Source organism: Nicotiana sylvestris, chromosome 6 (genome assembly GCF_000393655.2).
Source record: "Nicotiana sylvestris chromosome 6, ASM39365v2, whole genome shotgun sequence".
In the NCBI taxonomy this organism is placed as follows: domain Eukaryota; kingdom Viridiplantae; phylum Streptophyta; class Magnoliopsida; order Solanales; family Solanaceae; genus Nicotiana; species Nicotiana sylvestris.
The window spans coordinates 128035192-128105559 of record NC_091062.1 but is presented as its reverse complement, the minus strand read 5'-3'; the positions used below and the strand labels follow the sequence as shown (position 1 = coordinate 128105559).

At 38.5% G+C, this 70368-nt stretch overlaps 3 protein-coding genes across 3 annotated transcripts; 2 read left to right on the top strand and 1 right to left on the bottom strand.

Moving 5' to 3' along the window:
- Positions 1-10620: 10620 nt before the first annotated feature.
- Positions 10621-11339, top strand: LOC104224923 (uncharacterized). The gene is made up of 2 exons (XM_070149137.1): positions 10621-10771; positions 10813-11339. Exons 1-2 carry the CDS (start codon positions 10621-10623, stop codon positions 11337-11339), a joined length of 678 nt encoding a protein of 225 aa, XP_070005238.1.
- Positions 11340-37022: 25683 nt separating this feature from the next.
- Positions 37023-37844, bottom strand: LOC104224924 (protein FANTASTIC FOUR 1-like). The gene has a single exon (XM_009776650.1). The coding sequence runs from the start codon at positions 37842-37844 to the stop codon at positions 37023-37025; it is 822 nt and encodes a 273-aa protein (XP_009774952.1).
- A 20840-nt stretch (positions 37845-58684) lies between these two features.
- Positions 58685-59065, top strand: LOC138871262 (uncharacterized). The gene has a single exon (XM_070149136.1). It carries the CDS (start codon positions 58685-58687, stop codon positions 59063-59065), a length of 381 nt encoding a protein of 126 aa, XP_070005237.1.
- The last annotated feature ends 11303 nt before the right edge of the window (positions 59066-70368 follow it).

The following is a 70368-nucleotide window of genomic DNA, read 5'->3' as shown; positions in this document are numbered from 1 at the left end:
TAGGATACGAAAAACATCATAAACCTATGCAGTTAATCCGTATAATAACAGATTAACAAGTAATAAAAAACTAAGTAGAAATGTACAGGAAGGGGCAACATGCTTTGGGGGTTTCAACATAAAGAATTACAGCAATAAAGGAATTTAAACAGTTAAAACACTTGAATCGATAACAGCTAATGAACACAACAAACAAAAAATGCATAGCACCACCCTTCGTGCTTTTACTCTCAAACCTCACCATGCAATCAATAATAGAAATATGCACAGCATCACCCTTTGTGCTTTATCACTCTTCCTCACCATATGAATAATAGAAATGTGCACGACATCACCCTAAAATGACATCAAAATCCACCATATCGAGAAGTAAGAGATCTATGCTAGTCTCAAGACCCCCAATAACAACCACACATGAATGATAAACACGATCTACCACAATAGAACCACCCATCGGTGTAGACACATATTCAGGAGCACTCAAAAAACCACGAGGCACAACCAAATATGGGGCAAAATAAGATGACACATAGGAGTATGTAGACCCTGGATCAAATAGAACTGAAGCATCTCTACTGCAAACTGAAACCGTACCTATGATAACTACATCGGAGGACTCAGCCTCAGGTTTGGCTGGAATAGCATAACATCGGGGCTAAGCCCCACCACTCTGAACTACATCCCTAGGACGGCCTCCTGTTGGCTGACCTCCACCTCTAGCTGCCTGACCTCCACCTATAACACCTCGACCTCCACCTCTAGTTGCCTGACCCCTACCTCTAGCTGGCTGAGGAGGCGGTGGAACACTCAATGCCGAAACCATGGCACGAGAACCCTGATGCTGAGAACTGCTCGAGGTTTGAGGGCAATATCTAGCAATATGCCTCGTATCACCACAAGTATAACAAGACATCGGCTGTTGAGACTGCTGACCCTGAAACTAACCCTAACGGCCTAAGTAACCACCCTAAAAACTCTGGAGCGGAGGTGCACTGATAGGAGCTGGTGGTGCACTGTAGGGTAGCTGATTAGAATACTGCATATGAGAACCACGGCCACCTGGAGCACCATAAGAAGCCTGAAGTGCTAAATGAAACGGCCTGGGAGGATGGCCTCTACCAAAAGAATCCTTGCCTCTAGACGAGGCATCACTGAATCTACCAGAATGACGAGGCCTTTTGTCCGACCCCTAACTTCTCCCATGAGCTAGAACCATCTCAACCCGCCTGGCCAAATTGGCCGCATCCTGAAAAGAAATCTCGCTCCCTATCTCCTTAGCCATTTGCAATCTAATAGGCTGAGCAAGTCCCTCAATAAACCTCCTCACTCTCTCTATCTCTCTCTCTCAGTGGGGAGTATAAAAAGAGCATGACGAGCCAAATCAATAAACCTCATCTCGTACTGTATGACAGTCATAGAACCCCTGCTAAACACGCACGAACCGCCTGCGGTACTCCTCTCTCTGAGTGACGGGAAGGAACTTCTCGAGAAATAGCTGAGAGAACTGGTCCTAAGTTAAAGCAGGCGACCCAGCTGGTCTGGCCAAACAATAATCTCTCCACTATTTCTTGGCGGAACCTGACAGACAAAAAGTAGCAAAGTCGACCTTATTGGTCTCCACTATCCCCTTGTTCCGTAGAACCTTATAACAGCTAACCAAATAGTCCTGGGGATCCTCTGAAGATGTACCGCCATAGGTAATAGTGAAAAGCTTGGTGAACCTGTCCAATCTCCACAAAGCATTTGCATACATAGTTGATCCATCACCGGTCTAAGCTACAACACCCGGTGGAACTACCCCAACTGGCTGAGCTGCTGGAGTCTGAAATTGGGGAGCCATCTGCTCCAGAGTGCGAGTAGCGGGAGTCTGTGCTCCTCCCCCAGCCAGAGAGACGGCTGGTGCTACAGGAAGTATGCTTGCCTGAGTGACACTTTCCATAAGGCACACTAGACGGACCAAAGCATCCTAGAGTACCTGGGTAGCGATGAACCCCTCTGGAACCTGAACTAGGCCCGCTGGAATGGTCTGGGCTAGAACCTCATCATCAAACTCTACCTGAGGTTCCTCCGCTGGTGCTGGTGCTCTAAGCTGAGGCCTGCCCCTGCCTCGGCCTTGTCCTCTGCCCCCCATAAGAGCTGCCGCTGGGTGCTTGGGCTGCTAATCAGCTGATGAAGCGATATGTGTTCTCGCCATCTACGTAAGAATAGAGTAGAAGTTCAATTATCATTGAGAAATCAAACCACATGGCAGAGATGAATAGAAGTGAAACTGTTCCTAAGTCTGTAGCCTTTGGGGATAAGCACAGACATCCCCGTACCAATCCCTCAGACTCTACTAAGCTTGTCCATGAATTGTGAGACCTAAGCAATCTAGAGCTTTGATACCAACTTGTCATGTCCCGAATTTCCCACCGTCGGGACCGTGATGGCGCCTAATATTGAACCTGCTAGGCAAGCCAATGTTACCGATTATTTTACCTTTTTCCTTTATATTTTAACAACTTACAAGTAATCAAAAGTAAATCAGCAGAATAAATGCAGAAGAACAGAATTTAATAGATTATCTCAATACAATTAACGAAACCGTAATAAAACTCCACCCAGAACTGGTGTCACAACTCACAGATGGTCTACGAATACTACAAAAAATGGTCTGAAGAAGGAAATGTACATTTGTTCGAAAGTAGATAAATAGAAAAAGAAATATGATAGAGATATGATAGAAGGGGACGCCAAGGCCTGCGGACGCCTGTAGGACTACCCCAGGTCTCCACTGGACTGAAGGCAGCAACCTCGAACTATGATACGTATGGTCTAGTACCGTAATCTGCACAAAAAGTACAGAGTGCAGTATCAGTACAACCGGCTCCATGTATTGGTAAGTGTCGAGCCTAACCTCGGCGAAGTAGTGACGAGGCTAGGATACGACAAACATCATAAACTTGTGCAGTTAATCATTATAATAACATAGTAATAAGTAATAAAAACTAAGCAGAAATGTACAGGAAGGGGCAGCATGCTATGGGAGTTTCAACATAAAGAATTACAGTAATAAAGGAATTTAAACAATTAAAACACTTGAACCGATAACAGCAAATGAACACGACACCGCCCTTCGTGCTTTTACTCTCAAACCTCACCATGCAATCATTAATATAAATGTGCACGGCATCAACCTTCGTACTTTATCTCTCTTACTCACCATATGTATCAAAATGAATGTAAATGTGCACGACATCACCCTTCGTTCTTTATCACTCTTCCTCACCATATGAAAAAATAAATGTAAATGCGCACGACATCACCCTTCGTGCTTTATCACTCTTCCTCACCATATGCATAAATACGAATATGCACGGCATCACCTTTCATGCTTTATCACTCTTTCCTCACCCAAATAGTAGAAATAATAATATCCCGGCAAGGGAATCAACAATAGTAACAATAACATCCCGGTAAGGGAATCAGATATAATCAATCTCGTTTCAACAGTTAACTTCACAAAAATAAGTCACAACTTGAGTCAATACTCAACAATGGTCAATTACCAAGAAAATATTATAAGTTTGATTCAACATGGATAATCATCATTTTTAAGCATGAATAGCACATAATAAAAGTCACAACAGTCACAGTATAAGACTCACTTGTATGCTCGACACCAACTATAGATACTCATCACCACACATATACGTCGTACTCAACACTAACACGTAGCAAATAAGATAACAACACCTATTCCCTCAAGCTAAGGTTAGGCCAAACACTTACCTCGATTCAACGGCCACAATTAAACCTCAAATACTGCTTATCCCTTAGTTTCCACCTCCAATCTGCTTGTATCTAAGCATAATAAACTTAATAACATCAATAAATGCTAAAGAACTTGATGTCAAATGCTTAATTATAGATTTTCCAACATTTTTTCCAAAAAGTCAAAAATCGACCTCGAACCCACTTGGTCAAAACTCGAAGTTCGGACCAAAACCCATTCACCCACGAGCCCAGATGTGTAATTAGTTTTGGAATCCGACCCCAAATCGAGGTCTAAATTTCCAATTTTGTAAAATCCCCAATGAAAGAACAAGATTTAGGCCTAGAAATCTAATGGGTGTTCATGGAAAATGAAAGAGATGAGTTTAAGAACACAAACCTATGATTTGGTGTTGAAATCCCTCTTCAAAAATTGCCCAAGGTCGGTTTCTATGGAAGAAAATATGAAATTTTGGTCAAATCCCGTGCTGGTTCTGTTTTTAAATTCGCTAGACAGACCTTCATCGTGTTCGCGAGAGATTTGTCGCAATCGCGATACATAGTGGCCTAAGGCCTTCGTGTCCGCGAGTCCATCAACACGTTCGTGTAAGGCAATTTCCCCCCAAGCAATCGCGTCGCGACCCAGTAGTCGCGTTCGCGTAGAAGGACAAGACTCCCCTCCCCCAGGTCCCTTGACCATCGCGTTCGCGAAAGGTACCACCCCCAGTGCTTCACGTTCGCGTCCAGTCCTCCGCGTTTGCGAAGAAGGAATTTTCTCCCTCAGACAATTTACACTTCGCGATCGCGAAGCACAAGATACCTGTGCACCTACAACAGCAAACGGCAGAATTCTTTAAGTGTAAAACACTCTGTGGCCTATCCGAAACTCACCCAAGCCCTCGAGGTTCCAAACCAAACACGTATACAAGTCTAAAAACATCATACGGACTTGCTCGCACGATCAAATCGCCAAAATAATACCTAGAACTATGAATTTAGCATCAAAATCAAGGAAAAATTTCAAGAACTCTTGAAGTTTTTATTTTCACAACCGAGGGTTTGAATCACGTCATATAAACTCTGTTTCTTAAAAAATTTAACAGACATAACTTAAATACTATATTAAATCTGTACCGGGCTCCTGAACCAAAATACGTGTCTTACACCATCAAGATCAAGCATTGTTACATTTCCAAAAACCATTACATTTTCAGTTAAGCAATTTTCTTCAAAAATTTATTTCTCAGGCTAGGGACCTCGGAATTCAATTTCGGGAATACGCCCAAGTCCCATATTTTTCTACGTACCGTCGAGACCGTCAAATCACAGGTCCAGGTCCGTTTACCCAAAATGTTGACCGAAGTCAACTTAATTCAATTTTTAAAGGCAAAATTAGTATTTTTTTCAAATTTTCACATAAAGGCTTTTCGAAAGCGCGCCTGGACTATGCGCGCAAATCAAGGAGAAAGAAAATGAGGTCTTGAAGGCCTTGAAATCCTAGATTGGGTTCTAAAACACGAGATGACATTTTGGGTCATCACAATTGAGTATTGAGTTGGTCGAATTGAGGTAAGTGTCTTGTCTAACCTAGTGTAGGGGAAACCACCCCTTATGAATTGAGTTAATTGTGTTATCTTGTTATGTGAAATTCATGTATACGAGGTGACGAGTGGGTACACAGTCTATATGTGGTATTGACTAGTTTAGATTGCCTAGTCTATTTCCATGCCTTTGATTAAATTGTCATAACATGTGGTATCTTGTTGTTAGACTACTCTTACATGCTCTATATGATGTTGTTTGCATTTATTTACCTCTTACTCGTCATTTGGACCTTATATGCCTTGGTTGAAGTCATTGCCTTCCTTATTGTCTTGTTACCTCTTAATTGTTGAGTTCTTCTATGAGTATGTGCATATCTGCTACGTGTCCAAATTGTTGTGATTGCCTGCTTAGTTATCACGTTCCTTACATGTCTTATCATTTTGTAAAGGTTGTTGTATTTCTTTGATTTTACGTGGTCCCCTTGTTGCCGTGTACTCATACCCTTGATTGTAAAAATTCTTGTAAATTTTGTTTATTGAATTGTTGTTGTTGATTTAAATTATTGTAAGGGGGATCGGGTTGCACGCCGCAACAGGTGAAATAAGGGAGGTGGTGGAATAAGGAAGGATACTTATATTGTGATATTGTTATTGTACGGTAGGATCGGATTGAGCGCCGCAACAGGTGAAATAAGGGTGGATTATTATGGTAAAATAAGGGTGAATTATGATATTGATATTATATTGTGGGATCGGGTTGAGCTCCGCAACATATTATGTTTATTGTTATGATATTGATATCGTATGGTGGGATCAGGTTGCATGCCGCAACAGGTAAAATAAGGGTGAATTGATACGGCGGAATGAGGGTGAATTACGATATTGATATTATATGGCGGGATTGGGTTGCGCGCCGTAACATATCTTGTATCTTGGTATCCCCTGTTTTACTGTATTGGCTTCAGTTCCTTCGTACGAGGCTCTGATATTCTGTATTTCTGGTTTTCACTGTGTTCTGAAGATCGAGTTATTGTCTTTGACTTATTGCCTTGCCTTCATTTCCTATGCTCTTTTCCTAATATTATTATTCTAGTGAATTGATTTTCAAGGTGAATTTACTACGTTGAGTTATTACCTCCTGCCCTACGGAGTTGTTAGTAATATAGTGATTTAAAATAAAAGAATTAATATCATGCTACCTTGTGTGACTTCTAGGTTAAGACTCGTCGTATATTTCGGTATTTACTATTTCTATAGTTATTTTTTTGTTTCAATTAATTTCTCAACTTAATATCCTTAACCTGTCTGAGATTTTTATTTCACTTAAAAAGGAATCTTTATTATGTTTTAATTGAATAAACTCTATATTAAATCCAATAGCTTATTTGATGTTGTATTTTATTTGAAAATGTTATTTTTATTCACACAAATGATTTCAAAAATAAACAAATTTTTCTCACTGATTTCCTACCTGGTCTAGAAATTGTACTATTACTTTATGATTTATAAGTAGAAATCTCAAGGATACCTTAATTAGCATGTGACATGGATATTATGTACTGGGTAACACGTGAATTTTGACGTACAAAGTGAGGTGGAAATATGCGGGCACAAGGTGCCATGTGTGTTAAAGGTTTGGAAGTTGTAATTAGGATATGCGATTACGAGGATTGGGATTGTTGGAATTGTGTATTAGAAACGATTTGATTGGTTGAGTTAACATCGTTTTCCCTACTTGTTCTCCTTTATGCTTCACCCGAACCCCAACTATATTGTTGTTTAATTACTTGGTTAATTCTTGTTGCTATTCGTGTTTCCCTTATCGTTACTACTGTTTGTAATCTGATATCTTTCTGCTATTGGTATTACTTGTTAGTCCTTCCTTGTTAGCTTTATGTCATATCCTGCACAGGTTTATGTGTTCGTTAGATGTTTTGACCTGGCCTCGTCACTACTCTACCGAGGTTAGGCTTGATACTTATTGGATATCACTGTGGTGTACTCATGCTACACTTCTGCACATCTTTTTGTGCAGAACCAAGTACTTTGAATCGAGTTGGTTTTGAGACTTATGCTTGGTGAGGATGGAGACTTCAAGGTGTGTCTGATGGGCATTCGTACGCTCCGAAATCACCTTCTATTGTATTTATTTATATTGTTTCCTTTTATTCTGGAACAGTGATGTATTCATTATGTATAATTACTCCTAGAAAGGTTTATGACTTGTACTACTGGTTTTGGGATATTGTATCATGCTAAGTCTATATATATAAATTAAATTTCTGGTTCATGCTTAATAGCTGTTGGTTGAACCTGTCATCATTTCGATATGTGTTAGGTTTATCTAGTTTAGTGATTAGATGTCATCACGACTCTTTCGGAGGAATTTTGGATCGTGACAGAAGGAGTTCAATCAAATAAAGCCCCAGTGATCTCTTTTCATCTTTCTTTTCCAATGCAGTTGTTATACATATTTTGGGGAGGGGAGGGGAGACAATAGAGTTTTCTAGTTGGTTATGTGAGAGAGACTCTCAGCATAGCTACTTCCTACACTTTCCAGAGGTTGATACAAAGAAACTACTTATACCTGATATTTGCACCAAATTAAAAAAATTCAAATTGCTTCGTCTGGCGCAATCACTGGACCACTGGATGTAAGTACTCTTTGTAAAACAATCATATAACAGGGTAGAGGAGTATAAAACATAGCGTTTGGTAGGATGTATTAGATAAATTAATACATGCATTAGTTTTGTGTATTAATAATATATTATTTGGTAGACATTTTGAACTTATGCATTAGTTATGCACGCATTAGTTATACATCCTATTTGGTATTATTCTATGCATAACTAATGCATAGAAAATAATGGTATTAGCAATGAAATAGATTTTAATGCATGCATTAGCTTAGTTAAAGACAAAATTGTCCTTCAAAATTTATGTTTTATTAAAATATACTAGTTAGTATATTAATGCAAGTTCAAAATAATCCAAATAGTGAGAAATAAAATTATATCCCTAGTAAATAAATAAATACTTAGCATATTTTCTTTTTTAAAAATAAATATTTAATTTTATTTTACAACATAGGTAGACAAATAAAATAATTTTTTAAAAACTTTTTCATATAAAAATATTTCTCAACATCTGTTTTTTTTAAAAAGTTAGAGTGTGGACTAGATTTGAGGGCATTTTCGTAAACAAATAATTCTTTTAGAAATTGTGCAATACTTTAATACATCAAACCAAACAATGGATAAGAAATATGTCAGCATAACTAATATCAGCATAATTAATGCAAGCATAACTAATACCAGCATTACTAATACACCATATTCAGCATTATTTTTATGCACCCTACCAAACCACACAATTAACTCAAACTTCGAAATATGCTCGTCGTTACTACGCATTACAATAATGTTGTATTTCAGCTACATATACCTTAATTAAACACAAGTCACGTTTTTATTGGTTGTCCAAGTGCTACAGTAGCGTTCTCGTTCCTGAAACACAGGTCGCTCTTGTTTCCGTGTTGTAAGGGAAACCACTCAAACCAGATTGGATGCCCGTAATTAGCTTTTCTATTCATACTAGTTTTTTGACACGCACAATGCGCGTATACATATGAATGATAAAATTAAAAAAAGTTATATTACTAAAATGTATTTGAGTTATAAAATTAAAAGTAATTAAGTTCTTAGAAAATATAAATATGATCTTACAAAATAAAAAGATAAAAAATATTTTTTATATTCGAGTTTCAATCGAGTGTGAGGAATTATGTTAGATACCTCAAGTCCACATCATCATTTTAGCATTGAAGAGGGATCAAAGCGCCTTTGCATTTTTTCAAATGCCCAATTCGCATTCATAATGCTTCCTTTTAGGGAAGCGCGCAATGATTTTAATAAAGTAAAAATGAAAAGATAAATAATTTTCAATATTTTACAGGTAAAATAAGTATTCATAAGGACATTTCAACTTATCTTACTTCAAAATGATCCTAACAATTCATCGAGATTCTTTCAGTATTATATCTTGAAAAATTTAATGAACAAATCAATATAGATAGATAACTTGCAATCAGGGGCGGAGGTACAGTAGTGGGTGCGGGTTCGGGCGAACCCCCTGACTTTTTCCGAAACCTTGTATTTGTATTGAAATGTTTACCACATCTATATAAATATATTATGTTGAACTCAATAACAAAAGAGGTTTGGGTTCAATGGTAAGAGTTGTGTTTTCACGGGAAAAAGATGAGGGTTCGATTCCCCTTTAAAGCAGTATGTTATTTCATTTTTTCACAAATCAATTGAACGACAATGTTTTCTTTACTTTCCTTTCAACAGATACTAAATAACATTAAATAAAACATAACGTGCTTTCTTTCTTATAACAAAGAACAGAAGTTTCTCATTTCCCAACTCTAAACACAAACTTTTTCTTCCAAATCCCAAATCAAAAAAAGCTAGGGTTCTGCTGCTTGTGTTGATTGACATCACTGGTACCACAAATCCAGTGATCAGTGTATGCCTCCAACTCTCCATTGACATTGTGTATCAGTGTATGCTATTTCTCCCTTACAAGTTAGACCCTTCCTTCTTAGTTCTTCCTTCTTCAATTCTTATTGAGCGATTCCTTGGTCTTGTTCATGTTAAAGGTACAACTGCACATGCATTACAAAAAAAAATATATTCTTTGCTTTTAAAACATTCATTGAGTTCATCTTTAATACGAGGACAAGGGTATGATGGAGCTAGTAACATGCAAGGAAACATCAATGGTCTTAAAACTTTGATTTTGAAAGATAATCCTTCGGCTCATTGCATACATTGCTTTGCTCATCAGTTGCAATTGACTTTTGTAGCTGTTGCAAAGAAACAGCATGATGTAAATAATTTTTTTGACATTATTGCTAATGTTTTGAATGTTGTTGGAGGTTCTTATAAGCGTAGGGAGATGCTTAGAGACGATCAAGCTAGAAAATTAGATGAGTTATTAGTGCTTGGTGAAGTTCATATATGAAGTGGATTAAATCAAGAACTTGGGCTTCAAAGACCAGATGATACCCGTTGGGGATCTCACTTTAAGACATTGCGTAACTTTATTTATTTATTCTCATCGATTGTTCATATACTTGGAGTTCTTGCAAATGAGGGTTCAAATTATCAGGAGAAAGCATTAGCCAAAAGTCTAGTGGAAGATATAAGATCTTATGAGTTCACTTATATATTACATTTGATGTTAAAACTATTAGCAATTACATATGATTTGAATATGGCCCTTCAAAAAAAAAGATCAAGATATTGTTAGTGCAATGAAACTTGTTGATTTCACAAAGAGGCAATTGCAAATAATGAGAGAATCTAAATGGAATTCTTTGATAGAAGATGTCTCTTCGTTTTGTGATAAGAATGGTATTGTAATCCCAAAAATGGATGAGAAGTATGCACTTGAAAAGTCGAAGCGTAAAAGCTTAACTGTTACATATCCCATCATTTATACATAGAGGTTTTTTGTGCTGCTATTGATTTGCAATTTTCGGAGCTTAACAGTCGTTTTAGTGAAGTGAATACTTCTCTGCTTCTTGGTATGGCTAATTTGAGTCCCAATGATTCTTTTGTGAATAATGATAAAAACAAGATTATGAAACTTGCTACATATTATCCAAATGAGTTCACTGCTTCTAAGCTTGAAGATCTTAGTTATGAGCTTGACAACTATATTGACTATGTGCGAGAAATGGACAAGGCATTCTCTAACTTGAAAGGGCTTGGTGATCTGTCGAAAATATTGGTTAAAACAAATATTCACAAGACATGGGGACTTGTTTATTTGCTTGTCAAGCTGAGTTTGATATTACCTGTGGCTATTGCAACGGTTGGAAGAGCTTTTTCTTCAATGAAGATTATTAAAAATGATTTGCGAAACAGGATTGGTGATGACTTTTTGAAAGATTGTTTAGTTTGTTTTATAGAGGATGAATATTTGAAAGTGTATCTAATGATGCGATCATTGATCGTTTTCAAAACATGACAACTCGTCGAGTGCAATTGAAATGATATTGTTAAATATCGATACTCATTCTTTAGTCAGTTTGATATTGTATATTAGTTTTAGGTCATAGTCTTATTTTAAATTTTAGAACCTACACACTCCAAATCCTAGCTCCGCCTCTGCTTGCAATGCACTACAGGAGTTGGATTTGCATCTCAAAACATGAAATTCATTTTTAGTTTTCACAGAGTAGTATGGATTGCTCACAAGTAGTCAAATCTTTTGCAATTTATTGGAGAAATATATTTTGAGTGTTTAAAGTTTGAAAATAGAAATAAGAGGAAGAGAAAAAAGAGAATAGTAACGGAATAAGTTGTTGGATGAAATTAGCAAACAAAATATTCAAAGCGACTCCTCAAATTCTCCAAATATTTTACAAAAAAAAAAATGAAGATAACATTGGTTAATGTAACTAAGTTTGCTATTTGTTTTGTTGTAAACCGGTTATGAAATTATAAAAGCTAGCTCTTAAATGGTGATACATGCATAGAAGGTTAGAAGAAGTTAATTTTCGAAAAACAAAGAGGTTTTGACACAGTTACCCACAAAAAACAAAACTATTTTCCCTTGTCTATCCATTTATTTTTCTACCCATAAACTAATTACATTTCCTATCCATAGTAGGTTTTGTGGGGAATTGTTTCTTTATTCTCCAATTTTTTTTATTTATATGCTTCTTCTTTTTTTCTCTTCTTTTTTTCTCGTTTTCTTCTTATTTTTTTCTTTTTTCCTTTTCTAATTTCATTTAACTTCTTTTTTTATATTCTTTTTCTCTTCATAATCTAATTTCATTTATTGTTTTTTCTATTTTTTATTATTCTATTTTTATATTATTACTAAAAATTGTGTACCAATTAAATGTAGCTAATACAACCAGAAAAATATTAATTAATATATGATACCAGTATAGTATATAGCTATACCAACATGGTATACAATTGTACGCAAAGAGTTAAAAAAATTTAATTCAATTATTAAACTGAAATAATACCAGTTGTCAATAAAAATTTCAAAAAATTCTAAAAGGAACTAATTGTAAGAGTATACTGTTACATTATATATCACTATAATTATATATATATATATATATATATATATATATATATATATTTGCATTTTCAATTTGTCCCTCACGCTGGGTAAAAGCTTAAAGCAAATTAAAAGGGAAAAGGCAAGTGAATTTACGTGTAATAAGTATACTATCATAGTATATTGTATATTATTAAAGTATACTGTTACAGTATATTGCATATTATTACAATATACTATAAGAATATATTGTATACTATACTGGTATACTGTTGCATTATAACTATATACTCCTATAGTATACTGTATACTATAGCGGTATACTGTTAGGTAACTGTGTTCTTCGATTATTACAATATACCGTTGTAGTATATTATAAACTATAATAGTATACTGTTGCAGTATAGCTATATACTCCTACACCATATTGTATACCGTAGCGGTATACTGTAGCTGTGTTCTTCTTCGATTTTCAACTGAAAATTTTAATCTCAATCACCTCAAATCAGCTCCAAATGCTATCAAATTTCAGTATGAACTTCTAGAAGGTACTATAAGCAATATTTAATAGCACTCACTTTAAATATGGTTAAGGTAATAAACAATAATTGCAATTTATATAACTTTCTAACTTTTCGTTAGTCAATTTGCAGTAGTAGATAATCCTAATTGACTCATAAATGAATTTACTTCTAACCCAATTAACAAGAACATACACAGACATAAAAGTTGCACTTCAACTAAATTTAATACATTAGTTCGACCTTAAACATAAACTTAGTGTGCGTTTGGACATAAGAATCGTAAATTTTTTTTAAAAAAATAAACTTTTTCAAGTGAAAAGGTATTTAAAAATTAGAGTTGTGTTTGAACATGAATATAATTTTGGTTGTTCTTGAATTTTTGTAAATGATTTGAGTGAAAATTTTAAAAAATAGTTTTTTGGAATTTTTCAAATTTTTGAAAAATTCTAAAATTTATATTCAAGTGAAAATTAAAAATTTTATAGCCAAACATTAATTTTGAAAAAAAGTAAAAAAATTTTGAGGAAAAGTAAAAAAAAAATCATGGCCAAACGGACTCTTAACTTTCATTCCGCAATTTGCCAAAAGTGAACAAAATTGGAAGAAGAAGAAGAAGAAGAAAAATATAGGGTGTAAATTGCAGAATAGTCAAAAAAGGGGGGAAGGCAATCAAATCGTGGAAAATTGAAGATGAAATACAGGAGAGATGCATTCCGCATTAAAATGTGGTAGATGGGACTGACCTATAACTGGACGATAAAAGAAAGAAAGATGGATGGCAAGGAAAAAACCGGATAAATAGTTTTATACCCATAGATAGAAGCAGTAAATAGTTTGGGTCTAGGCATTAAAGGGTAGATATTTTAGAATTAATGGGTATAAAGTAAAATTTTCTCAAAAATAAAAGCTAACCAATAAATCATAAATGACAAATAATTCTTATTAGCTCATTATTTAGCAGCACAAATAAATGGAAAATACAAGGTAATTAACTTCTAAACTTTATGATTTACAATAAATTAACATATTGTTATAAGTCATCATTTAATAGGATTTTCAATTAACCACATTCATGTTAGTGGAAAATTATTTGACATTTAATAGGAGGTTACTTTTTAATGATGAAGATCAAAGGGTTGCTAACTTTGTCTTTGTTTCAATTAAATATTATCTTTTTAATTAATTTTCGTAGAATGTATATTTACATCTTTATACAAAATTATAATTGAAATAATATTATGTTGAAGGGTATTATAGTCACTTAACTTTATAAGGTTATTTTGGTAATTCAATTTTCAATTTTGAGGTTCACACTTACAATGTATATATAGTATGATATGATGTGATGATATGATGAATACACAAACTAAATTTCACCACTAATAATACAATCCATCAAATTATGTGACAGTGTGTTTACCGAAAATCAGGCAGATTAAACTTTAAATAGAACTTTTTGATAAGACATGGAACACAGTGCAAGGGATTTTGCAAAAGGCAGGAACACAGTGCAAGACATTTTATAAGACATGGAGCAAGCAGGTCGCAAATATTTAATTTGAATGTTTTTTATATTATGAAAATGTCAAAGAAATTGCGGGAAAACTGTGTAAAAATATGTAACATACTACATGATGAGAAAATTTAAAAAGTATCCTGAGCCAAATTAACAACATGCTTACAACCCAAAATATATAATATCCTAACATACAAATTACTACCTTCAAACAAAAACGTTCCAACAGCACTATTTGACAAGTATGACAAACAAACTTCATGGTCAAATTTTTTTTTCCTTCAATTCCATATCTGACTAGTTCAGATCCAACATTCAAAGCAGTCAAACTAGTTCTTACGCCTTTTAAAACAATGGAAATCAATGCATTTGAATCACATTGATGAAGGAATGCTAGTGAGAAATCCTTTATGACCTAGCTCACGGGATCTCTTTACGTTTATGCACCTAAAACAAATCTTTGAAGTTCCTGTGCTAAATTCTCCAAGAAAAGTGACCTCGAATGTGATAATCACTTTGCAGAAGATAAGAATAGAAAACAAGCAATGGCAATCAACAACATTTAGACACTAATGATGTTAAAGTAAGACCATGGAACTTTTTAGAAGCAGTCGAGGATCATCAGGTTCGTCTGCTTCCATTAATTTATGCATATTACCTATTTCCATTTTAAGAATTATGCAATACACAGTTCATTTATTCGGAATCATGCAAGCCCCAAAACACAATCTCCTTCCAAATTTGGGCACACAAAAAGGTTTTAATGCATAAGAGCGTCATGGGAACTACAACCAATGCCATAATATACAGCATCTAAGCATTAGACCTCCAGCAGTTCGAACTTCGCATCACCCCTCTACTTCTATAGACAAGTCTCTCGGGAAAACGAGGCCCTATCATTCAACTTCTTGTCTATCTTCTTTTTTATAAATATCTTGCATATCAGTTAACGAAAAATTCATTAAAGAGGCATTTAGATACAGGGTAAACAAAGAGATTTTGAAAATTGAAGGCCTATTACGCAGTTTTCATCTCCTCTTGGGGGCACACCATGCTGTTAGGCGTGAAGTCCAGACGTCCTACCGACCCCAAAGTGTGCGCCTTTCACGCGAACCTTGAGCCAACGTCACTGCACCTTGCACCAGAATGCCCCAAGGAGCACCTTAAACTCGCCTTTCAATACATTGCCCTTAACATGTTTTCAAATTACATGTATCCTCTGTATGCAAAAATGATTGAATCATTTTCATAAGAAGGTTTAAATTTGACGCGAAAGATGAAGTATGTCACATAGTTAGGACTGAATAGCAAGTTTCTTGAGCACTCTAGCTTCTCTAGCCTCAAGAGCTTAACTTATTGTAATTTCATTGGCATGTTCGCTCAAGCTCATGCCATTACGCTCAAGAGCAGTACTTAGCTTGAGAAGCACAGAGCAAGAATACTTGCCGTTGCAAAAGTTTGAGATGGAAACTTCACAGGCAAGCATATCGATGCCACGGATCTGATTATATTTCGGGCGACAGACTGCTACTAGTAGTGCAAAGCAGAAGTTGTAGTACCTTAAGGATGTCTATACAGCGGAAGGAAGAAGAATACCAGTTATCAGGTTTTTCTCCTAAGGATCGGATCTTGATATATCAAAGAAACTCAGTCTTTTTCAACAAAAAAACATTAGTAATGGGTTGAGTCCAAAATCAAGAAACAAAGCAGATATAGATACGCTCTCTCCTCTCTACGTGTTGGTTTCTAGAATGGGAACAGTGTCTCAGCAACAAAACTGCACATCCCTCTTTATAACATAGATAAACCTTCCACAACAAGAAGCTGTAAGTTTGGTAGACAAGGTGTTCACGAAATAAGGCTAATTTTCAGATTATTCATGAGACCAGCACTTTAACTGTACACAATGGGAGAAATTGAGAAATACACACACACCTTTTTGTAATGTTATTGAAGAGGAAATATTAGGCAATTGGCCTTTTCGCAACTCAGACAGCCAGCGTGCTTTCCAGCTCTCAATAGCTCAAACAGGCAAGACTGGCAGTTCACTTTTAGTTAAATATAGAAGTAGAGGTAGTCGTTTTGAAGCAGCTGCAAATGCTATGAGTGCTTTTTTTCCCCTTCTTTCTATCCAGTTTATCCATATAAGTTGCTCGATTCGCCTTCATCTTTAATACAAATGCACTAAAATTGGGCTAATATCTTAGAAAAAAAGCATCAAGCTTTTTTTCCCATAAATCAAGCTCATTTTAATTGATAACACGCCACGAATCACGATGGTGTCAAAAGATGACAATCAAAATTACTAAAGCAGAATAATTTCTAATCATAGCTTATCAATTCAGCCCTACAAGATTCAAAATTTTATATTCGGACACAAATTGAGGAAGAAACCTAGCAACTATCTCAAATTTATTAAAAAGTCAGTCAAGAAAACCTGTCTTCCGCCAAATGGCATTTCGGACCTGCCTCAAATCCCTCCCTTTCAACTTCCTCCCAGCTCCCTCAAGCACAGAGGATGCCAAAATCGGCGTCTGCCTCGATGCAACAAGTTCATGCGGCGGTAACATCTCGCCATTATCCACGTCATCATCCTCATCATCGTCAATGTCGTCGAAATGGCGTCCTCTTCGCCCCCCTGCTGCCGAAACTACAGGCACATTCACCGGTGCGGACTGGAGATATTTAATCCGATCCACCGATGGCGGCCGTTTAGGTATTGTAGGAATCAAACGAGCAGACGATGTGGAGGAAGAAGAGGACGAAGAGACGGAGAGCAGAGCCGGGGCGTCGGACTCAGACTCCGGCAACGCGGCTAGAATACCGAAATGTTTGTGGTGAGAGCGATGGTTAGGGGAGCGATTGTGATTAGGATTGGGGCTCGTAGATGTTGAAGGAACAGAGTGGTGAATGCCTTCAGAGGACACGTCGGATGGCGCGTCGAAGATGTCGTGCTCGCTGAGCTCATCTCCAGCGGCGGAAGTGGAAGGGGAAGTGGAGCTGGAGGTAGAGGGTTGGGATAATGAGCGAGCGGTCGCGAAAATGCCGAGGAGCCGATCGGGAGACGGTGGTTTCCGAAGGTACCGGTAATTATTGGCTCCGCCGCCGCGGCCTGAATCCATGGATAAAAGGAGGACACGAAATAGGGTAAGGGAAAACGGAAAAACGGAAACGGAAGTGGTGGAGCTGCTTTTAGTTGTTGGGAATGAAGCGGAGGAGAAGTCCCTTTGCACTGAAAATAATGAACACGTGACCGTTTACATGCATCTTTATATGCTTTTGTCACATCAAGTTTATATTTTACTTTTATAGAATTAGGTATTAATATGATTTAATTGCAGATTCATCATTTATATTTCAAATCATACCTTTAATCCCCTTGAATAATATTTCCATTTCACAAATGTGTTAAGTATTTAACTTTGAAAAACATGAGGTGTATGGGTAACTAAGCATATTCAAATAGAATAACTAAATAACAAACTAAAATTATAAATAAAATGTTCTTATGTAGGAATATCAGTTTTATGAATTTTAAGAAAGAAGAATACACTTGTTTGTTTGAAGATTTTGTTTATACTTTATGGTTAAAAAAGGAATAATTTTCTTTAATCTTTCAAAGTCTTTAATTAAAAAAAACTAGGAAATCATCTCAGATTACCTAATAAATTTTATCAATTACCAATAATAATTTTTTGTATGTTGACATGTATGCTATTTAAGAGCATGTTCGCCAAGCTGTCAAAAATTAATTATTTTGCAAGATGCTTATATTCAAAAGTACTTTTCGAACAAGTGCTGATTTCGAAAAAAAATATTTCTAGAGAGTAGCGGTTTGTGTTTGGCCAATTTATTTAAGAAGTACTTTCTGTAATATTTGATAAATAAATTGAGTTTGGTCAATCTATTCAAAAAGTACCTTTAATTATCAAATTACGAAAAAAGGTGTTAAGGTTAAGTATAAAATTAGTATTATTTAGAAGAGGAAATAAATTAAAATATTTATATAAGAGAATTTAATTAATTTTTTATTTTTATTTAAATAAAATATAAAGTAAAAATATATATAAAATATTTTAATTAATATAAAATATTATAATACCATCTCGACAATATTATGTATCTAGCATAATTATTTATTACTTATATGCATATATAAATATATTCTTCTCTGAGCCGAGGGTCTATCGGAAACAGCCTCTCTGTCCTATCGGGGTAGGGGTAAGGTCTGTGTACACATTACCCACTCCAAATCCCACTTTGTGAGATTTTATTGGGTAATTATTATTGTTGTTTATGTTGTTGTTGCATATATAGATATAAAATTATAATATTTACTATAAATTAAAAAATCTACTCGGTAACAATCACTATATATAGAAAATTCACAATGAAATAAAAAAAAATTCGCACGTGTGATAATATTTTTCAACAAGGTCATCCCTATTTCTCTTCAAAGAGGAATAGGAGACAAATAAAAAAATGATAAAACAAAAAAAGAAAATATCATTTATAGTAGAGAGATCGTTCCAAAAAGAAATAGAAGAAGGAGAATAAAGATACTGAAAATAAAAAGAGAAAAAAAGATGGTAGAATAAATAGAAAAAAGAAAAAGATTAAATTAATGAGAAATAATTTGAGAAATATAAATTTGTGGTAAGGATATTTTCATCTTGAAAAATTTAATTTTATGCTTCCACTTTTGTCTCTTGGAAAATGCTAAGAACTTGTTTGGCCAAGCTTCTTTTGAGGCAAAATTATTTTTTTTCCTCTAACATTAAGGTGTTTGGCTAAGCTTTTGAAAGGAGGAGAAGCAGAAGCAGTTTTTGAGAAGCAGAAAAAAATAGTTTCTCTTCGAAAGTTTTTTTTTTTTTTTTGAAAAGTACTTTTGAGAAGATTACACTTAAAAACACATTTTAAAAGCTTGGTGTGATGACCCAAAAGTCATCACTTGCTTTAGAAGTCAATTCTGTATTACGAGGCTTTGAAAACCTCTTTTTATTTCATCTCAATTTATGTGCGCAGTCCGGGCACATTTCCGAAAAGCTTTTATATGAAATCTAAGTAAAATAAGGAAATTGCCCTTTAAAGTTGATTAAAATTGACTTTGGTCAACATTCTTGGTAAACGGACCCGAACCCGTGATCCGACGTTCTCGTAGGATCCGTAATAAAATATGAAACTTGGGCGTGTGCCCGGAATCGAATTCCGAGGTACCAAGCAGAGAAAAGAATTATTAAAGAAAATTGTTTGCTGAAAAATATAAAGGTTTTAGAAGTGAAATGATGCATTTTCTTGATGGTATCGGGCCCGTATCTTGGTTCTGAATCCTGGTACAAGTTTAAAATAATGATTTAGTTGAATTTGGTAAAGATCGGAATTGGTTTGGTATAAATCGGACATATAGTTGAGAAAATGGAAATTTTTATGTTCTTGAGTAATTTTATGAATTTGAGGTTGAATTCGTAGTTGTTGATGTTATTTTGATGATTTGATCGCACGAGCAAGTCCGTATGATATTTTTAGACTTGCGTGCATATTTGGTTTGGAGCCCCGAGGAATCGGGTGTGTTTTGGATAGGACACACAGAGTGAATTTGGACTTAGGGAAATTGTCGGTATATTGCAGCTGTGTAATAGGCCTCCGATCTCGCAATTGCGAGATCAGACTTTGCAAATGCGAAGTTCTCAAGCTTGGGAAATGCGACCCAGGCGTCGCAATTGCGAACCAAGCCTGGGTAGGTCATGCCAAATGCAACATTTTGGTCGCAAATGCGAAAGGGGCAGGGGTCGCAAATGTGACTATTCCTTCGCAAATGCGAAGCTGATAGGAATTGCGAACCCTTGCCGCAATTGCAACATCTGAGACCTACTAAATGAGATTTCAACGGGATTTCACCCATTTTTCAAACTCTTTCAAATCCTAAACTCTCTTGGGCGATTTTCCAAAGAAAGATTCTTCTCCAATCATTAGTAAGTAATTTCTAACTTATTTTCTTCAATCTATAACATCTATTTTTCATGATTTCATTTCAAAATCAAAGGTTTTCATGGAAAAATTGGGTGTTTTTGGGTAGAACTTAGAATTTTCAAATTTTGGGGATTTGGACCTCGATTTGAGATTCGATTTTAAAATAAATTATATATTTGAGTTCGTGGGTAAATGGGTGATAGGGTTTTGGTTCGAACTTTGGGTTTCAACCAAGTGGGCCCGGGATCAATTTTTGACTTTCAAAAAATCACTAGAAAATCTATTTTCATGCATTAGAATTGATTTATTTAGCAATTATTAATATCGTTAAATAAATTGTGACTAGATACAAGCGAATAGGAAGTGGAACCGAGAGGTAAAGCGGTACTTGAGGCTTGATTGTATTCGTGGCATTGAGGTAAGTGTTTGGTCTAACCTTAGCTTGAGGGAATATGAGTTGTGGTCTTATTTGCTATGTGTTAAGTGGTGAGTACGACGTATATGTGTGGTGACAAGTATTTATATGTTGGTGTCAAGCATGCCCGTGAGTCTTATACTATGATTGTTGTGACTCCATTATGCATTGTCCATGCTTAATACGATGATTATAAATATTGAACAAGGCTTATGAAAGTATTCTGGGTAATTAACCATTATGGAGAGTTGGCTCAAGTTGAGACTTAGGTTGTGAAGTGATTGTGGAAACGAGATGAGATATATTGTTGATTCCCTTGTCGGGATGTAATTGTTTATGATATTGTTTCCCTTGTCGGGATGTTATTGCTTATAATATTATTTCACTTGCCGGGATATTATTGTTATACTATTGTTCCCTTGCCGGAAATCTTTTGTGATTGGTGTTGGTTTGTATATGGAGATCGGGTTGCTGCAACAACATTATATGATATGGGATCGGGTTGCACGCCGCAATAAAGAGTAATAAGGGAGGACAGTGGGGTCGGGTTGCACGCCGCAACATCATTATATGATTAGGGTCGGGTTGCACGCCACAACAATATTATATAATTGGGATCGGGTTGCACGCTGCAACAGTATTATATGATTGGAATCAGGTTGCACGCCGCAACAGTATTATATGATTGGGATCGGGTTGCGCGTTGCAATAAGAAAGAATAAAAGTGAATATTGATTTGCTATTGTTTTCCTTATTCTTGTTGATATGAAATTATGGTGTTCCTTATGCTTCTCTACTAAAATTCTGTTGGCACTTGATATTCCCCACAGTATGTTCCCCCTTCCCATCTTTAACTGCTAGTTTCTGTTATTATTATTTATCGTATATGATTTAACTGCACAGGTTTATTTGGTAGTCTTGTCCTAGCCTCGTCACTACTTCGCCGAGGTTAGGCTCGACACTTACTAGCACATAGGGTCGGTTGTGCTGATACTACACTCTGCACTGTGTGCAGATCCCGGTGCTGGAGCATTTGGATCACAGTGAGGTTGTTGCCTTCAGTCCAGCGGAGACCTAAGATAGTCCTGCAGACGTCCGCAGGCCTTGGCATCCCTTTCTATCATTTCCATTCTGTTTTATCTACTTCTGAGACAGTCATGTATTTCTTCGTTCAGACCCTATTTGTAGTATTCTTAGATAGTCCATGAGATTATGACACTAGTTCTGGGTGGATTATTTCTATGGGATCGTATTTGTATTAAGTTAAATTATTAGATTTCGTCCTCCGCATTTCTCTTATTATTATCCAGCTGTTTATCACATGTTAATTTGTAATTGTTAAAAGGTCAAGGAAAAAGGGTAATAAAATCTGTAACACTCGGCTTGCCTAGCTTTTACGAGTAGGCACCATCACGACTTCCGAGGGTGGAAAATCCGGGTTGTGACAAGTTGGTATCAAGGCTCTAGGTTTCTTAGGGCTCACAATTCAAGGACAAGCTTAGTAGAGTCTGAGGGATCGATATGGAGACGTCTGTGTTTATCCTCAGAGGCTACGGAGTTAGGAAAAACTTTACATCTATTCTTTCCTATCGTGCAACTTGATTTCTTAATGCTAATTGAGCTTCCACTCTATTTTTTCGGAGATGGTGAGAACACGTACCGCTTCATCAGCTGACCAGCAGCCCGAGCCCCTAGTAGATGCTCCTGCTAGGGGCATAGGCCGAGGTTGTGCTAGGGCCCGAGGTAGATGCAGAGCTCAACCCAGAGCTCGAGCAGCAGCACCAGCGGCGGAGTCTCAAGTTGAGTTTGACGATGAGGTTCCAGTCCATACAGTTCCAGCAGGACCAGCTCAGGTCCCAGAAGGGTTCATCGCCACCCCGGTACTTTAGGATGCTCTGGTCCATCTAATGGGCCTTATGGAGAGCGTCACTCAGGCAGGCATATTTCCTGTAGCACCAGCTGTCACTCATCCTGGAGGAGGAGACCAAACTCCTGCTACTCGCACTTCGGACCAGATGGTTCCCCAGTTTCAAACTCTAGCAGCTCAACTAGTTGGGGTAGTTCAGCCGGGTGTTGTGGCACAAACCGGTGAGGGGCCAACTATGTCTGCTGATGCCTTGTGGAGGTTGGACATGTTCACCAAGTTTTTTACTACCACTTTTGGTGGTACATATTCTAAGGATCCCCAGGATTATCTGGACAGCTGTTATGAGGTTCTACGGAATATGGGGATAGTGGAGACCAATGGGGTCGACTTTGCTGTTTTTTGCTTGTTAGGATCCGCCAAGACTTGTTGGAGGGATTATTGTTTGGCTAGACCAGTTGAGTTACTGGCTTTGACTTAGGATCAGTTCTCTCAGCTATTTCTGGAGAAGTTTCTTCCTGTCACTCAGAGAGAGAACTATCAGAGGCAGTTTGAGCATCTTCAGCAAGGTTCTATGATCGTCACTCAGCGCGAGACCAGATTCATTGACTTAGCCTGTCATGCTCTTCTGATACTTCCCACCGAGAGAGAGAAAGAGAGTGGGGAGGTTCATTGAGGGACTCGTTCAGCCTATTCGATTGCAGATGGATAAAGAGACGGGGAGCGAGATTTCCTTTCAAGATACGGCCAATGTGGCCAGGAGAGTCGAGATGGTTTAGCACAGGGGAGTGGTCAGGGGTCTGACAAGAGGCCCCGTCATTCTTTTAGGTTCAGTGGTGCCTCATTTGGAGGCAGGGATTCTTTTGGTAGGGGCCATCCTTTCGGGCCATTTCATTCAGCACTACAGGCTTCTCACGGTGCTCCAGGTGGGCGTGGTTCTTATGCACCTTCTTTAGGACAGCCAGCTCCTATCAGAGCACCTTCTATTTAGAGCTATTATCATGGTCAGTCAGCCCACCAAGGTCAGTCTCAGTTCCTCAGCCGCAACACTCAGGTGGATGCTTTGAGTGCGGTGAGTATGGTCATATCCGGAGGGCTTGTCCGAGATTAGTGGGTGTTCAGTTGCAGCATCAGGGTTCCCATGTCATGGTTCAGGCACCAGGTGCTCCACCGTCCACTCAGCCAGCTAGAGGTAAAGGTAGAGTTGGAGGTAGAGGTATTAGAGGTGGAGGTCAGGCAGCTAGAGGTGGAGGCCAACCAGTAGGAGGCTGTCCCAGAGATGTAGTTCAGAGTGGTGGGGTCCAACCCCGATGTTATGCTTTTCCAGCCAAGCCCAAGGCTGAGGCCTCCGGTCTAGTAATCACAGGTACTGTTCTGGTTTGTAGTAGAGATACTTCAGTTTGATCCAAGGTCTACATACTCCTACGCGTCATCTTATTTTGCACCATATTTGGTCATGCCTAGTGATTCTTTGAGTGCTTCAGTTATATGTGTCTACACAGGTGGGTTATTCTATTGTGGTAGATCGTGTCCATCGTTCATGTATAGTTATGATTGGGGGTCTTGAGACCCGAGTAGATCTGTTACTTTTGGATATGGTTGATTTATATGTCATATTGGGGATGGACTGGTTATCACCTTATCACGCTATCTTAGATTGTCATGCTAAGACTGTGATCTTAGCCTTGCCGGCTTTACCTTGTTTAGAGTGGAGAGGGACTCCTGGTCATTCCACCCGTAGGGTTATCTCATATATGAAGGCTCGACGTATGGTTGAGAAGGGATGTTTGGCCTATTTGGCGTATGTGCGTGATTCTAGTACCGAGGTTCCTTCTATGGATTTTGTGCCTATTATTCGTGAGTTCCAGAGGTATTTCCTTCAGACCTTCAAGGTATGCCACTCGACAGGGATATTGACTTTTTCATTGATCTGGCTCCGAGCACTCAGCCCGTTTCTATTCCTCCATATCGCATGGCTCTGCCAGAGTTGAAAAAATTGAAGGAGCAGTTGCAAGACCTGCTTGATAAAGCTTTATTAAACCTAGTGTCTCGCCTTGGGGTGCACCGGTGTTGTTTGTTATGAAGAAGGATGGGTTGATGAGGATGTATATAGATTATCGGCAGTTGAACAAGGTCACGATCAAGAATAAGTACACATTGTCGAGGATCGACAATTTGTTTGACTAGCTTCAGGGTGCCCAAGTGTTTTCTAAGATCGATCTGAGATCTGGCTACCATCAGTTGAGGATTAGGGCATCCGATGTCCCTAAGATAACTTTCCGCACTCGGTACAGGCATTATGAGTTTTTGGTGATGTCATTTGGGTTGACAAACAACCCAACAACTTTCATGGATTTGATGAACCGAGTGTTCAAGGATGAACCGAGTGTTCAAGCCTTACTTGGATTCCTTCGTGATAGTCTTCATTGATGATATTTGGATCTATTCCCGCAGCCGATAGGAACATGAGAAGCATTTTCGAGTCATTCTTCAGACTCTGAAGGACAGTTAGTTATATGCTAAGTTTTTGAAATGTGAGTTCTGGTTGAGTTCAGTTGCATTTGTGGGTCACGTTGTATCAGTAAAGGGTATTCAGGTGGATCTGAAGAAGATAGAGCCAGTCAAGGACTAGCCTAGACCCGCATCAGCTACAAAGATTAGGAGTTTCTTGGGTTTGGCAGGTTATTGCCGTCGGTTCGTGGAGGGGTTTTCATCTATTACAGCCCCGATGACCAGGTTGACCCAGAAGGGTGTCTAGTTCAGGTGGTCGGACGAGTGTGAGGCGAGCTTTTAGAAGCTCAAGACAGCTTTGACTACGACGCCGGTATTGGTTTTGCCCACAGGTTCGGGGCCATATACAGTTTATTGTAACGCATCTCGTATTGGACTTGGTGCGGTATTGATACAGGATGGCAAGGTCATTGCGTATTCTTTGAGACAGTTCAATATTCATGAGAAGAATTATCCAGTTCATGATTTGCAGTTAGCATCCATTGTTCACGCACTGAAGATTTGGAGGCACCATTTATATGGCGTGTTATGTGAGGTGTTCACGGATCACAAGAGTCTGCGGTACTTGTTCAAGCAGAAGGAGCTAAATTTGAGGCAGAAAAGGTGGTTGGAGCTATTGAAAGACTATGATATCACCATCTTATATTATCCGGGGAAGGCCAATGTAATGGTCGATGCTTTGAGTAGGAAGTCAGTCAGCATGGGTAGTCTTGTGTATATTCCGATCAGTGAGAGACCGCTTGCTTTGGTTGTTCAGGTGTTAGCCAATCAGTTCGTGAGGTTGGATGTTTCTGAGCCCAGCTGTGTGTTAGCTTGTACAGTCGCTCGTTCTTCAGAGATCGGCAGCATGAGGACCCTCATTTGTATGTCCTTGGAGACACAGTACAGCACGGAGGTGCAAAGTAGGCTACAGTTGGAGATGATGGAGTTTTGAGGATGCAGGGTCATATTTGTGTGCCTCATGTGGATGGACTTTGAGAGTTGATTCTAGAGGAGGCCCATAGTTCCTGGTATTCAATTTATCCGGGCGTCGCTAAGATGTATCAGTACTTGCGGCAGCATTATTGGTGGAGGAGAATGAAGAAAGATATTGTTGCGTATGTAGCTCAGTGTTTGAATTGTCAGCATGTAAAGTACGAGCATTAGAGATCCGGTGGTTTGTTTCAGAGGATTGAGATTCTTGAGTGGAAGTGGGAGCATATCACTATGGACTTCGTTGTTGGACTCCCGCAGACTTAGAAGAAGTTCGATGCAGTGTGGGTTATTATTGATAGGCTGACCAAGTCAGCACATTTCATTCTTATGGCAGTCTCCTAATCTTCAGAGAGGTTAGTAGAGATCTATATTCGGGAGATTGTTCGTTTTTATGGCATGCCCGGGTCTATCATTTCTGACCGAGGTACGCAGTTTACCTCACATTTCTGGAGGGCAGTTTAGCGTGAGTTAGGCACACAGGTCGAGTTGAGCACAACATTTCATCCTTAGACGGACAGACAATTCGAGCGTACCATTCAGATTTTGGAAGACATGCTCTAAGCTTGTGTTATTGACTTTGGAGGCTCGTGGGATCAGTTCTTGCCATTAGCAGAGTTTGCCTACAACAACAGTTACTATTCGAGCATCTAGATGGCTCCCTATGAGGCATTATATGGTAGGCGGTGTTGGTCCCTAGTTGGGTGGTTTGAACCGGGAGAGGCTCGGTTGTTGGGTATGGATCTAGTACAGGACGCCTTGGACAAGGTTAAGATCATTCAAGATAGGCTTCGTATAGCTCAGTCCAGGCAAAAGAGTTATGCCGACCGTAAGGTTCATGATGCGGCATTCATGGTAGGAGAGTGGGTGTTGCTTCGGGTGTCGCCTATGAAGGGCGTGATGAGATTTGGGAAGAAGGGCAAGCTAAGCCCTAGGTTCATTGGTCCTTTTGAGATTCTTGATCAAGTGGGAGAAATGGCTTACAGACTTGCGTTGCTGCTGAGTTTATCAGCTGTGCACCCGGTGTTTCATGTGTCCATGCTTCGGAAGTATCACGACGATCCATCCCACGTGTTAGACTTCAGCACTGTCTAGTTGGACAAGGACTTGTCCTATGAGGAGGAGCTGGTAGCAATTATAGACCGTCAGGTTCGTCAGTTGAGATCGAAGAGTTTTCCTTTGGTTTGTGTTCAGTGGAGGGGTCAGCCTATTGAGGCAGCGACCTGGGAGTCCGAGTCTGATATGCGGAGCCGATATCCCCATCTCTTCTGACTCAGGTACTTTTCTTATGTCCGTTCGAGGACAAACGGTTGTTTTAGAGGTGGAGAATGTGATGACCCAAAAAGTCATCACTTATTTTAGAAGTCAATTCTTTGTCCTGAGGTCTTGAAAACCTTTTTTCTTTCACCTCGATTTGCATGCGCAGTCCGGGTGCATTTCCGGAAAGCTTTTATGTGAAATCTAAGTAAAATAAGGAAATTGGCCTTTAAATTTGATTAAAATTGACTTTGGTCAACATTCTTGATAAACAGACCCGAACCCGTGATCTGACGGTCTCGTAGGGTCCGTAGTAAAATATAGGGCTTGGGAGTATGCCCGGAATTGATTTCAAGGTCCCAGCCCGAAAAAAGAATTTTTATAGAAAATTATTTGCTGGAAAATATAAAGGCCTTAGAAGTGAAATGATGCATTTTCTTGATGATATCGGGCCCGTATCTTGGTTTCGGAGTCCGATACAAGTTTAAAATAAAGATTTAGTTGAATATGTGAAATTTGGTAAAAGTCGGAATTGGTTTGGTATAAATTGGACTTATAGTTGAGAAAATGAAAATTTTGATGTTCTTAAGTAATTTTATGAATTTGAGGTTGAATTCATAGTTGTTTATGTTATTTTGATGATTTTATCGCACGAGCAAGTCCACATGATGTTTTTAGACTTGCGTGCATGTTTGGTTTGGAGCCCCGAGGGCTCGGGTGAGTTTTGGATAGTCCACAGAGTGAATTTGGACTTAGGGAAATTGTTGGTATGTTGTAGCTGTGTAACAGGCCTCCGATCTCGCAATTGCGAGATCAGACTTCACAAATGCGAAGTTCTCAGGCTTGGTAAATGCGACCCAGGCGTCCAATTGCGAACCAAGCCTGAGTAGGCCATGCTCGCAAATGCGACATTTTGGTCGCAAATGTGAAAAGGGCAGGGGTCACAAATGCAACTATTCCTTCGCAAATGCGAAGCTGACAAGATTCCAAAGGGGTTCGCAATTGCGAACCCTAGTCACAATTACGAACCCTGAAACCTGCTAAATGAAAATTTGACGGTTTTTCACCCATTTTTCAAACTCTTTCAAACCCTAAACTCTCTTGGGCGATTTTTCAAAGAAAGATTCTTCTCCAAATCATTAGTAAGTAGTTTCTAACTTATTTTCTTCAATCTACAACATCTTTTTTCATGATTTCATTTCAAAATCAAGGGTTTTCATGGAAAAATTGGGTATTTTTGGGTAGAACTTAGGATTTTCAAATTTTGGGGATTTGGACCTCGATTTGAGGTCCGATTTCAAAACAAATTATATATTTGAGTTCATGGGTGAATGGGTGATCAGGTTTTGGTTCGAACTTCGGGTTTTGACCAAGCGGGCCCGGGGTCGATTTTTGACTTTTTGGGAAAATCATTAGAAAACCTATTTTCATGCATTAAAATTGATTTATTTAGCAATTATTGATATCTTTAAGTTAATTGTGACTAGATACAAGCAAATTAGAAGTGGAACCGAGAGGTAAAGCTGTAGTTGAGGCTTGATTGTATTCATGGCATTGAGGTAAGTGTTTACCTTAGCTTGAGGGAATAGAAGTTGTGGTCTTATTTGCTACTCGTTAAGTGGTGAGTACGACGTATAGGTGTGGTAATGAGTATCTATACATTGGTGTCAAGCATACCCGTGAGTCTTATACTATGATTGTTGTGACTCCGTTATGTATTGTACATGCTTAATATGATGATTATAAATGTTGAACAAGGCTTATGAAAGTATTCTGGGTAATTGACCACTGTGGAGCGTTGGCTCAAGTTGAGACTTAGGTTGTGAAGTGATTGTGGAAACGAGATGAGATATATTGTTGATTCCCTTGCCGGGATGTAATTGTTTATGATATAATTTCCCTTGCCGGGATGTTATTGCTTATGATATTATTTTTCTTGCCGGGATATTGTTGTTATACTATTGTTCCCTTGTCGGGATTCTTTTGTGATTGGTGTTGGTTTGTTTTTAGGAGCGGGTTGCACGCCGCAACAACATTATATGATATGGGATCGGGTTGCATGCCGCAACAAGGAGTAATAAGGGAGGATAGGTGGGGTCAGGTTGCACGCCACAACATCATTATATTATTAGGGTCGGGTTGCACGCCGCAACAGTATTATATGATTGGGATCGAGTTGCACGAAGCAACAGTGTTATATGATTGGGATTGGGTTGAACACCACAACAGTATTATATGATTGGGATCGGGTTGCACTCCGCAACAAGAAAGAATAAAAGTGAACATTGATTTGCTACTGTTTTTCTTATTCTTGTTTATTTGGAATTATGGTGTTCCTTATGCTTCTCTACTGAAATTATGCTGGAACTTGATATTCCCCGCAACATGTTCCCCCTTCCCATATTTAACTGCTAGTTTCTGTTATTATTATTTGTCGTATATGATTTAACTGCACGAGTTTATTTGTTAGTCTTGTCCTAGCCTCGTCACTACTTCGCCGAGGTTAGGCTCGACACTTACCAGCACATGGGGTTGGTTGTGCTGATACTACACTTTGCACGGTGTGCGGATCCCGATGCTGGAGCATTTGGACCATAGTGAAGTTGCTGCCTTCAGTCCAGCGGAGACCCGAAGTAGTCCTGCAGACGTCCGCAGGCCTTGGCATCCCCTTCTATAATTTCCATTATGTTTTATCTACTTCTGAGACAGTCATATATTTCTTCGTTCAGATCCTATTTGTAGTACTCTTAGATAGTCCGTCAGATTGTGACACTAGTTCTAGGTGGATTATTTCTATGGGATTGTATTTGTATTAAGTTAAATTATTAGATTTCGTCCTCCGCATTTCTCTTATTATTATTATTATTATTATTATCCCGTTGTTGATCACATGTTAATTTGTAATTGTTAAAAGGTCAAGGAAAAAGGGTAATAAAATTTGTAACACTCGGCTTGCCTAGCTTTTCGAGTAGGCGCCATCACGACTCCCGAGGGTGGGAAATCCGGGTCGTGACACTTGGCCAAACACTAATTGCTACTCAAAAGTATTTTTCAAACTAATTAGCCAACCATAAACTGTTCTTCACCAAAATACTTTATTTGAAAAACACATTTGAGAAAAAAACACTTCTTAAAATAAGCTAATTTTACAAGTTTGGCCAAACAAGCTATAAGCTTCTTCCGAGAAACAGAAAAACTGTTTTTGCTTTTGCTCAAAAGCACTTTCCTATTTTGGCCAAACACTTTAAACTTTTGAAAAAGTGCTTTTTAGCCCCCCCTCACCCCCCAAAAAAATGCTTTTAGTCTCTTAGAAACCTGGTCAAACAAGCGCTACACCTAGACTAAAGACATTTCATGTTTGTCATGTTATATGTCATATGGATGTAAATTTGTCTAGGCCATGATATTCTTAAGCCTAAATACATAAATGGTCCCTAGAATTTGTTAAGATATTTAATTTAGACACCTAAACTAAGGACATAACCTTTTGAACATAGATAGAAAGTGTGTGGAATTGAGGCATACACCATTGAAGCATCTCTGATTTGAATTCTATAATATGAGTCCTTTTGCCTACAAGTGTAACGACTGGCCGGTCGTTTCATGAGTTACAACTCTATTTTTTCCGTTTTTGCTTTCTTCTGTGTTCTTCAGTTGTGTTTTATCTTATCATGTTGGTTGATTTGGGACTGGAGTGGTCTTGGAATGGAATGAGGCACTTAACCTATTATTTCGAAGCTTAAGTTGGGAAAAGTCAACTGGATGTTAACTTATGTGTAAACGATCTCAAACTGGAATTTTGAGAGTTAGAGTAGCTTCGTAGGGTTATTGGTGACTTGTGTGCAAAATTTGAGAATATTCGAACGAGGTTTGATTGGTTTCGGAGTCATTTGTGGAATGTATGAGTTTGGGGTTCCTAGGCTTGAATCCGAGATTTGATTCAATGTTTGGTGTTGTTTGGAGTGGTTCGTAGATTCGACTAAGTTTGAATGATGTTATGGGATGTGTTGGTATCTTTGGTTGAGGTCCCAAGGGCCTCAGATGTGTTTCGAGTAGTTATCGGAGGTGATTAGCGGTTGAAAGTAGGTGCTGGGTTGCTGAAGGGATTGCTAGTGTTTTGGGGGTTCTCTGAAGTTGAGAACGCGGACTGCGCCAGATATTTGTGGTCAGCGATGTGGTTTCATGGGGGCGAGAGAATTTCGCGCTCAGCAGAGGAGGCTGGAGCGGACAACAAAATTTGGAGGTGCGACCGCAAGAGCCGGCAGTTTCACGGTCGCAGCGAAAAATCTGCGGACAACGGAGTCAGTGGCGCAGGGGTGCTCGTTTTTGCGCGGTCAGCGAAATTGGGATCCGGGAGGTGCACTATAAATACAAGATTCAGGGTTTTATTTTCATATTTTGAGCTAGAGAGCTCGGGATTTGGCAATTTTTTGAGGGATTTTCAAGAAAAACCATCGAGGGTAAGTGATTCTAACTCAACTTTGGCTAAAATACATGATTATAACGTTGGATTCATCATTTGAGTAGAGATTTGGGATGAAAATTGGGAAAAATTTGTGGGACTTCATAAAATGAACTTTTGAGATTTAAAAGTAGATTCGAAGTCAGAATTGAGTGAAACTAGTATGGATGGTCTCGTAATTGAATGAGTTGGTGGATTTGGTGACTTGGGTCAGATTTTGAGACGTGGGCCCGGGGCCCATCTTTTGAGTTGACTTTTTGACTTTTAGTCTTAAGCTTAGCATTTTCTTATGGGATTGATTCCTTTAGCTCGTGTTGATTGTACGAATTGTTTATGGCTAGATTCAGAGCATCTGGTGTTCGAGTTGAGGGGCAAAGGCATAGCAGAGTAGGATTTTGGCTTGATTGAGGTAAGTAACACTTCCAAACTTGGTTTTGAGGGTTCAAAACCCCGAACTATGTGCTATAAGATGGTGTTGAGGTGACACACATGCCAAGTGACGGGCGCGCGGGCATGCACCATGAGAATTGTGACTTGGTTCATTCCATGGCACCAATTAGTAATTCTATCTTGTTGATATCGTTGTTTCTTCATGTGATGAAGTAAATAGATTGTAAATCATGCTAGGGCTTTATGCCGATACTGTTGGGACCCCTAGAGGTCGTTTCTTGTTGTCATCTCCCTGTTTTCATTGATATTCTGCACTCAATTATGTTCATGCATTTCATATCATATCTCAGTCTCAGCTGTTATTTATTTGCACATCATATCATTGATCCGGGCTAGATTTCATGGCATTGTGAGCCCGTGGGAGAGACTGGAGAGAGATGACTGAGTGAGGTCGAGAGCCTGATTATGATTGACAGTTATGGGTTAGGCTGCACGCTGCAGCGGATTATTGATATATGCCTTCGTTGGCTTGTGGTAGCGCTTGGGTTGAAGGGGCCTCTCCAGAGTCTGTACCACACCCCCAGTTAGCACGGTTGATTATATTTAGGGATGGATCTTCCCTTGGTATGGAGATGGATCTTCTCCATGAGGCTGGATTGGCCTATCCCTCGGTACTGGAGACTGATGGTCTGTGATGTATATATATTCCGGGATGGATCTTCCCTGGGCTTTGTGAGCCATATACAGTACCGAGTGGTTGTGAGGTTATTATTATTATTATTATTATTATTATTATTATTATTATTATTATTATTATTATTATTATTATTATTATTATTATTATTATTATTATCTGGAGATGGATCTTCTCCACAGGCTGAATTGGCCTTCCTCAGTACTGGGTGACTGCTGTCATAGATGTATATATTCCGGGATGGATCTTCCCTGAGCCCGTATGACCCATGTATAGTACTGAGTGGACGAGCATTTGAGATTTGTGGGCACATGAGGCACTTAGCGTGGTGCATTTCATACAGCATGTGCATTGGCATATAGATGTAGCGGAGTTACACTTCTTTACCTTATTCATTCTTGCTCTGTATTACTGTTCGAGCTATTTATTTAACTGAAAGCATGCCTATGTTCTGTACGTTATTTCTGTTACCTTTGATGAGGTTGAGTTCGTCACTACTTATCAGTCCAAAGGTTGGACTTGTTACTTACTGAGTTGGTGTACTCACGATACCCCCTGTACCTTGTGTGCAGATCCAGGTGTTTTCGGTCCCGGTAGCAGTCACTGATCGAGGTTTCAGACTTGGAGATAGTAGAAGTATTTGCAGGGCGTTCGTAGATCTTGACCCTCCTTCTTTATTCCAGTTGTATTTCAGTTGTTTCCTCAGTAAACATTGTAGTAGACTATGTTCTTTCTTTAGACGCTCATGTACTCCGTGGGCACCCTGGTTTTGGGATGGTTGTTTTCGTATGATGAATTATGCCTTATGTTTTTAAAACAGTTTTACTTAAATGATGAATGCGTTTTCCGCAAGTGTTCTAAATTTTAGTATTATGGTTTGAATTATGTTGAGTTGAGGCAAGCCTAATTTTACGATATGCGCTATCACAACGGATTAAGTTTTGGGTAGTGACAACAAGTCTCTAAAAGGTAGAATCTATTCTTAGTCAAAACACCGTTCTGGCTTTGTGCTGCCTCTGAATCGTTTGAACAAGTCAAATTTGTCGTGATAATCTATTTTGGGCTTTATTATTGCACATAATCTTGGCACTCTGAATGTGCTTCGTTAGCTATGCTGGTTTTAGCGGTGCGAAATGAGGGGTTTTGTTGAATTTGGACGTTTAAAATGGATTGATGGGCATGCCACTAATAAATTAATTGAAGAATTAACCTAAATCGTCATTTATTCAACCGTTTAAATTAAAAATAGCCGATATATATATATATATATATATATATATATATATATATATAAGTATGTATGTACATATGTATACCGAGTAAAAAAAGTAAATAGTGAATTTACGTAGCCAACCCATCCAATTTTAATAGAGTATATTTTTTTTTGTTTTCTTATTATTTGTTTAATTATTAAATATTTGTTCTTTATTGTTATATTATATCAAACATATTAAAGAAACAAATAGTTTTTTATAAATATATTAACAAGTTTCTAATGGGTCAACTAATTATGCTACATATTTAGCTCAAATCAGCTCAACTTTTAGATGAGTTGAGAGTTGGATTATATCTAAATGGACTCGCGATAAATATAGAGAAATTTTCATAAAGCATCATCTTTTAGTAGTAATTAGCCATCTATAGATACCATTTGCTATATTACGAATTTAAATACCCTTTTTCTGGTTATAAGATGTATTTGATGTATTTAAGCTATTGTATTCATGAATACAGTAGCAAAAATAGGCGTGAATTAGGGAAGTCCAGCTAATCAGTTATTGTATTCGAGTGTATTCGACTGTATTCATGGAGTTGAAATGTGGATTACAGCTGGACAGATTATTGTATTCGACTGTATTCACGACGTTAAATAAGGGATTACACTGTTTTTAAAACGAAAAGTGAATCAATTAACATAATAGACTCCTAATATAACTCAACAAACTCAATTATAACACACAATTTTTGTATTTTCAGTTACAAAAAAATTCTCAACCGAAAAATACCCCAAAAATATAGCAATCTTTAGAGAAATTATATAATACATCTGAATACATAGATTATATTAATTAAAAAAAACATATGAATACATTCATGGCATATAGCGAGAAAGTAAATACAATGAAATACATAGAATACAACGGGATACATTGTAAAAAGATAGTGAATATAATGAAATACATGGAATACAACGAAATACATTGAATTATAATGAAAAAAAAGACAATGAATACAATGAAATACATGAAAATACATTGAAATATATTAACATAAAATCAAGTTGCTCAGCCCCAAACTCCGTCGTCTTTGTTCAAGAACAAACCCTAATTTCCGGGGAATCCGCCGTTCACCGGAAGCCGGTAGTGAAAACGTGGTCCGGCGATAGTGCCTTCAATGGCAAAAAACAACGTCAAAGCCATTTTCTCTAAAGGAGTAGAAATCTCATCAAGATCTAAGCACTGAATAGTACTTGGTATTAAAGAAAGGGGTAGAATTGTCAAATAAGGAGGAAGGGAGAATGATACGGGAAAGGACAGAAAAGGATGGTAGCAACGGGGATGTTGACGAAGGCGTAATGAAGTCATTTTCTTCTGGAAATGGAATTGGGCCCAAAACCCAAATACACAAAACAGGTCATTACGTAGACCATTTCATTCGGTGGAGAAAATATATGAGAGACGGACGGTACGATTGATTCACCTTCGTGCCCGAGAGTTCTGGTAGTAAGATGAAGGTGGAAGATGAGAGAGAGATGATGAATAGATATGGGGTAGGGGATACAAGAAATTTGAAGGGATAGGAGAAATTTAAGTGGAAAGAGAAAAATAATACAAAACTTATTTTATGGCTTAAAGGTAGGAAGTGACCATAAATAGATATTTGGCTATAAAAAATCAAAAGGTAGCTATAGAATATAAATTTTTAAAAGGGTATTTATTTAAAATAAATAAGGTATCAACCTTTGCTATAGGAGGTAACTAATCCATAAATATATGTCTAGCCCAACCAACCCAACCCAAACTTGGGTGGTCATATTTTCATGAGCTAATTTTGTATTGTGTTAAATACTTTAGCTTGAGATGGCAACACAAACAATAACTAATATACTTCAATCTTAAGCAAGTCATGCCGATTATATATAAAATAATTATTATCCATGTCCAGTTATTTTAAGTTAATATCCTATACTATGAGTATTTATTATATTAATTAGTTTTATCTTAATGTCAATTTATCACAATTCTTCTAAATCGCGTTTGGGACCAACGATATGAGTAAGTTAACACCCGCTGAAATCTAACCTGGTAATATGATGAATTTTATTTTGGGTGTGGTGAATATATAATTAAATGAATAAAAGTACGTTTTATATCTAACATTTTAACTTGGTTGGGCAAAAAGAAACAGACACAAACATGATGAACACATTGATGATACGATAAAATAAATAAAAGTATTTTCTCTACAGTTTAATTTTGTATATGAGTTGTTCGTGCGCTCGAACAAACACGGTGAACTCCTGTTTGGTCAACATCTGTGCCTTCGTAGTCTACCTCTCCCCCCCTTGGCCATTTGTTTTTGGTTTTTGCTTTTCCTTGTTTTTTTTTTCTTTCTTGTTAACACTATGGTAAGGATAGTAGTAAAGGGATCTGATCCCTGCCCTACTCGTGCACCAGTTCTATTATACTCCAAACTCATCACCAAAAATATAAGAAGTCATGCAATTCCATCACTTTCAAAAAGATTCTTGATTATTAAGGAATTTAGACTAGTCTAATGAAAGAAATAAAAACAGATGAAGGGCAATATAAAAGCGACTTAATCCAGCATAATGAAATGGAAATTAATGTTAAGAATTTCAGGATAATAAGATCTCAATCTGGAACTTAGAATTCCATTGCAAGTTCTCTTTATTTGAAAATTTGAAAGAGAAGAAAAAGTAGCTAGCAACTTTTTCCTTTGCAGCTCCCCTGCAACTTCATAATGGGCAAAATAATTACAAAAGAAAAAGTTAACAAACACCTTTTATAAATGTTACCTATTCTTCAACTCCTACATTATTGTTCTTCAGCAAGATTCTCATATTCTTTTTTCTTATCATCATCATTTGGTTCCTCTTCGAAATCCTCTGAATCATCATCATATTCCTCTTCGTCTTCGTCTTCCTCTAGAATTTCATCATCTGATTGAATATACTGTAGCTTCAAACGTCCATCTTCTCGACAAGCATGCAAGAATTCCCACTCTGGAATTCTAATCTCCTTGAGAATAAACCTACCATCTTCCCTATAAGATTTAAAACAAACCCAAGGCTTTCCACTTCCTCCAATGCAAGAAATTGGAGGAGGTAATAATGACCCTTTATTTGTTCTTGAATATCTTTTGGAATATTCATGATGATTTTCTAACTTGGAATTAATGCATGTTGATCTAATCCCTTCATGTTCTTGTTCATGTTCATTCTCATTACTCAAATAATTCATAATATCTTCAACATCATCAGAGCTTTCAAATCCAAGGCCTTCTATACATAATGATAGAGTATCTGAATTTCTTGAGGAAAAGCTATCACTATGCTTGTATTCTTGGTTGCTTGTTGGATAAATGGGGTCCTTGTTTTTCCCTTCAATTCCAGACTGGTGGATTGTTTCTAGAGAAAATGAAGAAGAATTATAAGAAGAAGATGTTGACGATAATGAAGAGGAGGCGGCAGACAATGGAGGTAGATTAGAAGAAAAAGATGAGATGGAGGAGGAAAAGGAGGACTCAGAATTGTTATCTTTTAAATCTAATTCTTCAAAAATCTCTGTAAAGGAGAGGGAATCAAGAGTTGTCGAATTTTCTGCAAACATGTGGTTTAGGCCTCCACAGGCAGCCATTATTCAACTCTCTCTAGAGTTGTTGGCCAGAGAAGCAACTAAAAGAGTTAAACTTCAGGTTGGTTTTTCTAATGGAGCAAAACATGCATTCTTGTGGTACGGTGGGGTGCATGGGATAGGTGTCAATGAGTTTCATTGATAATTTTATCAAGAAATTTATAATATGTTGGAGTAAATTTTTATTAAGTTATTACGTATAGCTAAAATTCGGATTTTTCTAAACCGTTCCAATTTCTCGGTTTGAATGGGAAAAATGTTGGAGAAGCGATGAGCTGAGTTGGACTTTAGAGATAAGGGAATGGAATTGCTGATAAAGTCAAGAGGAATGTGTTGTTTTATTAACGGTGCTATTTTACAGGAGTACCTCTCACTAATTGGGAAATGGAACAAGGATTGGGTGGTTATAAGACTTGTGCTCATTTGGTGGTCTATTCTATTCTAGAGGTTAAACAGTAAAATCTCTTTACCGAGTCAGTCTCAGCTCAGTTCAACCAAAGCTTTTTTTTTTTTTTGAACAGTAGGAAATATATTAATAATAACTAAGTATTAAGTTTTGACATATTACAAAATATTGCCGCAGTTGGCACTTACATTTGAACTACAACCTTCTAAGGCATCAACATTCCCTAACGCATCCAACTTAGTGCATATTTTAGTAGAAGTAATTTTTATAGAACAAAAGCCTTCCATGTCCCTTTCATATTGTGTCATTGCCGGTTCAAGTGGGGTCGCCAACAGACAAAGCTTATTTATGTTGGACGGTATGAGTGCATCCCTAGCCAAAACATGTGCCACTGCGTTTTCTTTCCTGAAGCTATGCTTGAGGGTTACCGGCCCCTTCTGCCTCGCTTGAAAAAGTAACAATCTGCATGCATAAATTAAACTTGCGTAATTAGGGTGGTCATGTTCAATCATGTTTATTGTTTCTGATGCGTCCGTTTCAATTTCTACTGGAAGCAGGCTGTGTGTGATAACCAGCTAGAGGCCTTCCTGTAGAGCTTGAAGTTCCACTTGAGCAGCTGAGAGTGTGGGCACTTTCATGGTGAACGCCATTATCCAGTGACCTGCATGGTTTCTTACAACTCCACCAAGTCCACCTTGGCTTTTATCTGTGTTGAAGGCACCATCTATGTTTAGTTTACGCCATCCTTGTGGTGGCTTGTGCCGTCTTACTTTTATAGATTTGTGCGGGGTTTGTTATAGACTTTTCAGTCATGAGCTTATACTCAAGAGATAAGTTGATTATTGTGGGCTATTATAGTTTGTGAGAGGTATTATTGTGATTATTAATATTCCTATTTTTTCAAATGTTCCATATAGCAAAGGGGAAGACTTCACTCCAAGTAAGATAGTAATAGTTAACATAAATATTGTTTTGTCTAATGTAGTCAAGCCAATAGATATTTTGAGCCTCAGTATTAAAGTGGAGGCCATAAGTGTACCATAACTTGTTACTTGCATTGCGATCCCAGAATATGTGACATCGTTTCCTCCTTTTGTTTGCAAACTGGACATATAGGGTCAATATTGATCCCTATTTTGGCCAAACAAGATCGCATAGGGAGTCTATTATGGTAGCACTTCCAAATGAAGATTTTAAATTTGTTGGGGCATCATAATTTCCAGATCCAGTTGAAATCAATATCAGTTTTTTCCTTTCCGCTAATGATTTGATAGCATAAAGAGGTCGAAAATAGGCCGTTTGAGGACAGGCTCCATATGTTGTTAACATTCGAAAAGTTTTCCTTAGGAGATATGATAGCCTTAATGTTATCAATTATTTTATCTAGGAGGTCGAATGAATTTTTTGTTAAGTTCCATTGACTCTTCTTCCTAATTTGATTAATTGTAAGTTTATCCTCATTTTCTGTTAGGGGGCCTGCGATCGCCTTTCTAAGGTTCCTTACATTAGGAATCCAGTTGGAATTCCAAACATTTAGGGGTGTTTTGTTGTTAGTATCCCATCTTGTACCTATGTTGCAATAGTACCATCCCCTAAGGATGCTTTTCCATGTGTGAGCAATTGAAGGTTTTCCCCTAGTATTTGCGTATTTACTTGAGATCACCTTTGTCCATTGGGAGTTTGGATTGTTTATCATTCTTCATACTAGGCTTGTGAGCAGAGTAAGATTTTTACTTTTCGCTTGCCTTATTCCCAGACCTCCCATGCACTTATCCCTTGTAATGGTATTCCAATTAATCATATGAATTTTCCGCTTGTCAGGGAATGAGTTCCATAAAAAATTCCGTTGAATTTTATCAATCTCCCTAAGAGTTTTCTCAGGTAACATAGATGATTGTATGATGTGATTTGGGATTGTATTTAGAGTAGAGGAGAGTAGAGTGCACCTACCCGTTGTATTAAGACACTTTGCTTTCCAACTACTTAATTTCTTTCTCATTTTATCAATGATAAATTGGTAATCTTTTGGTTTGAGACTTGTGTTTAGTATTGGGAAGCCAAGATATGTGCCAAAGGCTTCACTAGGCTTTATATTCCAAATGGATGTTAGGTTGTTTTTTGTTGGAGTTGGGCACTGTTTAGAGATTATTAATTTTGATTTTGATTTATTAATAGTTTGTCCTGATAGTTGGCAGAAATTATCAAGGCAGCTCATCATAAAGTGGGCTATCTTCGTATTAGCTTTGCCTATTAGAGTTAAATCGTCTACAAAGAATAAGTGTGATAGGGGAGGACTTCTAGGTGAAATTTTTATAGTGTCCCATTTCCTAATGTCCACATGGTGGTTGATTATTATTAATAATATCTCCATACATAGGATGAATATGTAGGGGACATTGGGTCACCTTGTCTAATCCCTCTTGATAGAATGAAGGATTCAGACTTAAAACCATTGACCAGGATGGTATAACTAGAGGAGGTGATGCATGACATTATTAGATTGATCATTTTAGAAGGGAAGTTAAAAAAGGTTAACGTCCTATGTATGAAGGACCATTCCAATTTGTCGAACGCCTTCTCTAGGTCTATTTTAACTACCATATTCCCATTCTTGCTCTTTGAGTTTTTCATGTAGTTCATAACTTCTTGGATAATTACAGTATTGTCACAAGCCCTTCTACCTTTGATGAAGCTGGCTTGATGAGGGACAATTATATTTTGTATAAAAGGCTTCATTCTATTGGCAATTATTTTGGTAATGATCTTGTAAATGGTGTTGCAAAGGCTAATTGGCCTAAAGTTTTTTTTAAGTTGTTTGCATTTTCAAATTTGGGTATTAGGCAAATGTATGTCTTGTTAATATCCTTTGGAATATGACTTTCCCTAAAGACTTTATAGCAAAAGTCAATTACATTTCCCTTAATGTTATTCCAATATTTTTGAAAAAATAAGGGGTGTAAGCCGTCCGGCCTGGGGCTTTATTAGGTTGAAAAAAATAAACTGCTTTTGTGATTTCAGAATCCATAAGGGGTTGATCTAGGCACGAGAGAGGGCAATGTGGATTTGGTAGGGTGCTACTTGTTTTGGTATTCCAAGTAGATAGAGTATGAGTAGTGGTAAATAAATTTTTGAAAAATTTGACCGTATGGTCCATTATGGATTTGGGGTCATCTATCCAGTTATTAGAGTCATCTTTAAAGAAAGTTATTTTATTAATTTTTCTTCTATTTGTGACTGTGATTTGGAAATATTTTGTGTTAGCGTCCCCCTCATTCTTCCACATAACTCTAAATCGTAATTTCCAATAGTCTTCCTCAAATTTTAGGATATCATTATATTCTTGTTGTAAAGTGACTTCTAACTCTTGAAGGAAAATGCTAGTGCTATACCTAGGACTAAGCTGAATTCCACCTATCCTCGCTAGAAGCTTTTTTTTTCTTCCTATTAATGTCACCAAAAACCTCTCTACTCCAGGACTTAACATCCTCCTCAAAGGACTTGGTGGCTATTATAAGGTCATTTGTGACCCAATGCTTTTTCACTAATGATATGAACTCAGGGTGTTAGCACCACATTATTTCTAAATGAAAGGGCTTGTCAATATAGGTCATATTTTTCTTTTTGAGAGAAATGAGAATGTGGTTATGGTCGGAGTGAGTTTTTGGTAAGTGGATTATGGAGGCTTCAGGATATTGATCTATCCATTCCGTGTTAGCAAAGACCCCATATAATCGTTCCATTATCATACTTTTGCCTTTTCTTCTATGGTTCGACCAAGTAAACTTACACCCTTTAAAATCTAGATAAAAAAGTTTACAGTAATTTAGGCTTTCTAAAATGCTTTTAGCACGCTTTTGGTTTACTGCCCTGCCACCTAATTTTTCTTGGGCCATAATCACATCATTAAAATCACCACCCATAAGCCAAGCCCCTTTATAAGAGTTGTAGATATTTTTTATATTTTGCCATAAGATATCTCGATTATACTTATTAGTGCTAGCATAGATGGAATTAAATATCAGTTTTTGTTATTTGGTTTTACCTCGATCATGGCATGGATTTCTTGGTTATGCCCAGTGAAGTTGTTGACGATATAGAGAAGTACATCAAATAATGGACATATCTATCAAATTTTTTTTTGGACGAGTACACTCAGGTTACTTGATGTTTTGGATTGTAACACAGACCTTTCTAACTTCTTTCGAATTTTGCATAACAATACTAAAAATTAAAATTACAAGTAGTAAATTTGTTCTTTGTACTTCAAATTTATGTTCTTTGTGTAGTAAAATTATATCATTATATTTTACTAGACATGGTCTAAGTTGATTGTTCTTTATTAAATCTAGATATACACTATATTAAAAGCACGAAGACCCTTAACGAAATGTCGTTCGCCTTTTTTATTCTTCAAAAATAAATTTTACATTAGACAAAATTGTAATTTAAAGTATGTACCTAATATTTAATATTTTGAATCAACTAAAATTTAGGTTATAAAATATTTTCTTACTTGAACTAGGTAAAAAATCCTACAATATTTAAGATATAAAATCAATTAAAATTATTTTTATATAGATTCATTCCTTATTTGATCCATCTAACGTAACCATAATTATATTTAGGAGTTTTCCACGTTACTTTCCTTAATGTATATTGAATGGAACATAATTAAAGACAATATTGAAACATCAACGTTAAAACAATATCAAACAAACAAAAATACTTTATTTATCTTGAATTGTTTGAAAGAAGTAGTACTCCATAATAAATTGTGCATAATGTCTCTTAAGTTGCTCCAACTGCAAGGTCCACTTTTGTCACGATCTCAATTTTTCTCCGTAGGATGTTGTGATAGCACCTAGTCTCTAGACTAGGTAAGCCCAACAATTATGTAGAGATAACCGAAGTAATAATTAAAGGCTCAAAATCCAACAACTAGCTAAAGAAAAATCTCCACAACTCAGTATATACATATTTGCCCAAAATTTGGCAAAATACAAGTCACAAGCTCTATGCCAATATCAAAGTCATCCCTATACAACTGTATCTAGTAAAGAAGGAAAATATAGAAATGGATAAAAGGTGACTCCGAGGCTTGCGGAAGTGGGCAGGTGTACCGTGAAGTCTCCAAATGCGAACTCAGCTCACTGGTGCCGGGACTAATAGGAAGTACCTAGATCTGCACAAAAAGATGTGCAGAAGTGTAGCATGAGTACACCACAATGGTACCCAATAAATGCCAAGCCTGACCTCGATAGAGTAGTGACGAGGTCGGGTCAAGGCCCTACTGAAAATAATAAGAGACATAATGAAAGATTTAACAATAATAATTATCACAAGGAAATGAAACAAGTAAGGAGTAAACCAAGAGTTAGCCAAACAGAATCAAGGCAATTAATACATCACGGAAGGAAACAAACACCCAAAGACAAGTACAACAAATAGAGAAAAATCAACAAGGGTCATTACTGAGGTACCGCATCGTAGTCCCGAATCATAGGAATAACTAACAATCTTTTATTATATCACCGCGGGAGCCTTTACATTGTTTTCAAAATCATTTTCCCGAAATAGCATCCCGTATTTTAGCCCACCTTATCACACTCCATCACTTCTAGTTGTTCCCCTACTAGCCATGCGTATCAATCCCACCTTATCTAACGGTATGCATTTCAACCCCAAAACCTTATATCACCGCATGCGTATCAATATCACAACATTTCACAAATCGCACGTCAAGTAACCAATATCACAACTTGCCAGAGAAACCAAACAAATACAATATTTTCACAGTAAAGGGACCATGGCTCAACCGCAATGTATACCAGAGTTTCAACAAAAACAATCACAATGAACAACTTAACAGAATGATATTTCACAACTTAACACTTTGCCTCAATGTGAATCACAACATTTATATCTCAACATCAATTTCAACAAGAAGATATTCCACAACTTAACAACTTCAAATTAAGAGTTCAACGATAAAATAATGAATACAGAATAAAGGAAACAAGAACTTCAATAAACATGTAAGAGAATAAGACAAGTAGATGTGTGAAAATAGACTAATAATGATGAATATACATGTTAAGATAACTAAATTAAGACGTGAAAGGAATCTACATAGCTAAAATCGGTAATTTTTACATTTAGCAACGTGTACACACTCGTTTCCTTGCATTTATGGAATCCACACATAACAATTATCACAAACAATACCAATCCTAAGGAAAAATTCCCCTACACAGGGTTAGGCAAGTCACTTACTGAGATCACGCTAAATCAATCTACTAGTAGGCCTTTTCCTCGATTATCAAACTCCGAATGGCTCAAATCTAGCCAAAAATAACTTGTTACTACAAATATAAACTATAGAAAACTAATTCAAACAATGAAATTACGATCTTTGCAAAGAATTAAAAAGTCAACCCAAAAAGTCAACTCGGGCCCGCACCTCGAAAATTAATTAAAATTATAAAATTCGAACACCCATTTGATAACGAGTTCAACCATACAAGAATTATACAAATTCGACCTCAAATCGTCTCTCAAATCTTCAAATTTTAGCCTAAAAAGTTTCTACCATTTTCCCTAAATTCCAACTCAAACCATTAATTAAATGCTGAAATTATCAATAGATTCATATAAATTAACCAAAATGAGTTAGGAATTCTTACCCAATAATCTCTCTGAAAATCTCCTGAAAATTCGCCTTGAACCGAGCTTTCTAAGTCTACATTATGAAATAAGAGATAAAACCCTCGTTTTGGAATTTAAGTCTGTTTTCCAGTGATTTCTTCTTCGCGAACGCAGAAAATGCCTTGCGTTCACGAAGCACAAAAATGTTGCTACCCAAATATCCTCTTACACGAACGTGAAAAACCACACGCAAACGCAATGACAAAAGCTCCCAAGCTTTGCGATCGCGAAGCCCTTCTCGTGAACACATAGACCAAATGCATGAGGTCCTCCAGCCTGCCGATCCTCTTCACGAACGTGGCACACTGTATGCTATCGTAGTGCACAAACTCCTAACCCTTCGCGAACGCGTGTCCTTCTTCATTAATGCAAAGGGAAAATCTCCATCAATCCCTGAAGACTTTACGCGAACGCGGGAACACCTTCGCGAATGCGTAGAAGGAAACCAGACCTGAAACCAAAACTTCAGTAATTCCTCAATGTTCCGAAATGCACCGAACATGGTCTGAATTACAGCCGAGGCTTCCAGTGTCACGACCCAAAATCCACTATAGGTCGTGATGGCGCCTAACGCCGCCGTCAGGCAAGCCAGTTGTGAATGATTAACTTAATTACTCATTTTAATATTTGAAATCATAAATTTTATTAATTAAATAGTACGAAATAGAATTTACATGGTAAATGATAATATTCACACGAACTAATATAATGAACAACACGTAAGAACTCCCAAAACCCGGTGTCACAAGTTCATGAGCATTAACTAGGAAATATAATAAAATATAATATTTGTCTGGATACAAGTTAGACAGGAGAATATAAATAACGCTGATGGAGTCTTGTATGCTGCGGATCGTAACAAGGAAGTGCAGCTCACTGTAAAGTTCCCTCAATAACCGCGCCTCCGCACCTAGAGGACCTCCAGAAATATATATATATATATATATATATATATATATATACATACTTACACAATAAGTGCAGTAATTGCAGCATAAGTACGTAAATTAATACGTACCCAGTAAGTATCTAGCCTAACCCCAGAGAAGTTGTGACGAGGGGTCGACATCAACACTTACTAGTGGTCCGATAAGACAGATACTGTAAGAAGTAAACAGATATGAGGCAGAGTAACAAACAAAATAAAAAAAATGTAAATATGTGGTACAATCCTCCTCTCAACCGTAAACTCAAACTCTCGATTAACAGTTCAAACTCCTCTTAATGGACCTCACCAGATATATTGTCATAGTTCAAATCAGGAAACATTCCCAGATACACTGGCTTCTTAACAAATATTACGCACGATTCCATAGTAGTATTTTATAGAAATACCGAGGCGTACGGTCTGATCCCATCATAATATAGTACATAACTATAGATGCATCTATTATATTACCGAGACGAATGGCCCGCTCCTATGAGAGTGTGATACATAATCTTGCCGAGGCGTACGTCCCAATCCATCATAATGTGCGCACTGCCGAGGGTCGAACGATACAAACCATAGATGTATCTATCTTGCCGAGGTGAACGACCCGATCCCATTAGAATAAGAACCTTTGACAGGTCCCTGACCCCACTCATGAAGGGACATGTGAGTTATAAGAAGATTTGGGGAAACCTTTCAATGAAAACGCATAACGCGAGAGAAATTCATAAGAGGAGTAAAATTATTTCGCGGCTAATCACGAAGTCCATCGAATTTCTACAGTAGCGAGTCTATCACTCTACACAAGTCTAGTCTCAATTGTAATGTAAAATAAAGGAATTTAAAGGACACAGACTGCTCAAATAGTACAACTATAGCATGGTGTGAACCTAAGTCTACCCGGACAATAACATGAATCTAGTTATGTACGCCTCTCGTCACCTCGTGCATTGATAAGTGGGGATTTCGACTACTTATTAGTGCTTTCTAGCTTTCGTTTTAGTTTAAAAGCTGTTACGCCCCGCAATATTACGTCGATATAACATTCCGCAGTATTATATTACGATGATGTCGTGTCTTGCAGTATTACATTAAGGTGATGTCACGCTCGCAGTATTAAGTTACGACGATGTTGCACCCTGAAGTATTGTACGTGGAATTTGTCGTAAGGTAATTGACATTAGTCCAAATAAACGATTATTTGGAGGTTATAAGGATTATGCTATTTCACAAGTGATTAGTAACTTCGTGAAGGTGAGAGAGGAAGCACGTCGGAGAAAATGAATTTCATTGAAAGTGGCCAATTTGGAATAAAATACGGGCCGAGCGATAATACCCGATAATTATGAACTAGTACCATGCAAGGTACCATATGACCATGGTAGTATAACATATAAAGTATATATGAAGTATTTTAATAATAAATAAAATTTTAAGTAATTTGGGGTAATTTTTAAATTATGCGGGTAATTGGTTAATTACCGGGTAACTGGACATTACCCGGTTAACTAATAAGTGGATAAAACTTAATAATTATCATCACCCAAATACGTGGCAGCTGACCACATAAGAAAGAAGTGACTAAGTGTCACATTTCTTTATGTGGCCATCTTGGAACAAGTCTTAATATTGTGTAAGAGACAAGTCATAAGACTTAATAAAGTCTCTGATGGAAACCTACGTACTCCCCTTAATGGAAAAAAGAAATTCAAAGATCATTATCCCCATGTCTTAATAACAGAAGCTTAAACTCTTGTTCCAGAAAAGCTTCGCAAAGTTAGAAACAAATCCATTCAAAAGTTCGAAGAATCAAAAGCAAAAATTTCGTTCAATTAACGAAGGTTTTCCAACGGACGGAGTTTTTCCTACTACAGGTATATTAAGGCTAAGCCTTTATTTTATTTTGGAATGATCTCGTAATTATATAAGTTTGATAACGAGTCATAAAGAAAAATTCATATCCCAGAATTTACGTATATTTTGCTAGTCTCGCAAATTACGTATATTTTCCTAGTTTTGTAAGTTACAATATTCTCCTTATCGGGACTTCATATTTAATTAAGTATATTCTTCTTCCAGTCAAGAGAGCAGAGAGTTTATATATACAGTATTAAATTATTTTCATTACCATTGAGCTATAATCGATGGGTAGGCCCCTATTGGGCAACCTCTAATTAGATGGTAAGTTATATACCGAGCCTACTGTGGCCGAACGCTTATGAGTGAGCCCAGTTGGTCGAGAGACAGTGCCTAGTATGGCCGAGCGCCTATGAGCGAGCCTACTACAGTAGAGCAATTATATATATACCGAGCCTACTATGGCCGAGCGCTTATGAGCGAGCCCAGTTGGTCGAGATACAGAGCCTAGTATGGCCGAGCGCCTATGAGCGAGCCTACTACAACAGAGCAGTTATATATATATATATACCGAGCCTTATAGGGCCATACAACTATTTTACTTACTATATTTAGAGAGTTGAGACAGTATCAACAGGTAAGCATATATTCAAATTATCTTTGACTTCCAGCTACTTGCAGTTATTATATTATCAGTTCAATTTTAGCTTTCAGCATATTGCCTTACATACTCGGTATATTATTTCATACTAACGTCCCTTTTGCCTGGGGACGCGGCATTTCATGCCTGCAGGTCCAGACAGATAGGTCAAGAGCCCTCCAAGTAGGCTATCAGCTCAGTGGAAGATGTTGGTGCGCTCCATTTGCTTCGGAGTTGCATGTTTGGTTAGTCTGATTTAGACGTGTATTGTTTGGTATGGTGGGACTCTGTCCCAACCTTTATGACATTTATGTACTCTTAGAGGCTTATAGACACATGTCATGTACGTGAAAGATTGTACGGCCTTGTCGACCTATGTTTTTAATTTATAAATGATCATGTTGGCCTATTAGGCCCGTATGTCACATGTATATGATGATGTAATAAGAAAGATACATTACGTTGGTACTCGGTTGAGTAAGGTACCGGGTGCCGGTCTCGCCCCCAAGTTCGGGGCGTGACAAAAGTGGTATCAGAGCAGTTCTGTCCTAGGGGGTCTACAAGCCGTGTCGAGTAGAGTCTTGTTTATGGGTGTGTCGTGCATCACACTTATAAGCAGGGGGCTACAAGGCATTTAAAATTGTCACTCTTTCTTCTTACTCTAGATCGTGTGGTAGAACTCGGTCATATGAATTCAAATTCCTAAATCCTATTCGTAATAAAACGATACCTATATCCAGAAAGAAGGTTGGAAAGAGAGATTGTTGTGGAAAAGCTGAGTCAGAGGAATTTAATTTTTGTATGATGCCTACGGTAAGTAAATGTGAGGTCTTTAACAGATCATGGGTGTACTGAAAGGTGTAAGCTTCCTGATAAGAAGCCTTAAGGCAAGAGTGCCTATCCATCTTTATGGTAAAAGACAATGAGAGATTAAGAAGATAAATACAAGTTTCAACAAGCAAAGGAAGCAAGATGAAGAAGGGTACGAGGCGCCCAGTTAATGAAGGTTAACGACATTTATAATTGAGGCAGAGGAACATAAGCTTTTTGAGTTATATTCAATAGTAACAAAGGTATGTACAATTGGTCTCACCCATTTCAATCATGCCCTATGGGGCTAACAGGTATAGTTAAGAGAAAGACGGGATATCAAGATCTGGCCAAGGTTAGAGTAACCCAAAATAGTGAATGGATTACTTGTGTTAGTTGACATTTCCGAAGGGTATTATAAATGTGCCAATAGATCTTCTTGTGAGACACCCAGATGGTGCACTCTAGAATATTACGATTGGATATGAATACTAGCATTCAGAAGATAGGCACTAAAAGCCTGGATGAGATAAATATTACCTTAAGTGTGGGTCTCATCCCTAATAGAGCGAGGATGTTGAGAAACCCAAAGAGCCAATGAATGAAGCGAGGAAAGTAAAAGCGAAAGAATTCCGTATCAAAGTTTTCAAAAGAAAAGGGATATGCAAAAATATTAGCAGAATAATGAGAAGAGAGATAATGAAGCATTATGAATAAGGTGTGAGACATGGATGAAAACGGTAGAGTGTTACAGAACCTATAGTCAAATGAAGAAAGAGACGAAAAGTGATGGTCCTTAAGACAACAAAAGAGTATAGGCCATAAGGTTATATCCTCATTTCGAGAAATACGTTCGTGACTCCAACGTGACTACTAGAAGAGAGAGTTAATCCCCAGAGAAATAGAAATCAATATGGGCTGGTAAACAAGATAAACTAAATATGAATTAAGGACTGAATGATTGGAAAATACTCGGCATCATGAGAATTTTAGATTGCATTCCAGCGATGATGAAATAGACAATAGAAGAAGATCTATGACGAATTCAGAGGATGGTCCTTCAGGAAAACGTTTCCCTAAAGCAAGCAATGTGAGAAAAGTTAAGCTTAAGGGACCATATGTGCCAGTTACACTAAAATTCACCATCGCAAGTGAGGAACTTTGTTATCCTTGGTACAAAAGGATTTTCGTGAGTGAGTAAGAGTCATCGATGATGTGAAAGGATGCCAAAGATGAAGAGGAAAAACATCTATAGGCAGTTCGTCGTAGCTCCAAGTCTTAGTACTCCCCTAAAGCGGGGAATATGGAATAATAATAAAAGGAAGAATGCGATAAAAATGAGAAAGGGATACGATTGTACTTATTCAAATGCTACAAATATGCTACGATTCCAGAGCATTCTGCAAACTCTACATCAATGAGAAAGAGTAAGGGTTCCTGCCCAGGATGTTATTGATAATTAAGGAGCCATTACGAGACGTAAGTTAAGACCAAGGAAATAACCCAAGAAAGATTTCCCGGAATATTGACATGAGGATGGGCCAACGAGTAGTTAGTTGTTGATTCAGGAAGAGCCTAGCTATGGCTAGTCAAGAGGATACAGAACAAGACAGTAGGTCGTGCAAGATAAAGATAGTGCAACCCAATATAGTGAATTTAGCCCCATAGTTATGATATTGTAATACTTGAGAAATATTCAAATAGGAGTTGGGGTAGTTAAAGGTAACGTATGAGTGTTACAAAAATAAAAGGTAGTTCCACTGGGAAGACAATCAAAACTTTACTTCAGAAGCAACCGTACTAGTAGATGAGTTTGGAGGTAAGTAACTAAGGATAATTACAAGTGAGCAAGAACATCAAAAATTCTATCGGGAATACGGTATAATAAGCTCGCATATTTACAAGAGTCAAAAGATCCTCCCCAAGTACTACAGTGAAGGACTAGCTGAGGAAATGAGGAAGAAGGCTTCGACCTAAGCATAGTGACCTAGAGAGGGAATGGTCTTGTAACAACAGTTTCACAACAACATTGTACATCCTCCATAAGAAAGAGGAATCTACCGTAGCTAGTGAACGGGAAGTAAAAATCAAAAGGAATATTCGAAGATCATATGAGTTGTACGAAAATTCCGGCATGCGTGGGAGCTAAGATACGCTAAGTACGCATGCAACAAGGGGGAAAAAAGATTAATAAATGTAATATCTTACATTAAAGGAAATATAAGATGGAAAGAAAGAAACTATTTGATTAATGATCTAGAGTTGGTTGCGTTAAGAACTCACTTAAGGGTTTGGAGTTTTATACATGCAGCATATACAGTCGCAGAAGATTCTGGTATAAGTTAAAAGAAAGACTTGAGCCCAGGTCATAAACGAAGGATTAAATTATTAAAGGATTGTATCATGCATATTTCTCAAGCCCATGAAAGGCTAGACAGGATAACTAATACCATGAACCACAGAACGGAATATAGCTTAAGCCTACATAAAGGTTTATCAGAGGGAAGAAGGAAACTAAAGAGTTACATCAACACAGTAAATCAGGAATCTGATTATTGGACCCAAAAGTTATAGGAATCATGATTGAGAACATAGCAAAATCACTCTTAATATTAGAGGTGCAAGAGAGATAGCACAAAGACTATGTTCTATAATGGCTCTACGATAAAGCCAGTTAGAAGGGTTCCAGTCTTATAAGAAGTCAGTATGAAACTCCCACGGGATTGTGTATGTACTAGAGGTGCAAATATTATAATAGAGCTTCAAGTTATGGACGTCAATTACACCTAGGTGGAAGGAAGGTCAAAATAGAGATGGAAGATACAATGCAAGATTTTAAGGTAAGTAAGGTAAAAGTGAACAACGTACGAGATACTTAAAGGCAGAAGATCATAAATAGTCCATACTACAGATAAGAAAGGGCAGTGAGAAGGTGACGAGAATGGATTAATCCTCAGGATTAGGCCCATGAAAATAAGGGAACTAATGGCTTCTCTATGTTATAGTAAGCTCAGTATAGCCTGAATGGACTCAAAGGAGTTACTCTTCATAAGTAGCATTTAGAAGAGATGGAATGATGCCCTAATAGTAGGATAAGGGTGTAATTATGATAAATAAAGGATGACGTTTGGGCCTTCAATTGAATAATAATTTTTTTAAAAAAGAAAAGGGATTCATGAATTATACGGGATCAAAATACTAATGTAAGAGAATCACCTTGGGATGCTATAGAATACGATTATTGAAGTGCAGTATTGCCGCTAAGTGGATTAGAAAAATTACTTCAAATATTCCTTGACGTAACGTAAGCCCTAGGGGCAAAGTATTACGTAAGAAGTTTCAAGTTATCAGTGGTGTATTGTAGATCAATATTGAGGTGAATCAACAATGGATGGACAAAAGTCACAAAGTATGAGATGTGATTAGGCCGTAATGATGAAACATTAAAAGACTTAAATTTATACATATGGAATAAGCACGAGAGTAAGTTGGGATTTGGTAGCAGACCTCATCAACGATAAATTAAAGTAAGAGTTATGGCAGTAGATTCATACGGATGGCTAAATGGACATATGCAATGAGATAAATATTCGTGAATTCAACAAAGTACCGAGCAAAGAACTTCAGTATGAAGCCTAGAGATTGGGAATCCTTACAAGGTCAAAATCATACAGGCTGCATGATGAAAGGTAGCAACAGTTACGATATTGGAAGGATTCCGACTACAAGTTGTGGTGTGAGAAGGAATCCTAAGGGGGAAATGCCCTGGACTTTGGACTTATTCACAGAACAGTCGCCTAGATGGCAAGGCAAGTTCTAGAGTATTCAAAAGATATAAGTTATGAAAATAATAAGTGCATCAGTCAACATTCGAGGATGAATGTTTCAAAGGGGGGAATAATGTTACGCCTCGCAATATTACGTCGATATCACGTTCCGTAGTATTATATTACGATGATGTCGTGCCTTGCAGTATTACATTATGGTGATGTCACGCTCGCAGTATTAAGTTACGACGATGTTGTACCCTGAAGTATTGTACGTGGAATTTGTCGTAAGGTAATTGACATCAGTCCAAGTAAAAGATTATTTGGAGGTTATAAGGATTATGCTATTTCACAAGTGATTAGTAACTTCGTGAAGGTGAGAGAGGAAGCACGTCGGAGAAAATGAATTTCATTGAAAGTGGCCAATTTGGAATAAAATACGGGCCGAGCGATAATACCCGATAATTATGAACTAGTACCATGCAAGGTACCATATGACCACGGTAATATAACATATAAAGTATATATGAAGTATTTTAATAATAAATAGAATTTTAAGTAATTTGGGGTAATTTTTAAATTATGCGGGTAATTGGTTAATTACTGGGTAACTGGACATTACCCGGTTAACTAATAAGTGGATAAAACTTAATAATTATCATCACCCAAATACGTGGCAGCTGACCACATAAGAAAGAAGTGACTAAGTGTCACATTTCTTTATGTGGCCATCTTGGAACAAGTCTTAATATTGTGTAAGAGACAAGTCATAAGACTTAATAAAGTCTCTGATGGAAACCTACGTACTCCCCTTAATGGAAAAGAGAAATTCAAAGATCATTATCCCCATGTCTTAATAACAGAAGCTTAAACTCTCATTCCAGAAAAGCTTCGCAAAGTTAGAAACAAATCCGTTCCAAAGTTCAAAGAATCAAAAGCAAAAATTTCATTCAATTAATGAAGGTTTTCCAACGGAATATTATACAGAGTTTTCTCTACTACAGGTGTGTTAAGGCTAAGCCTTTATTTCATTTTGGCTTGATCTCATAATTACACAAGTTTGATAAAGAGTCATAAAGAAAAATTCATATCCCGGAATTTACGTATATTTTGCTAGACTCGCAAATTGCGTATATTTTCCTAGTTTTGTAAGTTACAATATTCTCCTTATCGGGACATCATATTTAATTAAGTATATTCTTCTTCCAGTCAAGAGAGCAGAGAGTTTATATATACAATATTAAATTATTTTCATTACCATCGAGCTATAATCGATGGGCATGCCCCTATTGGGCAACCTCTGATTAGATGGTAAGTTGTATACCGAGCCTACTATGGCCGAATGCTTATAAGCGAGCCTACTATGGCAGAGTAGTTATATATATACCGAGCCTACTATGGCCGAGCGCTTATGAGCAAGCCTAGTTGGTCGAGATACAGAGCCTAGTATGGCCGAGCGCCTATGAGCGAGCCTACTACGACAGAGCAATTATATATATAGAGAGCCTTATAGGGCCGGACAACTATATTACTTACTATATTTAGAGAGTTGAGACAGTATCAACAGGTAAGCATATCTTCAGATTATCTTTGACTTCCAGCTACTTGTAGTTATTATATTATCAGTTCAATTTTAGCTTTCAGTATATTGCCTTACATACTCGGTACATTATTTCGTACTAACATCCCTTTTGCCTGGGGACGCTGCATTTCATGCCCGCAGGTCCAGACAGACAGGTCGAGAGCCCTCCAAGTAGGCTATCAGCTTAACAGAAGATATTGGTGCGCTCCAATTGCTTCAGAGTTGCATGTTTGGTTAGTATGATTTAGACGTGTGTTGTTTGGTATGGCGGGACTCTGTTCCCACCTTTATGACATTTATGTACTCTTAGAGGCTTGTAGACATATGTCGTGTATGTGAAAGATTGTACGGCCTTGTCGGCCTATGTTTTGAATTTATAAATGATCATGTTGGCCTATTAGGCCCGTATGTCACATGTATATGATGATGTAATAAGAAAGATATGTTACGTTGGTACTCGATTGAGAAAAGTACCGGGTGCCGGTCTTGCCCCCAAGTTTGGGGCGTGACAAAAGAGTATAATTGTATTTTCGAAAACTGATGAATTATGCTTAATTGCAGGTATTTTGAAAAATGAGCCCCCATGATGAAATCCAACTTAAGAAGGAGTGATCTGAACTCAAGGACAAAAACAAGTGCAGAAGCTCCGAAGTGGACTGCAGATTATCATCTACTACCGTAGGTTGTGAAGAAACGACCATCAGAGAAATGTGAAAAGTGCGGTCCAAACATGACATGTACGGTCCGCACATGACATGTGCGACTGCAAAAACTGTCTAAGAGCAAAGTTCCGAGAACCTGCATCTCAAGTTCAACAAAAGTGCGGACCACACAGTTATTGTGGGGCCGCAGTCATATTTGTGCGGACCGCAGAAGAGCAAGGTGCGGCCGCAGACACATTTGTGCGGACCGCAGAAAGAGAGAAGTGCGGCCGCAATTCAGAATTATGCAGCCGTAAGGTTTTCCAATCCTGTAAGGCTTAAGCAAAGTGCAAACCGGACTTGGAATTGTGCATCCCCAAAACCTCTGAAAGGGTATTTTTGTTCGAAAATTTTAGCTTGTATAAATAGAAGAGTTTCACTTTTTAGGTTAAGTTTTGGCATCAGCTGCTACAGTAGACGATTTTATTTACTCTGTTTAGTAGTTTTTGCTATTTTGAGCTTTATGAATATAGATTTCATAATTTTAATTATCAATATAGGTTTAATTATCATTTTTTCTTCCATTTCTTCGATCTTAAGCATGAGTAGCAAGATTTTCACTAGGGTTGTGACCCAACCCTAGAGTGTAATCTTAATGGGTGTTTGATTTATTACTTGTTTATGGTTGAGTGTTTATTATTTAGCCTTGTTATTGCTTTTTGTTGTAGAATTTATGGTTGCAAACATTATTTCATACCTATTTGACTTGGTCTCTACTTGAGAAAGATAGACTTAGTCTAGGAAAACTTGGCTAACAAGAAATTGGATAAATTGAGAGATTGGTAGCCCCAATTAAAGGGTTGAACCTAGAGATAGTAAAGCCCGACTTAAGCTTTGTATCAACAATTTTGTTCAATACCCATTTGGACTTGAGAAAGCCAAATTGGGCAAAATCACTCTTTGGCCGAGAGGTATTGAGTGGGTACTCGAGTGTTTATAGCTATAATACACCCCGACCAATAAAACAAGCTTTAAAGTTTACAACCCGTTAGGCAAACACCTAGGTGAAGGTCATAGCCCTAGGCCTTTTACATTATTTGAAAAACAACAACAAAAACAATTTCCTAGTTTCAATTCTTAGTTGTAATCTTAGTTTAAATTAGACCTAGAAACAACCCAAGTTTGAAGTGCAATTTGAGATAATTCAAGCTCATACATTATAATATATACCATAAGTCCAGTTCATAGCTCCCTATGGAAAATTACCCCGACTCCTTGTTTGGTATTATTATTGCATCGACCGTGTCATTACCTTAAATAGAGGTGTGACTTGGACGAGATCAATTTTTGGCGCCGTTGTCGGGGGGCTAAAAATGGATTTAGCTATATATTTGGTTTTGTGTGTGAATTGTCTTCTTTTCCTTCCGTGTTACTGATTGTTGAGAATCAATTGTAGGTGCAACAATTCCCCTTAACAATGATCAACTCGGAAACATGCCTTTGGGGGATTTGGACGCTGAAGATGACCAAGTTTAAGAGGTTCCTCTTGAACCTCAAGAAAATAGATGAGGCCGACCGCGTCAAGACAATGTCCCAGTTCCACCCCCACATCCACCAAGAGCGGCTCCACACTGGGTGTTGCCGAATGAAGGTTATGCAAGTGCCATAGTCCTGCCTCGCATTAGGGTGGGCAACTTTCAAATCACGAATGTAATGCTAACATTAATAGAGCAACGGGGATTCTTCATCGGGGCTCAGAGTCAAATGCATACAAACACTTGAAGGGGTTTGTGGACACTTGTTGGGGGAGTAAACAGACAAATGCCTCCGAGGATGCTTTAAGGTTGAGGCTATTTCCTTTTTCTCTATGGGGGGAAGCGTTGGATTGGTTAGAGAGGTTTCCAAACCATTCTATCCATAAATGGGATGAGTTGGCGGAGAAATTTATTTCCAAGTTATTTCTCCCGGGCATATGGCTACTCTTAGAGATGAGATTCTAGTATTCAAACAAGAGCCCAATGAGCTGTTGCATGAAATATGGGAGAGGTACCGAACTATGCTCAAATATTGCCCCAATAATGACATGACGGAGGCTATGATTCAACAAACTTTCTTTTGGGGGATCAATACTACCAGTCAGTGCGTGGTCAATCAACTTGTAGGTGGAAATTTCATGACAACACCATATGCGGAAGCTTGTGAGATTTTAGATGAAATGGCGGGCACTTCATCGGTATGGCAAAGTAGGGAAAATGTTACTCAAGGTGATTCGAATGTGATTTACCTACATAAAGAATTGCATGATCATAGGCAAGCCATTTCCGAGTTGACTACCACAATGAATCAATTAGCAAAGGCTGAACTTCAACAACTGCAAAGTCCTAAGAAAGTCAATTCCATGGAGGGAGTTAGTATGATGGTGAACAAAAGAAGGCTCAAGGGTCCACAAGTGCAAAATCGTGTGGAGAATTATAAGCAAGAAGATAGTGGGTTTGATCAAGATGAATCTTGCAATGAACAAGAGGAGGAAGTGCAATACATGAACAACTTTCAAGGGCAAAGAAACAACTCTCAAGGCCTGAATTAACAACAATGGCGACTTCAAGGTAATCAAGTTAATTGGAATTATAACAACCAAGGGAATTGGAATAATAACAACAATCAAGGAAACTAGAGTGGTGGAAATAACCAAGGCAATTAGAGTGGAAACAACCAAGGATATTGGGGAGGCAACAACCAAGGGGGATGGAACAATAATCAAGGCAATTGGGGGTCGGGTTTTCAAAGTCCCCCGATGTATCAATAATCGAACAATCCGCCTCCTTATCCTTCCCATGGTCAAAGTTCTTCCAACAATAAAATGAGACGAATTGAGAATATGTATAAACAAATGATGGTGAAGAATGCCGACTCCGATGCCCAACTAGCCTTGCACAACACATCAATTCGCAACTTGGAAGTTCAAATGGGGAAAATCTCTCAAGCTCTAAACATTCGTCCTAAGGGGGCACTACCAAGTGACACGGTGGTGAACCTAAAGGGAGGGAACAACAGGGGACATGCCATGGTCGTTACTACAAGGAGTGGAAATGGTGGGGATGTACCCACCTCAAGTCAAAGGAAACTTGTGGATGATGAGCAAGTGGTGCAAGAAGATTAGGCCCCGAACAATGTGGTGCAAGCAAATGATGAAGTTCAGATTGATATTAATGATAATGTGGAAGAAACTTAAGAGGAAGTGAACTCGTCTAGGGTTCATATTGTTGACATACCGGAACTGGTAGTGCAAAAGGATAAGGAACCAATACCTAGGCCTTCTCCTCCATATCCTCAAAGGCTTGTCAAGAAAAATGGCGAGAATCAATTCAAAAATTTCATTGACATGATGAAAAGTCTATCAATCAATATGCAATTGGTTGAACCCTTGGAGCAAATCCCAGTTATGCAAAGTTTATGAAGGATTTAGTGAAAAAGAAGCGGTCGATAAATTTTGAAACTATAAAAATGACTCATCAAGTGAGTGCAATTGGGCGTTCAATTGCTCCTAAGTTGGAGGAGCCCGACGCTTTCACGATTCCTTGTACAATTGGAAGTGCCGAGTTTGCAAAAGCTCTTTGTGATCTTGGGGAAAGTATCAATTTGATGCCTTATTCGGTTTTCAAGACTTTGGGAACTGTGCAACCAAGACCCACATCTATGAGATTACAAATGGCCGATCATACCATGAAGAGATCATTGGGAGTGATTGAAGGTGTATTGGTTCGTGTTGATAAATTTATTCTTTCGGCGAATTTTGTCATTCTTGATTGTGAGGTTGATTATGAGGTGCCGATTATTCTTGGTAGACGTTTCCTTGCTATAGGGAAGGCTCTAGTTGATGTTTAAGCCGGAGAAATTACCTTCTGGGTTGGTGATGAAAAAGTGGTTTTACATGTGTGTAAGTCCACGAGGCACCCCAATAGCAAAGAGGTGTGTTCTTTCGTGAACTTGGTGACCGATATGATTGTAGATGAAACAAGTGTTGTGATGAATGTTGATGAGACATTAGAGGCCGTCTTGCTCAACTTTAATGATGATGAGATGGATGGCTTCATGGAATGTGTGAACTCTTTGCAAGAAATGGGGTCGTACACTTATGAACCCCACAAATTGTCCTTGGATCTTGAAAATAGGACAACTCCTCCTAGAAAACCTTCAAGTGAAGAGCCTCTTATCTTGGAGTTGAAGTCATTGCCTCCACATCTTCGGTATGAATTTTTTGGCCCATATTCTACTTTACCGGTTATTCTTTCCTCTTATTTGACTAACGTGCATGTAGACTCTACACTAGCGGTGCTATAAAAAAGGAAGAAGGCTATTGGATGGACATTGGCAGATATTCGGTGGATAAGCCTCGTATTTTACATGCACAAGATTAACTTGAAGGAAGGTGCGAAACCATCTATTGAACATCAAAGGAGACTTAATGAAGCCATGCAAGAGGTTGTCAAAAAGGAGATCGTTAAGTGGTTGGATGTCAGGGTTGTCTAACCTATTTCTGATAGTTCGTGGACTTCTCCGGTTCAATGTGTCCCAAAGAAAGGGTACATGACAGTGGTCACCTATGATAAGAATGAGTTAGTCCTACAAGAACGGTGACCAGGTGGAAAGTGTATATGGACTATCGTAAGCTCAACAAAGTCACAAGGAAGGGCCATTTTCCACTTCCCTTCCTAGATCAAATTCTTGATTGATTCGCCGGCCGTGCTTTCTATTATTTCCTTGATGGGTATTCCAGATACAACCAAATTCTTATTGCTCCATAAGATCAAGGGAAATCTACCTTTACATGTTTTTATGGTACTTTCGCCTTCAAGCGGATGCTATTTAGGTTGTGCGAGGCACCGACAACTTTTTAAAGGTGTATGATGGAAATCTTCACGGACATGGTGGAGGATTACCTTAAAGTATTCATGGATGGCTTCTCGGTGGTCGGGAATTCTTTTGATGATTGCCTCGCAAACTTGGATAAAATGTTGGCAAGATGTGAAGAAACAAACTTGGTGCTCAATTGGGAGAAATGTCATTTCATGGTCAAGGAAGTAATTGTCCTTGGACACAAGATCTCAAAGAATGACATTAAAGTCGACAAGGCAACGATTGAGGTGATTTCTAAACTTCCACCTCCAACTTCGGTGAAAGACGTGCGGAGTTTGTTAGGCCACGCGAGATTTTACCAGCATTTCATCAAGGATTTCTCTAAAGTGGTAAACCCGTTGTGCAAGATTTTGGAGATATATGCTAAGTTCCACTTCAATGATGATTGATTGAGAGCTTTTGAATTGCTAAAGTTCAAGTTGACTACTACTCCCATTTTCACCGCTACAAATCGGAGTGTTCCTTTTGAGCTCATGTGCGATGCAAGCGATGTAGCGGTAGGGGATGTCTTGGGGCAATGCATCAACAAGATTTTTCATTCGGTCTACCATGCTAGTAAGACCATGAATGGTGCCCAAGTCAACTACGCCATTACGGAGAAAGATCTTCTTACCATTGTGTTTGCTATGGAGAAGTTCCGCCCGTACTTGATGGGTGCAAAAGTGATTGTCCACATGGATCATGCGGCACTTCGTTATCTTATGATCAAGAAAGATTCCAAAACCCGGTTGATGAGATGGGTGCTTTTGTTGCAAGAGTTTGATATAGACATCCAAGATCTAAAAGAAAGTGAAAACCAAGTGGCGAACCACTTGTCTCGTTTGGAGGAGGAGGAGAGGCCTCATGATAGCCTTGAAATAAATGAAAATTTCCCCGATGAACAACTCTTGGCCATTTCAATGAAAGTCATGCCATGGTTCACAGATCTAGCAAAGTTTCTTGTAAGTGGTATCATCCCGGATGAGTTCTCTTCAAACCAAAGGAAGAAGCTCAAATGGGATTGTCAAGACTATTATTGGGATGAACCGTACCTTTTCCGGATTTTTATGGATGGAGTGATTAGAACATGTGTACCGGAGGAGGAACAAGTTGAAATTTTTGGGGCTTGTCATTCTTCGCCGTGTGGTTGTCGCCATAGTGGAGCAAGAACGGCGACAAAACTGCTAAGTTGCGGTTTCTATTGGCCCACTCTTTACAAGGATGCAAGTGATCTCATCAAGCGGTTTGATGAATGTCAAAGGGCCGGTGGAATCTCAAAGAAAAATGAAATGCCCCTCACCACCATTTTAGAGATTGATATTTTCAATGCGTGGGGTATTGACTTCATGGGTCCTTTTGTGTGTTCTTGTGGAAACACCTACATCTTGGTTGCGGTTGATTATGTGTCCAAATGGGTTGAGGCTGTTGCTTTACCCAATAATGGAGCGAGAAGTGTGGTGGCATTTTTTAAGAAGAATATTTTCACAACGTTTGGTACTCCGCGGGATATCATAAGTGATAGGGGGTCGCATTTTTGCGACAAAGCTTTCGACACCTTACTCACCAAGTATGGTGGCACTCATAAAGTCACGACTCCCAATCACCCACAAGAGATCGGTCAAATAGAAGTCTCCAACTAGGAGATAAGAGTATTTTGTCCAAAACAGTGAATGCTAACCGGACGGATTGGTCCAAGAAACTTGATGATGCTCTATATGCTTATAGGATGGCTTACAAAACACCTATCGGAATGTCTCCATACCGGTTGGTGTTCGGAAAAGCTTGTCATCTTCTGGTGAACTTGAGCACAAAGCCATGTAGGCTTTAAAGAAGTTGAATCTTGAGTGGGATGTCGCCTCCAACTTAAGGGTGGCACATTTGAACGAGTTGGATGAATTCTGGTACCATGCATACACAAGTTCGCCCTTATACAAAGAGAAGATGAAATATCTTCATGAAAAGTACATTTGGAACAAAGAATTTAAAGAGGGTGATCATGTGTTGTTGTTCAATTCATGATTGCGGATGTTTACCAGAAAGCTAAAGTCTAAATGGAGTAGCCCGTTTGAGGTTGTGGGTGTGACACCCTTTGGCGCATTGGACTTGTAGAGTAAAAATGATTAGGTGTTTAGAGTTAATGGTCACCGGGTAAAGTATTATTTGGCAAGAGTTGGTAATGGCCACGTCGTGGCAGTAATTCATTTCAAGTGATGGTAATTTGCGTCGTATCGCAACGTTAAATAAAAAGCTTCTTGGGAGGCAACCCATGTTTCTTCTTCTTTAAATAGGTCTTATTTTGTGCTAACTGGATTTGAAGTGTGTTGCAAGAATGAATGTGCTTTACAGGAACTGTGCTTAGAAAAATTGGCTAAGTATGGAAAAAGAGGACCGCACAAGTATTGTGCGGACCGTACAATTTTGAATGCTACAGCAGAATGTAATTGCGGCCGCACAAATTTAGATGGAAAATGCTAAATCTCTGAAGTTTGTTTGTTAGAGAAATAGCCTAAGTGCGGTCGCACAACAAGTTCTGTGGTCCGCACCAAAATTTGTGGCCGCACAGCTAAATTTGCGGACCGTAGATCATCAAAAGAAACTGGAAACCTAGATAATAGAGTGTGGACCGCAGAAGTAATTCTGCGGCCGCACTCGTCTCTTGATTCCTTGGCCAGACCCATTGCGTATATGTAGTAACCCTAAGGCTACTGTTCAAACTTTTCATTCTTTGAGCAATCAAAAAAAAGGGCTAAAGTTTTGCACGCATTCAATCATCTACCACCTAAATAGGCATCTGTGATATTTCCTTAGCACTGCTTCATCACTGGTATGTTAAAATAACTCATAGATTTCTCAAAATTTAGTCCAATTTTCAATTTGTTAAGTTATTTTAGACCATTTGTCACTAGAAGTCAATTTTACGTCCATGTGGGGTGTAAATTTTATTGGGTAAACTCCTAATTTCTATTTGGGGAATGGGTATCTTGATTATCATGTTTAATTGCTCTTACAATATCCAATTTGTGCATAAAATGAAAACCTAAAGGAATCTACCCGATTTAATTTTGAAATCTATGGATGCACAAGAAATTGTGCGGTCTGCAGAAGTATAGATTAGGGCAATTGGTGAGGCAAAATTATGCAGACTAGACTTGCAATTGTGCGAACCGCAGAAATTCCGTCGCGGTCGCAGAAAAGTGTGTGCGGCCGTAGATTAGGCCAATCTCTGTCATCAGAGAGTTGGCACTTTTGGAAAGTTTAATATGCGGTAGCACACAAAAATGTGCAGACCGCACTTTAATTTTCCGATCACACTCGAAATTGTGCGGACCGCAGTTTTATCTCTATGACCGCACTTTCAAATTTTGCGGTCCGCACAACCCAGTCTGCGGCCGCACTTCCCCACCCCGCAAACATGTTTTTTCTTTGAATGTCTATTTATCTGCACTTGAACTAGAATTGACTCATGCTGTTGTTTGTTATAGAAAATGGTTAGATAACGAGGCCGTGGTGATACATCAAAGGGGAGGGGTAAACCTTCCAGAGGACGAGGCAAGAGTGCCTTACCCCTCGCCTCTCAAAGAGCTATATCCAAAAAGGTGACAGCCGGTAGAGGTAGAGCTATAGAGCCAGCTGAATCAATCTCTAATGTCCCATCTAGGGAAGCATCAGAGGGAGACTCAGTGCATCAACAGCCTACTATTCAATCACAGCCACAACAACTTCAAGGAAGATATCAACCTTGAGATGAGCTTTCCACATCTGAGAGCACTTCCGAGGGTTCAGAAGGTGACAGTCAGACTTGGAAGCCCTCATACACACATGCCCCCGATGCATCAGCTACTATAGTAGATGTTGATGATATTATGGATGATGGCCGAGGGGTGATACCAGAGTTGCCGGCCTTGAGAGGTCGAAGAAGAAAGAGATTTGGTAAGATAGGTTTGTTGATCTGGCTACCTTCACGAGTTTTCGAGAGTGGTGGCCAATGAGATTGCTCACTCTTGAGCATTAGTTCATGTTGAAAGACCTTGATAAATACAACCTGGTAGTTTTGAGATAGTTTGGGGAGCGGAAAGGGTGGATGTGGTTCACCAAAAGTGTGGTAGATGCAAAGGAGTACCTGGTCTGAGAATTTTATGCCAATTTAGTGCATATAATAAAAGGGACAAAGGTAACAAAAGTGAGAAATCTAAAGGTGAGGTTCGATCAGAACACACTGAACACGTATTAAGGGTTTGAGGATGTGGAGCTGGTGTAATACCTAGAAAAGTTAGCACTAGGAGATGCAGCTTGCCTATTGCTAGCTGAGATTCTTGCAGCCCTGGGACCACCACCACCATGGATCACTACATGGGTTCCTATTCAGCGGAAACCCTGAATTTTGAGACAAAGGGATGGCAGACATTCGTGTGTAGCAGACTAGACCCGTGCCAAAATGAAACCAATCTTCCAATTCTGCGGGTAGTTCTAGTCATCTCTATCATGGCCGGGTACCCAATCAATGTGGGTATCGTGATGTCGGCCAACATGTCAATGGTCGCCAGGCAAGATGAAACTTCCTACCTGTATCCCAACACTATCACGGAGTACCTTAACGATGCACTGGTAGAGCCCAAGGATTTTGACACAAAGGTTCAGGCAAAGAAGCCTTTCTCTTGGTATTCTCTGATGGACCCGAAGAACCCGAAGAAAAATGGTCAACTGATTACTACCGTGGGCCAGTCTAATGAGCCTTTGGTGGTAGCTGCAGAGTCCGCAGATATGCCTTCGACTTCGGCAGTGCCTTCTTGATAACTAGGGATTCTAGTCTAGTTTATGCTCCTATTTGCTTGAGTATTGGACTAAAATGTGTATAAGTATTCCCCAAAAGCTAACTTATTGTGCTTGTTTGCAGTGTTTGGTAAAAAAGAGACAAGAATGTCATAACCAGCTCAAAAAAGAGTGAAACCTGCACAAGTTCAAAACCATGTCAAAGCAGTACTACAACATAAAATCCACCGCCGCAGAAGACTCATCGTGACCACGGTCCTTTTATTGCGGTCTGCGGTGGCAAAGATTCAGAGAGTTGGCATTTTTGGAATTCAAGATACTTCGGTCCGTGGTGATTTTATGCGACCGCGGTGCCTCCACCGCGACAGCGGTCAGTTTATCGCAGTCCACAGAGAATAAGTTCAGTGGACCTACAGTTGAGCCAAAAGTTGAAGACCGCGGTCCGCGGTAGCCTCACTGCTGTAGCGGTCCATTTTTCGCTGTCAGCGGTACCTCCGTCAGGGGCATTTTTGTTCGAAAAATTTAACTGTGCATAAATACTTTCTTTTTAGATTTTTAGGGTATCTTATCAGTAGGGAGCACGTGAATGACGACTTTTGTCCCATTTTGAATAATTTTGTAGCTTACTTAGCAATTAATCTTAGTATTTTAGCTTGTAATTACAATTTATGGATTATTCTTCATCTCAATCTATGATTTCTTCTTCAATTATGAGTAGCTAAACCCATTAGCTAGGATTATGGCTCAACCCTAGTGTGGGTATTTAATGAATCTTTTATTTTAGGGCTTAGATGTTTATGGTGATTATTATTTGGCCTGATTTATGCTTTCTATGTTGAATTGGTGGTTGCAAACACTAATTTGTGCCTTTTTGACTTAGGCTCTTCTTGAGAAAGAGAGACTAAATCTAGGAATTTCAGGCCAACAAGGAATTGAGGTGTCTTCAAGAGATTGATAGCCACAATTAAAGGGTTAAACCTAGAGATAGTAATACCCGACTTGAGTCAACATTGCTTGCACAAATTGAACACTCAATTCGGCTTGAGAAAGCCAATTAGGGCAAAGTCACTCTTACTACCGAGAGGTGTAGAGTGATTAGCTTCGTGCATTGGCTATAGCATGATCCCAACTATAGCATTATTGCCCTAAGTTCTAGATCCCGTTAGATACTCACCTAGGAGTAAGTCACTTCCCTAGTGCCTCTTTACCCATTTAGAAAACTCTACAACCATATATACTTAGCTTAATTTCGCACATCATTAGTATAAAATTAAAAGTAACAAACAAACAAACATGATTTGAAGTGTAATCAAGAGCACTACACACTGCTAGATTAGATTGAAATCCAACTCCAAACATTGTATTAGATCCCTATGGATTCGATCCCGACCTTCTTGGGTAAAAGCTGCATCGACCGCTCTCGCCACTCTGTAGTGGTGTAGGGTTGGAACCGATCACTTTTTGGCACCGTTGTCGGGGAGCTAATGGTTTTGGCTATCTATCTAAATAGTTGCGTGTCTTGTTTTTCTTTCCTTCTGTGGTACTAATTTGTGTGTGTCGACAATTCAGGTACAAAATGGCGAACAATAACAATGACCCTCTTGGAAATGCTATTCCGGGGGAGGAGGTAGATGATAATATTGATGATGAGGTACCTATATTACCTCAAGCTCAAAGGAGAGGCCGCCAGGCCAATGATAATGTTCCAGACCCTCTCCTGCAACCTCCAAGAGTGGCTCCTCGGGTGCTTCCAAACCAAGGATATGCTAGTGCAATTATCCCACCCCGGATCTGGATGGGAAATTTCCAAATTATAAATATGATGCTAACTTTGTTGGAGCAGCGAGGGTATTTCACAAGTGCTTCACATCAGAATGCTTACAAACATCTTAAAGGCTTCGTGGATACCTATTGGGGACGCAAGCAAACAAATGTGGGATGTACTTCGGTTGAGATTGTTCCATTATTCACTTCGAGGGAAAGATTTGGACTGGCTTGAAAGGCTTCCCAACCATTCCATTACTACTTGGGATGAGTTGGAGGACAAGTTTATAGCAAAGTTTTTCTTGCCGGGGCATATGGCAACTTTGAGAGATGAGATTTTGGCCTTCAAACAGGAACCTAATGAACCACTTCATGAGATCTGGGAGAGATATTAGACAATGGTAAAAGAATGTCCGAACAATGACATGACTGAAGCAATGATTCAGTAGACATTCTACTGTGGCATTAACACAACCAATCAGTGTGTAGTGAACCAGCTAGCATGGGGAAATTTTATGAACACACCTTATGATCAAGCGTGTGAGATATTGGATGAGATGGCAGATACTTCTTCAGCTTGGCAAAGTCGTGCCAATGTGCCACAGGGTGACCCCACTGTCATCCACTTGCATAAAGAGCTCCATGATCATGGTCAGGCAATAGCAGAGTTAACTACCACAATGAACCAGTTAGCGAAAGCTCAATTGCAACAGGTTCAAGCTCCTAGACAAGTAAATGCTATGGAAGGTGTCAACATGTTGGTCAACAAGAGGCGACAAAGAGGTCAACAAGGTCAAGGTAGTCCGGATCAATATGACTAATGTAATGGTGGGTTCAATCAAGATGAGGGCTATGATGAGCAAAATGAAGAAGTGCAATATGTGAACAATTATCAAGGACAAAGGGGCAATGCTCCTAATCAACAACATCAATGGAGATCCCAAGGAAATTGGCGGAATAAAAACCAACAAGGCAATAGAAACTGGGGGAACAACAATCAAAATTGGGGAGGAAACAACAACCAAGGGAGTTGGAACAATGACAATCAAGGGAATCGGGGCCAAGGCTTTCAAAGGCCTCCGATGTATCAACAACCAAACAACCTACTCCATTTCTGTCCCAAGGCCCTAGCTCATCAAACAATGAGATGGGAAGGATCGAGATGATGTTTGAACAAATGATGAAGAAGAACGCCGACTCCTTTGCCTAGTTGGCATCCCGCAATACTTCAATCCGGAATTTAGAGGTTCAACTGGGCCAGATTTCACAGTCTTTGAATACTCGCCCTAAATGGGCTCTACCTAGTGATACGGTCGTAAACCCAAAGGGTGGGAACAACACCGGGCATGCTATGGCGGTGATTACTAGAAGTGGTTGAGGTGGTGATGTGAATACCTCCAAGCAAAAGGAAATTGTGAGTGATGAGATTCAAGTGCAAGATGATGATGTTCCTTTAGTTAATGACCAAGTGAGAGAAGAGAATGTGAATGCGGAAGTGATGATTGATGTTCATGATGATGAGGTGGAGACCCAAGATGATGTGAACCGTCTAGGGAACACGTAATAGACATATCGAAAACGGTAGTGCCCAAGGCTAAGGCTCTCTTGCCAAGGCCTCCTCTACCTTATCCTCAAAGGCTTTCAAAGCAAAAGAATGAGAACCAATTTAGAAAATTTACACATGATGAAGAGCTTATCAATCAATGTTCCATTGGTGGAAGCTCTTGAGCAAATGTCGGGTTACGCCAAGTTCATGAAAGACTTGGTTAATTAGAAGAGATCCATGGACTGTGAGACCATCAAGATGACTCACCAAGTAAGTGCAATTGTGCACTTGATGGCTCCAAAGCTTGAAGATCCCGGCACTTTCACTAACCCGCGTACCATTAGGAGCGCTAATTTTGCAAAGGCATTGTGTGATTTGGGTGCAAGTATCAATTTGATGCCTTACTCCGTGTTCAAAACTTTGGGTATTGGGAAACCGAGGTCTACTTCAATGAGGTTGCAAATGGCGTATAGAACTATGAAGAGGCCGCTTAGTTTTGTAGATGATGTTCTTGTTCGGGTGGACAAGTTCATTTTGCCCGCTGATTTTGTGATCTTGGATTGTGAGGTAGATTATAAGGTTTCGATCATATTGGGAAGACCTTTCCTTGTAACTGGGAAGGCCTTAGTTGATGTGGAAGTAGGGGTACTCACCTTCCAGGTGGGTGATAAAAAAGTGGTCTTTCATGTTTGCAAGTCAATGAAGCAGCCTAACAGTAGTGAAGTGTGCTCTTTCGTGGGTCTTGTCACGGCAGTGAAGTTGATGATACTAGTGAAATGATCAATGTGGAGGACCCTCTAGAAGCGGTATTGTTGAACCTTAATGTAAATGAGGATTAAGGCCGGGTGGAGTGTGTCAATGCTTTACATGGAATGGGCTTTTACTCTTATGAGCCTCGGAAGCTCTCTTTATATTTTGAGAATAGGAAGACTCCACTAACAAAGCCCTCAATCGAGGAACCTCCCGTGTTGGAGTTGAAGACGTTGCCTCCACACCTCAGGTATGAATTCTTAGGCCCTAGTTCAACTTTGCCAGTTATTCTTTCCTCTTGTCTTACTAACATGCAGGTAGATGCCACATTGGCGGTGCTCCAAAAACGGAAGAAGGTAATTGGATGGACTTTAGCTGATATCCGGGGGATAAGCCCCGCCTTTTGCAAGCACAAGATAATTCTTGAGGAGGATGCAAAGCCCTCCGTGGAACATCAGAGAAGGTTGAATGAGGCTATGTAAGAAGTTGTGAAAAAGGAGGGGATCAAGTGGTCGGATGCGTAGGTTGTGTACCCCATCTCGGATAGTTCTTGCATTTTGCTGGTGCAATGTGTGCCGAAGAAGCGTGGAATGACTGTGGTTACCAATGCGCAAAATGAGTTGATTCCTACTAGGACTGTCACCGGATTGAGGGTGTGAATGGACTACAACAAGCTAAATAAAATAACCACAAGGGTCACTTTCCATTGCCTTTTCTTGACCAGATGCTAGATAGACTTGCTGGGCGTGCCTTCTACTATTTCTTGGATGGGTATTCTGGGTACAACCAGATTTTGATTGCTCTGGAAGATCAGGAGAAAACCACATTCACGTGTTCGTATGGTAACTTTACCTTTTCTAGGATGCCATTTGGGTTGTGTAATGCACCGGCTACATTCCAGCGGTGTGTGATGGTCATATTTACCGACATGGTGGAGGACATTTTGGAGGTGTTCATGGACGACTTCAGTGTTGTGGGTGACTCATTTTATGAATGTTTGAAGAACCTTGACAATGTATTGGCCCGGTGTGAAGAGACCAATCTTGTGCTTAGCTGGGAGAAATGCCACTTTATGGTAAAGGAGGGCATTGTCCATGGCTATAAGATCTCAAAGCATGGCATAGAGGTGGACACGTATAAAATTGAAGTGATCTCAAAGCTTCCTCCTCCTACCTAAGTCAAGGGGGTTAGAAGTTTTCTTGGGCATGCAGGGCTCTACCGAAGATTCATTAAAGACTTTTCTAAGGTAGTGATTCTCTTGTGCAAGTTATTGGAAAAGATGCCAAGTTTGTGTTCAATGAAGAATGTATGAAAGCTTTTGAACTCCTCAAGTACAAATTGACAACCACTCCCATTATCACTGCACCCGATTGGAGCTTACCTTTTGAACTCATGTGTGACGCAAGCGATGTTGCAGTAGGAGCGGTCTTGGGTCAAAGAGTGAATAAGATGTTTCACCTGG

Coding starts and splice junctions, on each gene's coding strand:
- LOC104224924 (XM_009776650.1), bottom strand. CDS start 37,844: ATGGCTGCCTGTGGAGGCCTAAACCACATGTTTGCAGAAAATTCGACA.
- LOC104224923 (XM_070149137.1), top strand. CDS start 10,621: ATGAAACTTGTTGATTTCACAAAGAGGCAATTGCAAATAATGAGAGAA. Junction 10,772..10,812: donor TGCACTTGAAAAGTCGAAGC/GTAAAAGCTTAA, acceptor ATTTATACATAG/AGGTTTTTTGTGCTGCTATT.
- LOC138871262 (XM_070149136.1), top strand. CDS start 58,685: ATGACTCATCAAGTGAGTGCAATTGGGCGTTCAATTGCTCCTAAGTTG.